This window comes from Scardinius erythrophthalmus, assembly GCF_964197995.2.
Source record: "Scardinius erythrophthalmus genome assembly, chromosome: 18".
NCBI lineage: Eukaryota > Metazoa > Chordata > Actinopteri > Cypriniformes > Leuciscidae > Scardinius > Scardinius erythrophthalmus.
The window spans coordinates 4,927,342-4,999,430 of NC_138238.1; the positions used below are offsets into that span (position 1 = coordinate 4,927,342).

General features: G+C 37.4%; 1 long non-coding RNA gene across 1 annotated transcript; it reads right to left on the minus strand.

Annotated features, from left to right (window-relative positions):
* Positions 1-11,879: 11,879 nt before the first annotated feature.
* LOC308706977 lies at positions 11,880-44,840 on the minus strand. The gene is made up of 4 exons (XR_014032117.1): positions 44,765-44,840; positions 28,603-28,732; positions 15,969-16,005; positions 11,880-13,228 (listed from the first exon to the last, which is right to left on the minus strand). It is a non-coding gene; the product is annotated as an uncharacterized lncRNA (long non-coding RNA).
* Positions 44,841-72,089: the final 27,249 nt, after the last annotated feature.

A 72,089-nucleotide genomic window follows, 5' to 3' on the forward strand; every position in this document is an offset into this window, starting at 1 on the left:
CACCAGAAAAGAAGAAAAACAAACGGAAAACGATGCTGTACCTTTTCACTTTTCTAACTCGTTAAGTACCTCACACCAACTTGGTCCCATAGTGACATTTTTGACCACAAACGAAATTGCTGATCGTGTGGATTCTTAGTGAAATGACTGGAATTAACCAGTGAACATTCACAGAACAACAGATCATTTTACTGCACCTTAACTCTGTTTCGGGTCGAAGCCTCTACTTCTACTTCCTCTATCTTGTTTCATGAGAATACTCAACAACCATTTATGAACACTGTTTATTCAAGTCACACATTTAAGCTTTTCAAAAGCCATAGTGTACATTACAGTCTCCAGTCTAACGGCATCCCAGACTTAAACATTTTATGATTCAAAATAGCTGAATAACTAACCATCTGAGATTTCGGTATAGAGATAAAGGTTACAGCACAATGAGTGTATATTAGCACTGTTGTTTGTTTTTGGCATCTGATAGAGCTTTTGGACTTGGAAACAGTGATGTCAGACTAACCATCGGACTGAAACACAAATGTTTTAAAGTTAAGTATGATGGACATTTTTAATTAGTTCAAATGTAATTTTATTTACATTGATTTATTTCATGGAACATTATGTGTTTCCATGCATTTTGTTGAGATGTCTTTTCTTGTTTATCTATTGTATATACATGGTTGATTATTCATGTTGCTTATGTATTATACTATTTTTTTGTGTGTTCATTGATATTAATCTGTAGTTAGCTTTTTTCCCCATGTGCATGGAAGTGTATGTATAAAAATGAATATCAAATATGTAATAAACAATTCTTATTTTGTATTTGGTTCAATTTGTTTATTATAATAGAAGTCAAAGGTAACCATAGTAACAACATGAAATTAAATATTAAAAAAAAAAATGAAATTTGGTTCCTGGAGGCACCCAAAGTGGTTCCACACAGTGCCTAATATAAGAGTTCCTCAGGAAACCTGTGTGGTTCCTCAGAGAACCGGCCCTTTTTAAAGGGTGCCTAGAGGATCTACAGACGGTTCCGCCGGTGTGGCAAAGTGAAGAACCCCAAAAGGTTCCTCCAGGCACCTTTTATTTTTACAGTGTACTGTGTTAGTTTGAATCTTTTACCTTTCCTCTTTAAATGCTAATCTTTCACCCTGAATCTGTGCCTAATCTTTTACATCTAATTTACTATGATACAGTTGATAAAATACTATGTTTCCATCCAAAGCTTGTACACAATTAGTGTAGACAGAGAAAATAAATCAATATTCCCAATCCAACTGTAAAAAACAATTAAGGAAAGCAGCCTGGCTGAGAAAATAGCAGTGAATATTAGTTATTAACCACTTCACAATTCACCACGGAGAGCCGTACCCAGAATGCACTCTGCTCAAGTGCATGACTGCAGCTAATACCAGACGCATGACAGAGGTGACAGATGCCAATAACAGTGTTCGGAAACATGTGTGTGTAATTGAGAGATTTAATGAAAAACAAAGCAAAATGAGTCTCGGGCAACCTGAACATGGAAAACGAGCGAGTTGGGTGAGGTCATACGGATATGGCTCAAACGAAATGCTGCCATGTACAAGGTCATGGTTATTCTCTTGCATTTCCTCAGGATAAAAATTCTCGCCCTCTATTGTTTTACTAGATTCTTTTTGCATTTCTATTTCAGCCGTTCACTCATCGGCATGCGGGGAGATGAATTACGTTGGTATTATGTTCCAAACAGAACAATGCGTGACCCTTTTGTTTTCAACAAGTTCAGTGTTAACATAATACAGTGTTTTATAGGCCAGAGGAGAACCCTGGAATAAAAATAATTGAACACTTCCTCGCTTTAAGCAAATTTGGACCTGAAATAACATGATAGTAAAGTTTCAAATTAAATGCATGAGAAAACTTGAGCCACCCCTAAATCTGCCATTGGAAAATAGCAATATTTCCTCTTTCTAATTAATTAGAGATGATCACTAGAATGTATTAATTATTTCATTTTACTTTCTCTTTTTTTATCACAACAATGAGATCATGTTCTCACTCACTTCCTCTATAAGCCTTGTAAGACTATAACTCAATACTTTAAACTTTTAAATAAACATGTCTGCAATGTCCTGACAGAAAGAAGATACGTTCCTTAAGCACTTTTCTGTTGGATATATCTCTTTTCGCTCTGTACACTGTAACCAATGAGATTAACTATTGACGCAGGAAGCTAATAAACTTTCATCCTCTCATATCATAAAATCGTGTCTTCAGTGTCTGCTTGCGAATGGTGACGGGCGCACAAAGAAGAGCAAAGTGAGTCTATTAATAGGAAAATACCCTCATTGAAGGTTTCAGCTTATTTTAGTAGCAGGACGAAGACCCATTAACGTCTTCATGATTATTACGGTATTTATTTCAATGTTAGAGCCTTGAATTCAGTACATATTTGGTTATTACATATATTACATATTTGGTTGATTTATATCACTACAGTAAAATCTAAATGCTAAAGCTTTAAATCAAAGAAAGGGTTAAAGAAAAAGCTAGAAATATACACCTAATTTTCTTTATTCATATATTTTTTTGGCTTGTACCCTATTTATGTTTTCTTGGCTCATCTAAACAATTCATAATTCGCAGCACGTCTAAATTCACGTTTTATGAAGTGACTGAGTTGACTGTACCTGTAAGTGAGATTTATCGAGACCCTCGGCTTCTGTGGAATAACCGCTGTCTGGGATCTCCTCACCAGCCCTGCAAACACTCTCAATGTTGGTATTACTTTAATGCCAGAACTCAAACTTTTATTGGCCAAAAAACTGCATTACTGGATGCCCACACTGCATGACACACACCACAGGTTTTGCTCCGCGACTATATGAATATTTCAGCGTGTCAGTTAACCAACGGATCATTTGGCTTTCCAGAGAAAGTAAACAGACATAACATCGTACACAAACATGGTTTTACAGGCACTGAAATGCAGACGCAGCCCATGGAAATACACACCATTGACACCATCATCAGGCCATGATGTCAATAAAAACTCCTTCATATAAACATTACTTTTGGACTGTGAGAGAAAGACGGACAAGGGAATATTTAGTAATATGTTTGGATCTGGTGACACTCTGAAGTAAAACATGTATATGTAAGACAAATATCTTAAATATTTCCAGTCCTGTACGGTTTTAAGTGTGCTTTTTCACAAAACATATCAGACTGTTTATGTCTCGCCGCTCGGCTAAGTGATCGGTCCAGTTGTGTTCCAGTGAGTTTTTGAGGGCTAAACTTTAGCAAAATAAATGGCTTGGCATGAAGACTATGATGGAAATGGTGCATGCTGTAAATCAATATTCCTCTTAATACTAATATGCAATTTTAGCCTGTGTGCTAACTTCTGCCAGACTTCCAGCCACACAGCTTCTCTCCCAAACCCCGCCCTCAAAAGACTCGTCACCCAATAAAAACAAGCAAAAATGGCTGACAGGTGCCTCAAAGCTTTCTGATTGGCTATGTATTTCTGTATTTTGACTCAATCTGTCATTTTTACACAAAATGGAAAAAAATAAATAAAATAAAATAAATAAAGATAGATAGATAGGTTCTCATCTTTCTATTCACGTCCTGACTTTTCCACACTTTAAACTATCCTTCCATCTCCACCTGATGCTTTTACCCCATCTCTCTCTCTCTCTCTCTCTCTCTCTCTCTCTCTCTCTCAGCTGTATAAGAGCGAGGTGACGATCAGACTCCGCTGGGTGCTTCGTTAGTTAAAGGAATCCAGCAAATGGATTTCCATAATTCAGCAGAATCATGAAAAATTCAAAAAGTAAAGTTTGTTCAAAAGAGCTAAAATCTTCTCATGGGTGCGTTTCCTTATTTATTTGGCATTTCCACATACATCACTCATTTTTTACTTGCATTTTTGACAAGCTAAACAGACAAATAAGATCTAAATGTTTTACAGTACAATGCATCTGTTGCATAATTCCAATAAGGATAATTTTTGATGGAAAATATGCTTAATTGTTATGGAAATAGTTTCACAATGCAAAATAATATTAATAAAAAATGGTCCAAAAAGAGGTTTCATTTTCGGAAAAAAATTTGTTTTCTTATTTTTCCAATTCCAATAACACTATTAAATGAAAAGTTTGAGTTTTCTGTGGAACAGATGGGCAATTATAGCTATTTAACAAATAAAATAAAAGGTCCTTAGAAATGATGCAATTGTTCAGAGACACATGACCACATTGACATTGTAACTCCAAGCCTCTTCTAAGTCATTATGTGTTGATACATCTAAACTTCTCCCACCTCTCTCCACTCAGAACTGCCCCAGGCTCAGAGAGGTGAGGGCAACTTCATGTTCCCTGTGGCATGGAACACAATTGTGTGTCTCTGTGTGTAAGATAATATTTAAATCAGTTGCATGCCTCCAGCCACTACAGTTCCTCACAGTCTTTTGATACCAGTTTTCACCAATACACCAATGCATTCTGTATTTTTTCTAAAAATAACTGTCAAAAGCTGTCACTGGGGTGGTAACCTTTCAAAAAGGAGTGCATATTAGTACCTCAAAGATACATATTGGTACAAAAAGTGTACATATTAGTGCCTAAATGGTACATATTAGAACCGTTTTAAAGGGTATCATCCTAGTGACAGCTTTTGTACCAGTTTTCTAAGCGTAATATAACATTGAGCACCATTTCAGCGGGGAAAGGGATATGAGAAACCGAGAAAGGCCAATTTCACACATTATTATTTAAAGCAGCTATTATGTGGTCACACACCCTGTATGTCCTGTCACTGTGTCTCATGCAGCTAAACCAACTGTCATCATTTATAACAGGATTTACAGCAGTTAGGCCGCAAAACATGTGCTCTAACCCAATCCAGACCTGCAAACGATGACCAGGATCTCAAATCCCAAAACAAACGCTTTTATTAATGTCATCCACCGCTGTGCTGGAGTTTTCGTGCCCTAGGAGAACATAAGTCTGATTTTGTGAAGCGTACTTGATTCCTTCCAAGTGGCAGACACATGGGCTGCTTAAATGTTTTACCATTCACTTTCACATAGAAAATGACCTTTCAGAGTAAATCAGTCAAACATCGGCCGTTTACAGGCCTATAAAGAATATCAAATTTATTGGCAAATTATGAAACACATATTTTATTGAAACTTGGGGGCAAGTTTCGGGGAGGCGCCAGAACATTTTTCCAGTGACAACGCTCTATGTTGAGTTTTAGTGCATTTTAAAGGAGCTTAACGATGACGTAAAATATTTTTTTTTCTCCGTCCCCTCTCTCTCAATTGTGTTCCATTGCCGAAAGCGTCTAATGAATCAAGTGACTTAACCGGGCCACAGTGTTCATGGCGTTTACAGTTCTACGTGTGACTGGTCAGAGTCACTGCAGTTTAATACACAGAACATATTCATACAACCTTGTCGGGTAACCCCATTAGAGTTTGAAACAATTTATTGGTACTGAACTATTTTCTCTTGAATGTTATGCAAGCAATAAAAAATAATCTCAACCAATGGCATGAGTTTAGGGCAGGACTATCTGTTTGACTGACCAATGGAGACAGGAAACACTCGGAGAAGAGAGTAAGGAATGGGATCAGGAAAGGACCACGAGCCAGGACTCGAACTCGGGTCACCCAGATCGCTTTGTGTCAGAGCAATGTCCACAAGACTATGGCTACAAAAAATTATAAATATAAAAAAAAAATAAAAAAATAATAATAAAAATAAATATAATAAAATAAAAAAGTTGAATAAAAAAATAACAGTAGTAAAAATAAATAAATGAATAAATAAATAAAATAAAAATCCAAGGTCTACGTATTATTAATAATAATATTAAAAAATCCAAGGTGTAAAAATAAAATAACATAAAAATTCAGGGTCTACATATTAATAAGAAAAAAATTAAGGTCTACATATCAATCAAAATAAAATAAATCCAAGTTCTACATATCAATAAAAATAAATAACATAAAAAGTCGAGATGCATATATCAAAAAAAAAAAATAAAAAAAAATATTGCAATGTCTTAATTTTATCAGTTCATGCATTCTCTGAATCACTGCTAACATCATGCTCTGCTTTTTGAGCAAAAGGAACACTTTTTCCCCCCAATTCAGATTACTGCCACAAGTGGCTAAAAAATGACACACTTCACCTTTAAATTATCAGTTGACACAATGATATAATTAGTGAAAATTGATGTTATAGTCTTCTATCTTTCACCCAGCCTGTTTACACCAGAGGTATTGTTTGCATGATACTATAGCTTTCGCTAAACCCAGCCTGAGGCTGTCATTATACATGTAAAATCATTCCTTTTGGACAAATTCACACTCATCCGTACGGCTGTAATCACATTTAAACAATTGGACATGCTGAGATTCTTCTTTCAAACAACATAAAGCTCTTGTTTGGCTTTAACAACAGTCTTATCACATGCCCTGGAAACACGATTTGACAAACAGCAGCGGCCGTGTGACCCATCTTAGAGCATTTATAGTTCTATTTGAAAACTGCTTTTTCTAATGTGCGTAATTGTAGCTTTAAATGAGGCATACTTTTTACTCTAAGACAAGGTGACAGCATTCGATGATGGCACACAATGGCAGCTAATGACTCCTTTGTTCCAGTAAATTGCGGGAATACTCATTACAGCTATTTTAAATGCGCCCAGACTTAGAGTTTAAATTGGGCAGTACTTAACCTACTTAAACATAATAAACCGTCCCAGCTGCTGTGGTCCTTGGCAAACTTGGGTAAAGATGCACAACTTTGATCTCAGAAGTCAATTAAACACTCACTAAGATTTTAAAACCAGAAGAAAGAGCAGAATCATTCTGCAGGATTCATATGCATTTGTTAAAAAAAAAATGAAAGGTGAAAAGTTTGTTTCAGCATTTTTTTTTTAATTTTTTTTTTGGTGGTAACACAAAAGTTCCTCCACTTAAAAAGTTGATTACTGAACTTTACTGAAACAACACTCTCTTTGCACAGAAAAATGTAAGTGCTTTAACAAAAATACAAGCTTTACTTTCAATAAATAATGGTGTCAGATGCCTGGAAGGGGCCTGACATGAAGCACTGTTTAACTCCACTGGAAATGTGTCAAAGCACATCACCAGAACTTCTGCTACCTACAGAAAAGTCCCACCAAAAAAGAGTGATTTAGAGAACTATACAGTTTGAATATTACTTTTTTAAGAAGTCCAAAGATTTTATGCAAATGGTTTAACAAAAATACACACTTTTAAGCGGTCAGGTCAACATGTCTCTTAGACTTATGTTGTAAATGTATTACAGTAAACATGATTTGTTTTGTTTTTACAAACTTAGGGACAAGTCAAAATGAACATTATTATTATTATAATTTTGTGTTGGTAATTGACAGCATTGTACAGAATATTTCTTTAATGTTTAATGGTAAACACAGCTTGCAAATAGTTTCTGAACAGAGCCACTGTTCATAAAATGGCTAATATTAATCAAACAACAATACTGAAGAAAAAGAACAAAGTATTTTGCTTAATTATTAATAAATAGTAATTAAAGTAACTGATTTCAATTAGAAGATAATTTTCAAAAAAGAATGACTTAAAACAGGTAGAATTGGGTACAAATTTAAATATTAAAAGGCTAAATGCCTTTATGGAAAATTGTTTTTATAGATTTTTGAATTGCTTTAAAGAGGACCTATTATGCCACTTTTTACAAGATGTCTCAGGTGTCCCCAGAATGTGTCTGTAGCCGCGTTTCCATTACCCTTCAAATTGCGCAAATTGAAATTGCGAATTGAAAATACCCCAATGGAAACACGTCAATTTTGCAAAAACTCCCATTTATCGCAAAAAGTTTTTACGCTCGCATGAGGTGGTTTTTCAGGCAATTTGAAAAAGGAATATTTCGAAAAACTGCAATAGAAACATTTTTTGCGCATTTACAGGTCACCTGACATAGATGACGCGGTGTGTTTGGACAGAATATGAGACAGAGTTCTTTATTAAATTCATAAAAGACAAAAGAATGACAGAAATACTGGATTCTAAACCTCAAAGAAATGCCACAATCAAGACCTCGAAGCAGAAATGAGTGAGAAAACCCCAGAAACACATAATATACAGCTCACAGTAAGGGTCTTTCCTTGCCATCAATGCTTGGATAACACGCCTACGTTTCCTTCCATTAATAATAATAATGTCTAGTGCGGTATGTACGTGGCTGTGATGTATACAAACCTACCAACGTCCATTGCCATGATTTTTGGAATGACTTATCGCGAGAGGAAAACTTACGTTTTAGTCGCATAACATCGGTTAATGGAAACGCCGTCATTTCGCAATAGTTTTTTAGCGATATTTAGAAAAAAAACGCAAATTTTTGCGCAAATCTGTAATGGAAACGCGCCTTGTGATGTGTCTGTGAAGTTTCAGCTCAAAATATCTCACAGATAATTTATCATACCATGTTGTAAATGCACATTTTTGTGTGGAAGGAAAACCATGCTGTTTTTGTGCATGTGTCTTTAAATGCAAATAAGTTGCGGAGCCTTTACAGCGCATGCCTCGGATACTCGGCCAAAAACTAAAACATCTGCTTTGTTTTGATTATCATCTCTATTGCGATCACACTCGCATGACATTACAATTCTTCATCATCATGAAAGTTTATTATCTGCATGCGTTTTAAAGCCATATCATTTTTCTGAGCGCACACATCCGAAGCACACGGACAAAGAGCTGATGTCAGACGGCGCGTCCCGTGAGTATTAAACTAAGTTATCTTACTGCGCTTAAACTGTCACATACACTCAAGGTTATGTCAAAAACACAAAGTTCACATAAACACAGCAAGTAAAGAAATCGCATGTGTACATTAGATATGTGTATTAAAGTGAAAGCAGCGTAATATACAGGATATATACTGCTAATATGAATCAAACAACAAAAGAAAAACATAAAATCACTCACTGCTCTTGACTGAATAACTTTAGTAGCTTTAATAAGAATACATTTATTACTTGAATGCCTTTCACATTCACTGTATAATCTAGTTTTAGGAAGCAAGACACTACAAAACAAACAGTGTGTTTGAGAAGTCTCAGCACAAACGGATGTGTAACTGTAATACGAACAGGAAGCTGACCATCAGATGAGAGGAAGTGAAGGGGAGAGGGGAGGATGACATCACCAAGCTCTCAAAACACACACACAAACACAGATGCAAATGTTGCTGTTGTTGTAAAGTGACTAAGGTGTTCATTTTCCCTTCTCCCCCTTTGAAACGTGCCAGATGCCAGGCGAAGTACCAGGATGCCACAGGCATTCACAAACACACACGCTCACGGTGAGAGTGGGTAGGTGGGTAAGGACGAGAAGCTCCCGCGGGGCAAGTCTGAGAGAGGAGGGAGGGAGACGGGGATGACAGTGGAAGAGACTGAATATGACTGTGTAATACTCGCCGTGGGCCTCAGAGGCTGAGTCCTTATAACTGCCTGTAAAAGATGCAAATTTGGTGAAATTATCAGCTGTAGGGCCGCGGGCTGTTTTCCAGCGGCCCTCTCTCGGCCCCCCGGCCCCCGCGCTGGAGGAAGTATTAGAGCGAGGAGCAGAAAGAGGCAAAGTTCAGTTAGCTTGGGGCGAGCCCCTAACCAAACTCCTCCAATCGGGGACATATGAAGACTCCTTTTACTTGAAAGACCTCTTACGGCCCTCCACCGCACAAACCAAACACAAGCAAATAGAAAACAGTGACAGAATGAGACTCGAAGAGTGGAGGAGAGAGCAAGTGCCAAGGAGAAGCAACTGGAAAGGAACCTTCAGGCAGGTTACAGGGTCTCACAAAGGAATAAAAATACAGATGTAAGGCCCGTTCACACCAAGAATGATAACTATGAAGATAACCATAACGATAACTATATTATCTATTTGCATGCTTTGCAAAAAATTATTTTTCAAAGATGTAAATAAAACAAAGGTTTACAAGAACATACTATTTCAGTCTAACCTTTCACGTTTAATTCAATGTGTTATTCTCGCAGTTTCTTGCAATTTCTGAGTGAAAATTGTTGAAATCCTAAAAGAATCCTGTAAAGTCGATGTCCCCACTACGTATAACAGAAAATCCAGCGTTTAGTTAATCCTGCTCGTTGTCACAGTTATAAACGCGACGGCTTTCTTTTTCCATAAGGGAGTTTGGGAGTCACAAAGGCTTTGTTTCCAGACGGACTGTTAAAGAATGCGACATACATGTCTCCCGGAGATCCTGGAGAATTCAACCAATCAGATGATGACGTCGAAACTCCAGAAGTGTTTCCCATTTTGTGTGCCTTATGCATCAGACGTTCAGCCAGAGGTCTGTGGGCGCGACATCTGAGGCTGAGACTATGCAGAGCGGGACACGATCAAGATGAAATTCAAGATTCAAAATTTTCAACGTTTTTAATGCATGTTCCTGGTGCAAAAAAAAGTTTTTCTTTATCAAAGTCACCTCTTAAACAATTTTTTGTTTAACCCATTGTAGTCTTGTCTTCCATTTTTTCTCACTGAATATCTTGTTTTATTTAAAACTTGAAAAGCAGGTGCTCAACCAATAGAGGAGTTCCATCTCAAAATCTCAACTCTAGAAAAAAAGTGTAACACAACTTAACTTAAAACATCTATGTCTGTATAGTGAGTGTTAGACTTTTCACAGAAAAACATGTTGAAGTCAATCAGGTTGCATGTTGACTTTAAACTCGGGCTGACATGCAGCATTGCAGCTTGCTATCCGTTCGATGTATAATATTAGTTTTATTGTTTTCAACAGAAATAACTGTATTGTCATTGAATGAAATGACTCTTTCTGTGACAAACGGTTGGTATTACCGCCCACCTCTACAGACGTACATTCACAAGAAGGGTTCAGAATGGATCATTATGTAAGCACAGGTACATGTTACAGATGTGGTCGTCACACAAAGAGCCTCTTTCTCCTGAAAGTATAGACAAGGAAATGAGAGTCCACATCAAGGGCTGTAAACATGAGCTAATCTTTTCCTAAAAGAGGGGAAAAAAGGAAGTTTGTGATTGGAGATGAACTCCATTATGTGAAGAGCTGCTCTCTGAAGGTGATTGGTTGAACTGAGGGTGGAATCGCGACATAGAAAGACGCTTGGCGTTTATTGCGGGTTGAGTCTCGGGGTCTCAGAGGGGTAACAAGCGTTGAGTGCCGGGGTGGTCTGTTTCTGTGTCGCCTCTGATGCCTGATTAAAATATTATCAACAGCAAGGGGGCGCAATCAAATGATAGGAGTGACAAATGATCTTAAAATTATGTTCTGGGAAAAAAAAGAGCAGTTTTATGGTCTGTTTGTATGCAACAATAATAGTATGTTTTCCACATACTATGTTTTCCAGCTCCACAGAACACAATTCCAATAAAGTTTAACATTTGACATGTTGCAAAGCTAACATGATAAAACAAAAATAATAAAATAGATAAAACAAAATGTATTTAAAAGTATCATTTTTGATAGCAAATGACTGCATTTTTAAAATTTATTGAAATAATTTGTTTACAATTCATGTTAAACAAAATATAAATAATTATTTTTAAACAAATAATTTATAACATATTTTTATTTATGTACAACATAACAACTGCAATATGCATAAAAATACATAGCACACACATTTTTTATTGGTTCAATACAAATAATTGAATTCAGTGCTTTATGTTAGGATCAGTATCAGGTGAAACACATGTAAACTAAATATTATATATATATATATATATATATTATATATAAATATCTCTTTTAGATTTCCAATTTACATGTATATATAAAAAAAAGTTTAAAAAGAAATGCCACCTCAAAAATATTGGTTGCTTCACAATAAGTTGAAATTTCTTAAAAAAAAAAAAAAAATAATAAAAAAAACAGTTGTTGTATAATTACCTGTATAAATTGCCTTACATCCCGAAATAAAACATCCTTACTAAATGACAAAGGTGAAGCCCTGAATGCAGAGAGATGTGATGCATGGCAAACTGTTGCATAAAGAAAGTACACAGCACCAAACACATCTAAAACACATCTAGCCGGAGGTGGATCGTGTCTGTGGCCACCCTGCATGTGCGATGGGGACATAAACGTTTCACCTTTAACTAATTGTGTTTTTTAAGCTCGGGTTCCTGTAATTCTGCAGGACGGGGTGATCCTGTGAGGAAACATATGGTGTGGGACTCCTAAAGCTCTTAGCTGAGGCCCATCACACGGAGACGTCTCCGCAAACGGCGAATGTCACGAGCAGGCGGTGCACGAGCTCTCCACTCACCCATTAAAGCGGAGGAGAGGACAAGAGGAGAGAAATATCCAAGGCTGCGCCATTTTAGCTGTAAAGAAGTTACCGGTTCAAATAATGCCAGAGTCTCTCGCTCCCCCCGGTAAGATGCGTGTGATCTGCTGGGACCGAGTGATCCGAGATTGCTTTTCCCACCAATCTCTTTCAAATGTCAGAGTTTTTTTTTACTTCTTTCTAGAGGAAGAAGGATGAGAGAAGGCATACAGCAATATACAAGAGCACGACACACAGGTGGGGAAGAAATGGCCAGGACCTGAGTGGAAGCACCCTCTGGAGACAACAAGGGACGGGCCGTAAAAATCCCAGAGTCCCACACATGCACTTGCATGCAATATAACAGTAGTCGGGACAAAAGCATCAGCGTCATATTAGCATTGTGAGGGGAAAAAAAAATCAAATGATTTGCATCAAGGAAAATCTGTAAAAAGTAAATGGAAACATGGACATGGTAATGTTTTGGGAATGCATGATTAAATTAGTCAAAATAATTGGTTAGTACTTTTTTTACATTACAATGTAACTACACCACTACATCAAGTGTAACTGAGTAATATTATATTAACTACATGCACTTACTATAGAGTTACGTTTAGGGTTAGAGTTTGTTACATGTAATTATTATTATAATTATGCATAATTTACTGTTATTACTATAGTAGGCACATGTAGTAACTTGTAACTACGTCACCTTAAACTAAAATGTTACACAATAATTAAATGCACTTAAGAAGTACGCAATTTCTGCTAAACCAGCATCACCGACAAATTGCAAAAATAATTACCATTTTCAAACAGGTTTCCAGAACATTCTTCATCAGATAATCCTGACCCGATAGCCAATGTTGTGCTGATCAAGAAGCTAAAAAACAAAACAAAAACAGAGATTTCATTTCTAGCATCAGCAAAACAGTAGTATTCAAAATTCAATTAAATATCAATTTAAAATCCAATTATAAATCAGATATTCAGTTACCGTAAATATCTGGCTTGTTTATGACTGAATGCTTTTTTTAAGCTGACTTTTTGATTCTCGTCATATCTGCAAGATGAGCACAGCTGAAAAGTGCAACAATGGGACTTTTTTTAAAACAACCCTGACTTCCCACGTTGAGGGCGTGTAAAAAGAATAATCAACGCACTTTGAGATTGATCATAATTAAGTTAATTATGAATGTTGACTGTACAAATACATTTTTATGCATTTTGTACACTGTTGAAGAAAAGCACTTATAGCTGTACGACAGTGACAAAAACAGAGCATAAAGCACATATAATCATTGATTTAACACCTTATACACATGCTTTGCTCTTCACTTTATTGCTATAGCACAAAAATATATATATATATATATATATATAAATTTGTTCAATGCATTTGCTTCATGATTATGACGTCTTGTAAGAAGGAACTTTCCAGGAGGGCTTGAAGGTAGCGATGGTTGCATTTGATGCACAATTCAACTAAATCTCTCTCAGAGAGAGAGAGAGAGAGAGGGAGGAAGAAATCATGTAACTGCGGTCGGAGTAATCCAGTGTGTATACCACAGGGAGGAGCTGTGGTTCTGCCTCCATCAAACACACTGAATCAAGTCTCTCTCTCTCTCTCTCTCTCTCTCTCTCTCTCTCTCTCTCTCTCTCTCTCTCTCTCTGTGAGCTGAATGGAGTAACTCTTGGCTCTGTGCCTCTCTATGAGAAGTCAGAGTGCTTTTGAAAGGCTTTCTGAAGACTTAAAAGCCCTACTTTTTTTTTTGTCCTTTAAAATTTGGTGCAAGGAGTAACTGACAATAAATGCACTTTATGTTTGTTTCCCATGTTCGTTTTGGTCTCTAAATCATTCAAAAATACTTTACTGCGTATAGATCACAAGATCAACAAGTCAAATATTTTTGAATGAAAGGTTAACATCCTGCTTCAATGAAACGTTTCATTCATTTCCAGTGGATTTATTTTTCTTCGCCTTAAACATGTCATCATAATAAACCCGCTCGATCCCTTCCTGTTGTTTTAACCCCTGAAAGTATGCGAGTGTGTTTTGAGATGCATAAAGCAGTCAGACGGCACGCAAAGAACTCTCCGACCACGTTTCACAATCCCGAGTCCCCCGATGAGAGAACTCGATCAGTAAGATGCCATTCCCAAAGAGTATCCGTTCTCCTCGGAGACGTGTCAAAGTCACTATTTCAAGCTCTCAACGCCTGATCCGAACCGCAAGGTGGATCCTATTTGTGCTCGTGTTCTGTTATTGTGGGGTTTCGGTGGCACATGTGGTTTAAACGAAGCCTGCTGAAATATGGCGAGGAGAAACACTCGCTGTTTTGCTGTTTATTTAGCCCAATGTGGAGCATTAAATAACTCAGGAGAAAGTTTTATTGCTCAGGAGACTTCTCAGATATCCGGTGTCTCAATTAAGTATCAACTTTGTCTCAGAAGTTTCTCCTAAAATACCTAGGGAGACATTTTGGTAACACTTTACAATAAGGTCCCATTAGTTAATGCAACATTAAGCAATACATTTGTCGCAGTTTTTCAATGTTAGTTAATAAAAATACAAATGTTAGTTCATATTAGCTGATATAATAACTGCATTTTTTAAATTCAAGATTAAAACAAATGCTTTAGAATACTTTTCTCATTGTTAGTTCATGCTAACCAATGGAACCTTATTGTAAAGTGTTTTCGACATTTTAGACAACTGTTGACATACTGTGCATTAAAATTTGCTCTTGAAAAAAAAAGTATGAGAAATGTTTGTTCTCTGCCTTTTAGGATCTGTTTTCTGATACTCTTTCTGCAGAAACAAAAACTGAGAAGCAAAAGACGCAAGGAAAAGTTTCCAATCTCTGCATTTAATTACATTGCCATCTAGGAGAAACAATTGAGATATTATACAAATCTCATTTGAGGTTTCTCTTTCCCGCGGGAACGTGCATCTAAAAGTAGAGTTGAGGGAGTTTAGGAAGGAGTGCACTAAATCTTCATCAAGCATCATATCATCTTTTTTTAATGTAAAATCTCTTTCCAAATCAATTGACCCTGTTCTTTGGGTCAGTCCCGTTATGTTGAGATGTGTTCAGGGTTGTTGCATTATTTCTCTTGATTAATAAGGGCCCTTGGATGCAGCGCTCTGACCTCACATCAGTAAATGTGCTCCGAACACAAGCTGAGATGTCTGTACATCTGTGAGCATTGTGGAGATGGCATATTTACTGCCCCTGCCAGTGGGGTCAAGCCTCGGGCCTGTTAAACGTAGTGGAGGATGTAAAAAGCAATTATTCGTCAACGTGTGACCTTTAAAGCCGCCATCGCCGGCTCCTATCTGCTCTTCATTATCATAGGTGATGATCTCCTACTTGTTCTGTGAGTTCAGCATATGCCGTACGTCCCACTCAGAGAAACGCCACATACAACAGCGAGCAGTTAATGGATAACATGGATGTATTTTCGATCATTTTCAGCGCTTGGGTTCTCAAGGACAAAGTCTAATTTTTTTTAATTGTTAATTTATGTATGCGGGGGGCCATTGGCCCTTTTTAAGATACCGTTTCAAGTAAAAAAAAAAAATATATATATATATATATATTAAGGCATGATTTACTCACCTTCATGTCATTCCAAACATGTATGACATTCTTTGTTCTGTAGAACACAAAATCAGATATTTTAAAGATATTCTGGTCATACAGTGAAAGTCAGTGGGGTACAAAATCCCACAACATACAAACAAATAGTAAGATATTTTTTCAAAACATTTTATTTTATGTTGCACAGAAAAAAAAAAAGAAAAAAAAAAACTAGAGAAAGGAGAAAGTGAAATTTCTCAAATAACATAACTAATAACATAACATAAAAAATAAAAAAAAATCATTTTCAAACAGGCTCTCTCAAACTCTCTCCCTGTCCGCCAATGCCAGACAAACAATTACAGTCCCAAATTCATGACGCTGACTGAGCTGATGTTGATGTGTTGAGATGCTCAAAATAGTTTTTATACTTTTCAGGGAAATCATCCTTTGAATGTCTTACTCGTAGATTACCATAAACGAAAACTGAAGAAGAATTTAAAACAAGACAAATCACTTTTATAAGTAGTTAAACTTTTAAAAACATCCCCTAATAACCCAAAAGCAAGCAGTACATTCAGTGTGTAAACCCTATAATCACCATTTACAGTATTTGTGTTTAACTACTGTTCAAACTCAAACAAATTATAAGCAAGGTACCACTCAAAAACGCCACCACAACCAATCACAAAATGAAAAATTTAATTCTATTGTGTTCATTTCTTAGCTACTAAAACCCATCCATTCTGTAGAGCCCCAGAAACAAAAACTACACAGGGCTCTCAAGAAATTAGAAAGGTTTTTTTGATGTGGGTCGGGGGTTTTTGAGATTAAGAGAGGATAGCTGAGGATGTCAAGTTCTCCAGTCATCCTAATAAAAACACAGCAAATAAGATGTCGTCCTGTTTGTATTCATTATCAGTTCTTACATGCACACACTCTTGCATTAAACATTAGACAGCCTCTGATGTCTGCTTAACAGTTTAATCCCCCCCTTCTCCATTCAGCCTGTCATAATAAAACCAGCCGAGCACACAAAGTCAAATATAAGCACTAAGAGGAGGGTGTGCGTTCGTTCACCGTTCGGAGAGGAAACGTGGTGATCTCCCCTCTTCACCTCGCACTCACGCAGGGCCGATCGCACCGTACGCCTCAAGTGTGACACTTCAATTCAATCTTCCCAGTGTGTCGAGGCCAGCCTATCAGCTGGCTGCAGGGCGAGTGTGGCGCGCATGCGGCGGGACGATAGCAGGCCCTTCAAAAGACCCCCTCCTCTGGAGCCCCTACAATGGAGCCCACTTCTGTCAACAAAGCACTGAACGAAGGAACCCACATATCTACTCTATGGAAAAGATTAACTGTAGTAAATCCCTTTAGCCTGCCCCCAACACCCCCTTCCTCGAAAACCCACCCCTTCTTCCTCTTCTGCTTTTTTTTTTTTTTTTTTTTACATATAAATGTAAGTCATTTACTGGATGCTGATCCGCTGCGCTGAACTGGAAGGAGAGCGTTAAAGATGAGGGGTGGGTGAAATCAAAATGAGAATCTCGTTAACATCTCAGTTGTTTCTACATGACAGTGATGAGAGCGAATATAGGCTTTTGCTTTCTCATGTAGAAAGAAGATCCATTGATCTCGCATGTGTCTCATCTGGAGTTCCAGGAAAGGTATCAACAATATCTCATAGTGCTCACACTTTTGCTAAAATCTTAGGATAAGACAGACGTCAGAGGTCTCAAGAAACACTTCTCATCATAAACTACACCTGCTGTGCTATTCACATATTTTCTATTTTTATTTGTCTTCAGGAATTTTAGTTGAAACATCTGAGACAAAGGTGAGTTTCAGAAGAGATCTCACAATGCAGGGTGCAAAGATCAACATCAAAAACTCCATAAACCAGCAAAACATAACCACATAAACACATATATTTATACTATTCACATATTCCTTTTTGATTTATCTGAAGGTACTTTGGACTCTTAAGGAGAAACTTATATTTAACATAAGATAACATACCTGAGGCCTCCATTGTGTATGAAAAAAACATTTCATTTCCTCTGTGGGACCTGTTGGAAAGAGAAATAATCTCTTTCATATCTCAGTTGTTTCTCCTTGACAGTAATGAGATTAAATGGAGAGTAAAAAGAGACTTTAAGCATCCTTTTTTTCACTAGAGAAAAAGACTCTAGTGTCTTCAACTGTGCTTTGCAAATCTACAGACTTCAATATGAACTCAACTGTTTCTCATAAGTTATGCTATCCACAAAATGTAGTTTTATGCTACTCAGATATTTTCTATTTCTCATTAATGCTATTTTTCGGATTCTGAACGTCATGAAAACAAATTTAACAAATTTGTTTGAATTGTTATTCATCATAAGGGATGATAAGAGTATCATCTAAAGCAACTGTGATTCTTCAAATAATCAAAGCTGAGACCTCATTAAGTCTCCTGAGCAGCAAAAGAGCAATTCCTCTTCCCCTGGGAAGTGAAAAGAGTTGGACAATAAGAAAGAAAGGAAAAGAAGTGTAGCGGAATGCTTGAAGAGTGAAGCATTGAAGCTCTCCGAAAACTACTTCACAATGGCAGTGATCCATTGCAAATACAGTTTAATACAGAGAGAGCACATCCAACGGCTCGCGCGCCGCGTGGGTTGAAACCACATGGCCATTTCTCCATTAATTCCGGAGAGGGAGAGGGAGAAAGAGAGAGAGAGAGCAGGGAAATACAGAGTGACTTGCACGTCACCAGTGCGAGGTGGAAAAGCTCTACAAACAGTTCAATACCGCTGCCACTGTCCAAACAGCCCGCTCCACTCATTAATTTTAAAAAGTTGTGTGAATCTGCCTTGAACAGTAAATATTTAACCAGCACTCTGCGTCGCCTGGCCCTCGTAAGCTCAACTTTAAACACACGCACACACACGCACAGAGAGCGGCTGAAAACTAATTACCAGAGGCAGAGCCACTTGTCGGCCGCCACAAGAAATAGAAGGTCAAGAGAGTCAGTTCGGCTCTGACAAACAGTCACGCTACTGAATGATACAAATTAGCCATAGGGCAACTCTCTCGCTCTGCCATTACGCGCCAGGAGAGAAGAGAACGGCGTGATCCATACATCTGCGCGTGATCGTTAAGATGTCTGAAAAGGGAATGCTATGAATACAAGAGTCTGGAATGAGGCGGACTTTCTTAGAGGGGAGTTAATGATGTGTTTCTCGAGCCCTTTAACCATATACTGTGAATATTCCAGCAGCTCCCTCAAACTTTGTTTTATTATTGACCTCTGGCCCGAGGAGGATCTGGCAAAGCAGATGCGGAGCGATGCAGTAACGCTGCATATCAAATGTTCTAGTGCAAAGTCGAGCGCCGGCTTGATGGATTTCTGAGTTCGGCTCGACGATTTAGCAGCCGTGCCTCTTGGACTTTAAGTGACGGGAAATATTTTACCTCCTCTCGTGATGGCGGCGTGAAACGTATCAATCTGACCGGACGGAGAAGGGAGGGAGGGTCATTTTGGGGAAATGAGAGCTGGTTTGCGGATGGAGCGATTGATAGTTCAGAGAGAGAAAAATGCTACTGGGAGAGGAGGGAGTCTCTGGTGATCGCCGCAGACTGATGGATGACCAATGGGGTGTGATTTGCAGGGATGACTTGATAAAGAAGATGAGTGAACATCAGTGAGAGTTTAAAAATGAGTAGTGCAAAAAAAAAAGTCTGAGGGAAAGTCACATTGTAAACTTTACTTCTTGAAGTCCTACAAAAGTGCTGTTAAAAGATGAAATGTTGAAGCTTGGAGGTCAGTGTTCGCATTTCATCAATGCCGTGCGTTTGGTTGCTCGATGAACGACGGTTGATTGTGCGTTTAATGCTTTCATTGGCGAAAATATACAAATTTTTGTATAAAATGTAACCTACTTGATTGAATTGATAAATATAATGTATATAACCTAAAGAAGAACAAGAAATACATCATGTCACACATATGTTGACTTAAAATAAATCTTTTGATAAGTATTTTTTGATAAGCACTGCGAAAAGTGCTATAATCAACACACATTTTCAAACACAAAAAAGGCACGTTTTTTTCATGACATTGTTTTTTTTTTAGAAACCCCTATCTACAATGGAAAAAAATGATATTGACTATATAGTGCCTCCTCAAAAATGCAGTGAAATGTAGGTTGCGCAGAAATGTAGCCAGTCAAGTATTTCTATGGGGCCCCTGAAGGGACATGTTCATTGGGCCCCATTTAGATATTCTGTTGACTTTAAATAACATTGCACCTACATGTTAACTAACTCTCATTATTAGTTGTATTAGTTGAGTATTAGGTTTAGTAGAATAAGTTGGCATGTAGTTGCAAAGTTACTTATAGTCAGTTGAATGTCTGTTGGGGGATCGTCAAAACAAAGTCTTAGCAGATTTTAAGAAGACAGTCTTCTAATACTCTAATGAGAGTTATGTCCTCTTATCGGCTCCATATACAGTATTTCTGCCAAAAACGCTGTAGTTACTCCACAGATAGTGTTACTTTTACTCCTTTAAACAGTGTCATTTTTTATACTAACCTGATGGCTAATATCAGGCTACCACATTTGTTGTAGTTTATTTTATATGGTATAAACTACAATGGGGATTTTCACATAGAACTACATACATTATAATATGCTAAGTAAATGTACATAACCTCAACATGTGATTGGGAGTAGTTTCTGGTGACAGCACATCTTCACAGTTTGGCTAATGTCTGACCTGGTGCTCACAGTCATGAAGTAATTGCCTGATCATATAGGCCACCTGGAGTTCATTTAAACTATAGGAACTATCCCACACACAAATCCACGCTTGAATACCAGCGCTGAGCACTCCCACAGCCAGCTGCAGACCACTATTTGATGGAGAAAGCGTGTTTCTTGTTAGTCCGGCCTCTGCGGTCGCTCGCAGGAGTGAAATCCTGAAAATCCCAAAGTCAGACCCTCACCATTAACCAAATTCAATTTGTCATTTGAGTAATCATCCTTGATGGTTAAGAGCCCTACGATCATTCCTGATAAAGGGGGAAATTAGAGGATGAAAGACAGAAAGGGAGAGAAGGAACGTGAAGAAAATAAAGGTGGAAGACATCAGAAATTGTTCCTCAGCTGGTTGCTGTGATGTGATCTGATGTGCGGGGAGGACACACACACACACACACACACACAAACGTAGTGTTTGTGCCAGTATGGACGGCTGTGTGAAGCTGTCCTGGGACTGGTGGGAGAGAGAAAGGCTCGCTAGTTCTTGGCAGAGCGGTTGAACATCTGCATTTGGGCGTCGCAAGGGGAAAACCACGTTCTTCAGAGAACCGGCCTCGCGAGCTCCGGATAGAATACATTTGGAGGTCAGCGTGTGTGGAACAGGAATTATCAAAGAGAAAAAAGTCAAATGAAAGGAAAAGAAAGTGTCCAAACATGCAGAACGGACCACGGAGTCACGACCCGAACACTTGTACGGCACAAAGCGAGAGCCGCGCATTACAAAACGCCTGTAAATGTCAGAGATGCAAACAGTGAATATTTGCACAGCTCTGAGAATTCACCATAAGTTGTTTACACACATCTTTAATCGGCTCAATATCAACATTTCAAAGAACGTTTGAACAAACGTGCATAAGTGCTGAAACGAAGACGACCCGAACCCATGTGGTTTTCTCTTGCTCGGGTTGGATGGTCAAAGGTGGACATGTGTTGTCTAAATTAGGACTAACTTTCTTAATCATCACTTTTGTCTCGCGCACAGATAATCACACGTGCCTGCTGTCTTCCAGCTTCCACTACGGCAGAAATGTTAATTACGAATGATTAAATATCTCACTCCCGCTTGGAGACGGAGGTATATCTCCGGCTCGCTGTCAATCAAACCCAATGTACGCGAACGAAAACCTCTGCACTGCATCACAGAGGAGTATATTCTCAAAAACTTTTTATGTTTCTTTCCAGAGTATAAAACCACGTTTCCAAACAGAGGAGTTATCTGAATGCATAAACTTCAGGTGTCAACAGCGGTGGGATGAGAATAAAGCGAAAATCAATCAATAAATCAATAAAAATAACTTGTCTTTCTAGGGCACATCATTTCTGGGTCTGGAGAATGAGATTATGCCCATGCCTGGTTTTGCTAATTATGTAAGGGAATACTCGGATCCTTGAGCTGTCTATCAGAGCGCTACCCCAGGTGATCCACAAATGAATGTTTATCTTGGACCTTCAAAAGGAAATGACATCACGCAAGGCGTCCAGAAAACAGGAAGGAAAGATGCTGCCGGCATTATAGTCTGTGGGAAGATGAGAGAAGAGAGTTAAGCTGCAAAAATATTAAGTTTATTATTAATAGTAATGTCTTTTTTTATTTAATTCCAATTTTTACATTTCATTTTATGATTTTTTAATCACAATAATAATTACATTTCCTTGTTAAAAAGCTACTTAAAGGGATACTCCACTTTTTTTGGAAATAGGCTCATTTTACAACTCCCCCAGAGTTAAACAGTTGAGTTTGACCGTTTTCGAATCCATTCAGCCGAACTCCGGGTCTGGCGGTACCACTTTTAGCATAACTTAGCATAGATCATTGAATCGGACAGGACCATTAGCATCTCTCTCAAATAAATGACCAAAGAGTTTCGATATTTTTCCTATTTAAAACTTGACTCTTCTGTAGTTACATCGTGTACTAAGACCGACGGAAAATGAAAAGTTGCGATTTTCTAGGCTGATATGGCTAGGAACTATACTCTCATTCCTGCGTAATAATCAAGAAACTTTACTGCCGTACCATGAGTCCAGCAGGCGTAATGATATGACGCAGCGCCTGAATATAGTCCCCAGCTCGGTAACTTCCAACGTGACCGGGACTAAGTTTGTCTAACCTATTAGACCTATTTTCAGGCGCTGCATTAAGATTAAAATCTTAAATGCTAAGATTTATATGCTCCTTCAGCTAGGAGTTAAACTTATTTGAATCAGTCCACAGCCTAACCAAATGCTCCACTCTTCTCCACAATGGTAGCAGTGTAATTTAAATGGTTCTAATAATTCCAATGTAATTGAACATTAAACACAATTGCACAATATATCAAGTCAATAATTTCAACATTTATTCTTAATTCAGCTATATGCAAAGCATGCTGGGAACAAACATGCGCCGCTCAGTTTCAGCTAATGCAACACAAATCAATCAATCAAGTACATTTTACATATATTTAAGCAGATTGAACACAATCAAATTAAGTTTGGACAATGTATAGCAATTGTGTTGCTTAAGCTCATTTTAATGAAGCAATTTGAACAAGCAGTGCAATATATATATATTTTTTTCAAGCAATTTGAACAAGCAGTGCAATATATATATATTTTTTTCAGTGCAATATATTAAAAGCATCCCAGAACAGACTTTCCAATACGATGGAAATCGTAACATTCGTTTTTTGGGTGTTTTTTTTATCGCGAAATTAAACCCTTTACATTAGTTTAACGATTGACAATTAAGTATAGTGGACAATTATACAGGTTAAGTTAATTAAACGCAATACAATAGTGTTTTGGTGTTAAAAGAAATATATGTGTGTTACTTTAACAAAACATATGTATTAATTATGAACAAAACCAATTAATAAATAAATTAATTAATAAATTAATTAATTTAAAAAAGTACTATCTCCAAGTAGGAAACCTAATATCTCCAAAACCACTACTTAAAAAAAAAAAAAAAAACACAATTAAAAAATCTATAATAATTAAACAATGCTCTGCCAAAGTGGCTTTATATGTGGTCAGACACTCGCATGTGTCATTATATTAACATTTTACCAAAATCAAGCTCAAATGGAGTTACGATTTTCGTAAAAAAAAAAATTAACCAGAGAATTACGGACGTAGGCCTACATGTTTTGTCCGTCATTAGAACTGCCACATCGGAGGCTGTAAGTGCAAGTTTTCTGACAGAAATGTTTTCTGTCATTTGGCCAAAATCCCATAAAGATGAAGTCTATTTATATTTATAATGTTTGTGTCGGTTTATTAAAACATAAAAAAAAAAAAAAATGTGTATAACCACCAATTGCAAGCATAGATTGAGAAAGAAAGAAAGAAAGAAAGAAAGAAAGAAAGAAAGAAAGAAAGAAAGAAAGAAAGAAAGAAAGAAAGAAAGAAAGAAAGAAAGAAAGAAAGAAAGAAAGAAAGAAAGAAAGACAGACAGACAGACAGACAGACAGACAGACAGACAGACAGACAGACAGCCGTGTACATGCACAAACAGCCCAGAAGGCACAGTTGTGCAGGACAGGTGATGATTTGTGCGGTTATAAGCACTAAGAGCCGCAGGACTGTAGTCTGTGGTTTACTCTTCTGTGAGATCTGCTCAGATAATACACACCTATTTCACTCCACACAATCACACGTCTGTCACTCAAAGCACTGGAAGAGACGTTTATTAGCGTCTCATATATGGCTAATTTATGATCCACTAGCAAAGACTGACATGAACTAAAAAATGAAATGATGCTTTATGATTTTGAATCAAATATCATCTTATTTTCAAAGTATCAAGGGAGAAAATATATGTGTTCACAATGAGCTTGAGGCCATCGTTTATACGCCAGGTACAAGCAGATTTGTATTTGTACAAGTACAGGACAAAATGGCTTTAGGGCTGCAGGATATTTCTGTGAAGTACATTAAAAGAAAATCACATTTCTTAAAAAGGAATATAAAACCTACTGATCATGCCTGAAAGGTTTTAACTTTAGTGTGTGTGTGTGTGTGTGTGTGTGTGTGTGTGTGGGGGGGGGGGGTCTCTAAAAATCATATTTAGCTATTTGTTATAATAGTAATAATAGCTATAATAATCTAATATAATATGCTATAACAATATATAACAATAATTTTAAATGTAAAAACTACACATTTTCACTCTTTACAGTGTATCCTAGTACTTTTCGAGATAATTATCACATAATAAACTCCAACAGAATGATATACCTGATCACCTAGTCAGGGTTAATTTTCCGATAACGACCAACTGCACGTTACACCTAACATGAGTATATTATGTATAAAACTATGGTGATACCATTATCATCATTATAGTGTCTTAAGAGTCATGGTATTACCTTGGTTTCCCATGGTATATTTTTAAGGATTATTATAAGTTATACTCTCTCTCTCTCTCTCTCTCTCTCTCTCTCTCTCTCTCTCTCTCTCTCTCTCTTCATATTTAATGCATCCCCCGTTCCTCTCTCGCCATCTGCCCTCCCCCCTCTAACATTCTGGAATTTTCATGAGACAGGACAAAAATGGGCATTTCCCTTATTACCATCTCACAGTGGAAATCAAATATGCAAGGGAAGTAGTGTATACACTAATTAGTGCGGAATTCATAATTACTGTGCTCATTGATGGAGATACATTTGAATACGTTCGGGCCCTCAGGGACCAGCGCAGGCTGTCCAGAATAGGCAGAGAGAGAGAGCAGGAAAAAAAAACTGCCCTCAGCCCCTTTTTCTTCTCGAAATTAGGGATCTATGGCATGCCGTAGTGCCGCACGACGAAAGATCCAAAGCACCCACAATTTCTTTAAATATAATTAATCAAGTGGAGCGTGTAACCTAATGAATGTATTTGATAACAGGGCCTATTCAAATATGAGCTTTATCTGGCTGGTTGGGTTTGCTAAACTCTGCGGCGGCAGGAACTGCGACGCTGAGATTCTTCCTGTTCCTGTTCCCGTCTCCTGCGTGTCACAAGTGAACATGCTTGTCAAGGAGAGGAGGGGAGACATGTGACAGCCAAGACGCTCACTTTAATTGCTGTAGATTAATAACAATTAGAGATGCTGGGTAGAGCAGAGAACTCAAGATGAGAAACATCACAGCCCTGGGACGACTCTCACACACACACACACACAGACACACACACACACACACACACACACACACACACACACACACACACACACACACACACACACACACACACACACACACACACACACACACACACACACACACACACACACACACACACACACACACACACACACACACACACACACACACACACACACACACACCTACACACACACACACACACACACACACACACACACACACAGCTTTCCAAACCTCTTATTATCTTTAAAATTTCAAAATCGCAAGATCAATCAGACACAAGAATAAGACATTAATACTGAAAAAAAGTACTGTGGTGTTACCATGGAATAGTGATGGTACTTGCTGATCATACCATGGTACAATCATTCAGAAACATATATAGATATATATATATATGATTGCAGTATGACTAAAACACATAATTCAAAGAATATTATCGTACTGGTATTTTCCATTGCATTGTATTGCCCAGTGTAAGAAAAATAAACTAATAAATTAATTAATTAATTAAAACTGAAATAAAAATGATAAAAAATATACAGACATATTTAATATATATATGTGTGTATATATACAGTATATATATATATATATGTGTGTGTGTGTGTGTGTGTGTGTGTGTGTGTGTGTGTGTATATATATATACACAGTATACTGTATTAGAATTTTTTAATTATTAAATAGTGGCATACTTATAAATAAACCAACAAACAAACAACACTTAAAAACAATTATCAAAAACAATGCTATTTTATGACGTTTTTTTTTTTTAAGTTATTATTTTAATATAATTTAAAAAGTATTAAAAGTACAAAAATGAGGTTGAAATCTATGAGCTGGTGTATAGACAGTTTGCCCCCAGTATGAAGTGCTGTACTGTGTTAAAGTCCAGTTGGGGGTAAACTGCCCTGGCAGCCGCTGCTGGTCCAGCGCCCAGAAACTGAAATGATGATGCCCATCGCCAAGCAGCGCCCAGCGGGTAACTGGAGACCTGAGCCTGGAACTCTGGACAGACTGCAGCTATTAGGACTACGCACGTTTGAGCAATAAGATATAAATGATTTTGTATGAAGTTGTCCTACGTTTTAACCTATCTTTACACCTTTTTTTTCTTTTCACTGATTGTCCAATCTTTGGAATGGATTTAAATATAGTAAAACGTGTTAAGATGAACTGAGAGTTCCTGCCAGAGCCGTGAACTGTGCTGAAATCTCCTTTATACCAGTTCTTGTTTGATACTGTTCAAACCGTCTCTCCCACCTGTCTCATGTGTGACGTGATAGTATGTGTCGCGTCTCCCTGCTGATGGTGTGAGTGGTTCCTCGTGAACCCCACCTCTGTGCTAATGACGCGGCTGGGACGTTTTCTGTAATGAGGCTCCACGCAGGAGTTCTTGCAGTTGGGATTGCACACAGAGCCATATGTGGGGCCATTGTTGCATGCATTAACATACGGCAGGTCAAGTTAACATATGCAGACTAAGAAATGACTAATGACTTATCACATGCATATTATTTTTGGACTTTCCTAAGAGTATGCAACCTTTCAGAGGAGCAAGTGGGAACGCAAGAAAAAAAAAATGAGTTTGTACCTCAACAACTGTCATTATTCCCCAGGAAGAAAGAGAGTAAGAGGTAAAAATGTGAGATGACTTGTTTAGAGAAAAGAAGAACAAGTAGAAAAGATTTGAGAATGAGTCTACATAAATTTTCAAAAACAGCTAATTCTATCTATCTATCCATCCATCCATCCATCCATCCATCCATCCATCCATCCATCCATCCATCCGCTTCAAACATTTCAACTTTAAAAAAGCAAACAATCTTGACAAACTTTTCTGTTTTTATATTATATTTTGTTTCAGTTAATTTTATAGTTTATTTCAAGTAACACTTTTTTTTTTTTTTTTTTTTAATGGTTTAAGTTTTAATTAACTATAATAACCCTGGTTAAAATACTCACTGTTTCAAACGTTTAGCCACACAACATGCATGTTGACTTGATTATAGTATTTGCTTACTAACAGTTCCCTGTAAAGTTCAATCCAATTGTACTACTTTTTTGCCATGACAACACTACACCATAAATCCTAAACCCGAAACGACTGTAAAAATGATCATTTAAACAACTTTAAAGCTCAAATATGCAGGTTTTAAATTAATGAAGTGCTATAAATGTTTTAAATCCTGCAAAAAAATTGGATTGAACTTCACTCTTATTTATTTAATCAAGAATATTCCCAAATCTCTATGCACTAAAAAGCACCCTTTAGGTGTAGATCAAGTACAAAAGTGCTCAAGGTACAAATCGCGCACGTTTCTTTCCGAGAGTGTTGAATGCGCTGGGTGTGCTGGTTGGGGTGTATGGGGTTTATTGGTTGTATTGAGTGTATTGGCGGTGAGGTGAAGCTTTCATTTGGCAGGCTGTAAAAATGCCTGTTTTTGTGTGTGTGTGTCAGGGCTTGAGTTTTTGTGATGGAGGAAGCAGGTATTAGCTCAGAGACCTCGGTGGTCCCTGCTAGCCATTAGTTTCCCCTACAGCTGCAGTAAGATCCGCACTGTGAATCTGCCACACTGCCTCATTCATCAGCCACCCCATCCGCACCAGCACACACACATTCCCATAACACACACACACATACAGCTCGCCCCTCGCTAGAACTTCAGCACATTGACTGCAAAGCATTTGAACACAGAAAGAAAAACACGGCGTGATGAAAGCCGTTGTTTATTACTTACGATCGGCACGCTTATGGTCCTTTCATGCTCTCGACTGAAGCGTCTCCGGTCGACGTGTGTGTGGAACTTCCTGCCGCCCGCCTGTCTTACAGGAAGTATTTAAATGTTGGCAGGAGAGTTGCGGAATGGCCTGTGGAAACAGAGAGGACGGGGTCAGACCCGAGAGGTCATCTGTCGAGACCCGCTGTATTAGAGCTGGACCACTGCTAAACCACTTCACTAATCTTTTTCTTTCTCACTCACTCTCTCTCTCTCTCTGACGGTACATTATTTGTTAGAGCACGTTTGCACTGCCAAACCAGTAGAGCCTGCAGCCGGTTGCTCAAAACTAAGTTAAGATCATTTGTTTAGGTATTTTTTAGATTAAGGGGTTTTGTGCTTCTTTGTCGTATTCAGTTTATGTGCTTAAACTTTAGTCGCAGTCTTCAATGCAGAACATTTTCCCCTGGTTTCACACAAGCTTAAGCCTATCCCAGACTAAAATGCATGTTTGAGCTGTTTAAACTGAAAGCAACTTGCACTGACATATCTTAAAATACATCAGTGCTATTGTTGTGTCTCAAGATTCACACCAGTTATGTTTTTAAGGCACATATAAAAGCTAAGGCCTAATCCTGGCTTAATCTAAGCCCTGTCTGTGAAACCGGCCTTTATCTTTAAAGGGGGCAAATAACACGAAAACTTTTTCCTTTTCAAGAGTTTCAAGAGTTTCAACTTAAAACAGCATTATAAAAGTCATTGTTCCAACTCTTAATTGTGATCGGCTGCAACTTTGCCTGGCAATCATAAACAGCCTACAATATTACTAAGCGGATTGCTTTTTTGGTAATAGTTCACAGTATAATGCAACTTTGCAAAGGGGTTGTTTTTGTGCAAACAGACCCTGCTTATCTGTCATTTGCAGGTCATGCTCTTTAAATTTTAGTATAGTTTAAGTACAGAACTTTTCACCAGGGTTCAAATCACATGAAAACGGTTTGTTCCTTAAAGGGGCTATATGTAAGAATGTTCATGTATTAATCAGTTTTTTAATTGCCAATGTATGAACAGCTTGTAACGAAACATAAACAATGAGACATTCCTCGACTGTGAAGGACTCTGGTCGTTTTTGCTCTCTTTCATTCTAAAAAATGCAATGAATGCTTATACAATGTTCAGGATAATGCAGAAAGAGCTATTCTGTACTGTAATGTCAATGTGTCATGAAAAGAAAATGGATTTATTCAAACTATAGTCTTACATAGCCAGATCTATATAGTATATAGTCTCCAATATACTTTATAATTAAACTATCATAACAGTGTAATTTTAATGCCTCATCTGTCGTTATGATCCAGTGAATTGCAGAGCTGGTGCAAAAAAATTCCACATCACAATGATCAGATGCTTTCTGAACTGTTGTTTTCTCACTGCTGTCATTTTTGTTGTGTTTATTTTGTTAGTGAAAGGAAAGCGCACAGCACATATTTACATATTCATCTAAATGTCGCTCTCAGCAGCATGGATGGATGCTTGTTAAGAGTATAACCCTGCAAAGGTATTTCCAACTTCTTTTTACTTCTAAGCAAAAAAACGAAAGAGAAATTTGCCATATTGGGACCTGAATCACGTTCAGTCTCTTGTTCGTTATGTGACTGATTTAGCGTCTCTATGGGGTTTGTGCACTAGTGTGAACACGAGCAATGCGTTTCTGGCTGCAGTTCACTTAACGGCCACTGGTGTCGCTAATAACAAGTGTTATTTTCTTAATGCATGTTTGAAATGATCAATTTGTCCATGCATATTATTCTAAAATAAAAATAAAATAAAAAAATACATAATATAAATAATAACACATTTAATCTTTCCTCAGCTGATGTCATCAAGAGGGGATGGCAGTGAAAATACAGTTAACAGTCCACTTTTCACAATTCAATCAATTCCAATTTGTTGAATATTCTCAATGTATATCGATGTGCATGAGAGAAAGAAATGTATGTCAATGACAGAAATATAATCTGCTGCAAATACTGTAACTTTAAAGACACAACAACACACACACACCCAAAAAAAAGCCTGGTTTAAGTTTAAGTGAAAGAGATACGATGAAAAATTGTCATTAAAAAAATGAATGACTGTTTGTTGCAAAAATATATATATATAAGTGGGCCTTTGGGGAAAATAATAAAACAGTATATATTCATGATATGACCCCTTTAATAAATTGCAGGGAGGTTACAATTACGAATAAAAATGTTTTTTTTTTTGATTTGTGCCAAAAATTCAAAGGATAATTGCAGCTCTTGCAAATAAAACACAAAGCCATGGCCCTTAATTTTGATCCTGGAATGAGCATTTCTTTGTCACACTTCACAAACAACCAGATAAATTAAATAACCATGTGCACAGTAAAAGGAAAATACGTGTAATCGAAGACAGCCTATACTGCCGGAGCAGTCTTATTTAAATTGGATGGGAAATTAGTGAAAAAGGCCTGGTCATTTTCGTGGAGAGAGCCGATCTGATGCCTGGGGTAATTATCCCGCTAAAGTGGGTAACTGACACATATGGTCACATAGGTCAGTTACTGTAAGACAGTTTTTTCGGCTCTCCCAGTGCTTACAGAGACTCATTAAGTCCTTTAGACCAAACAGAGATAAAGAGTATTGTTAACATACAAAAGCCCGGGAAACTTATGGAGTGTGGCGGAGAGAGAGAGAGAGAGAGAGAGAGAGAGAGAGAGAGAGAGAGAGAGAGAGAGAGAGAGAGAGAGAGAGAGAGAGAGAGAGAGAGATAGAGATAGAGAGAGCGAGCGCTCTATCCGCAATGATTTGCTTTGTTTTTTGTTTTGTTTTTCCAGAAAAAAAAAAAAAAAATCTTCATGAGGTGATGAAATAAATCACAGGGGCTGAAATCCAGAGGTAACATCTTTTATGGACTTCTTCATGTCATCCATCTCCGGGCCGGGAGTGAATTATCAGAGCCACAAAAAAAGATCTATGTTTTCTGAGTTCCAATAATGGCTCAGGACAGAGATATATATTTATTTCCTCATAAGCTCGACAGGGCGACGGTGAGTGATAAGTATCATTATTGTTTGGCTAGATTGTAGTTTATGTCTCATCACCCGAGATGTTGGCACGCACGTTTTCAAAGGAGGAAACAGATCAATTTCAGCCTGACGTCCAGGAACATATGCAGAATGTAATGAGGAGGAGAGAGACGATTACAGACCCCTGCATCTCACTGTAGCCTCGCATATACCTTCATAAACTCACATATGGATGCAATTTCTCTCCCCATTTCACATCTAGAAGGCGGCGGCGCAGTACATCATTGACAAAAAGTCCATTTTAAACCATAATCAGATGTTGTGTGAAGTATACACCGTGCCAAATCATATTCAATGTCATCTAAACAATCTGAAAAGTTTTATTTGTCTGATTGGCCAGTTCATGACAGGCAATATTGAAGGCCACATTGGAAAAAGACATCCAGGTTTTTCTGTTCTTATATTTCCATAACTTAGCAGGACAGTAACAAACAGATTTTGCCCATAAACACAAAATTATCTTTTTTTTTTTTTTTTTTTTTTTTTACAATTTCAAGTAAAATCTGTAAATTTAACTGAACTTTGAAATACAGAAATTAAATAAATATATAAATAAATATAACATTTGGGTCTGCTTTAAAAGCTGGACATTCATTTTTCATTTTATCTTAAAAAAATATTTCTTTTCAAATTAGACATTTGTAATGTTTATTTGATACTATTTTCAAGTTCATTATTCAGTATTCCAGTGTCACGCCTCCACATAAAAGAGAGATTTTCAACGTTAATAAACATAAAATAAGCCAAAGTTTGACTTCTTTGTGTGATCAATGCATAATAATTATCAAGTCTAACTGTTGATATGTTATATGAAATATTTATACAATAAAAAAAAAAAAAAAAACTGTCACACCGCAAGACTATTTAAATAAACTATTGACTTCAAAAGTTATATTTAAAAAGTATATAAAATATACTTGAAATATCCTAACTAATACCAATATTCTTATTGACTGCAAATGGCCTGGTGCACCATCATTATGAATTTATTCTGCTGGCATCATATCCAACATAAAAATGATTGAAAGTAAAATGAAAATAAGTACATAAAATAAATGAAAAATCCATAGCACGTGACCAACACTCACCTCTCCAATAACTAGATCCCAATCCCATCCAAATCATAGACGAAATGACAGACGTTCTACAGTATGTTAATAATTTTAAATCAAACATCATTTACAACACTAATCCCATCGGAATAGAGCTTTTGAATAGATGAAAAACAAGAAATCTCCCAAATCAAGGATTCAGACTCCGCCAACAACTGAAAATCCCGACTGCATGAGCTTCCTCTAATTTAATTTCCTCCTACCTACTCGTCTCGAACACACTCACTTTCAAATTGAAAAGGTGAAGTGTGTTTTATTTCACGCCGACCTTGTCTGGATTAATACTGAGTATTCATGAATATAAACAGCGTCGCATTAGCGTGCATTAATGGCAATAATAAATGCATAACCTGCTGGTTTGTGGCCTTGACCGGTATGAGGAGCGCCTCTGAAGAGCATCGTTCACCTCACCGCTATCGTCTTTGCTCAAGGGGGCCTGCATGGGCCAGGATTCCATTACCACAACTGACCCCTTTCTCTCCAAAATGCCCCCTTCCCTCTTACCCGGCTCTGTTCCCCCCCTGAAGAGCATCTTGGCGGTCTCTGTCGCGCTTTGCTCCTCTTCACCTCAGTGCTCCTGTAACTCTGAGCTCATTAACCGCGTGGTTCCGAACGGCTGCTGGCATACATTGCCGCCTTTATCTCCGGCAGCCCCTTCGGACGCAGGCATTGTCTCTTATTTTTAATTAGATTGGTTCATCAGCAAGCTGACGGGGATGTTTATGCACTGGGCTCTGATACAACATCGAATCACACTTATTTCTGTCTGCACAGTTGTTGTTTAAAACATTCATTAGCCTACTATTTTATTTCTTAGAAGTGATTTGACTGCTCAATTTGGCTCAAATGATGAAAAATGTCAAAAGAATAGCCAGTGTTGAAATTAAAATTAATAAATAGTGCCTCAGTTCATAAAAGTAAAAACTAAACAACAAAAAAATGACAGAAATGCACTTACAATGGAAGCGTATGGGAAAACCACGTACCATCGACTTGTAGAATTGATTTTACAAACTAGTGTACAAATTATTTTACAATAATATCAATTTTTGGCATATATTGAGTGCAGTCACTTTAAAAAAACTGTTTACTTGCACATTCATGGTCTTAAACTAATAAAGAACATGTTGGCATACAGTATGTAATCATGTGGTGAAACAGCCTAGACAGTGTTATTATTATTGCCGTTTCAATCACAATATGTGTACCATGAGCTATGCAAAAGTGTATCAAGATAAGCAACCAAACATGAAAGGTCTTTTATTATAAGATCCTATCATGTCACTTGTTTAACACTTGACCTGCTGACTTTCACATGCATAAATCATGAATGAATAAACATGAGGATTCATAATACGGTTGGCATGTGTGTTTATCCTTTGCCAAGTCAAGGTATTAATAAAATTAACTGAATTTAATTAAATATCACAGTATGTAAATTAGATATTTCAGACATGTGCAAATAAGGGCAGCCCAGGTTTGTTTTGTACAAACTGCAAGGCCAAATTATGTGCAATATCTTTTTTAATATTGTTTATTATTTTGCATTACATACTAATACATTTAATTTAAAATGAATACTTCACAGAACATGGTATAAAGGGTTTTAGACGAGTTACGATATTTTGCCACCTCTGAACAAACTCTTTTTTTTTTTTTTACCTGGATTCTCTGAAAGCTATAAAATATTAATCATCCCAAAGATGGCTCTTAAATTAGGGTAAATTCCTGAGAGAATGGGATCAGTCATTAAAACAACATCATTAGGATGTCAGCCGAGCCCCAAGGAGAGACCGGGCCCGACTGTTGATCATTTCTGCTATATTTAATGAACAGTCAACGATACATAACTTCAATATTGGCAAAACATAATAATGAGGCAATTTCACGGAAAATATGTGCAACCCCCCTGTTTTGTCACACTTTTATAATACACTTGATTGCTTAATCAGGCAACTTTGTGTAAACAAACAGGCTTGGGATTTCGAGGTTGTCACTTTTTTTTTCCAGTGACTTCTTAAAAGGTACTTTATTAAACAATTAAACACATTTACAAAAAAAATAAAATAAATTCACGGTTGATCGACACTGATTTTGCGCTTTTGATTGAGCTCAGGTTTAGTGACAGGAGCCACAGAGAGAGGGAGAAATATGCATATAATACTCAAATTTACTCAAACATTACAAATGAAATCAAAATCATCAACGCACCACTGACGAAACATAAACCGATGAAAATGGAGTCTCATCAACAACTGCATGAAAGTGTCGTTTGTCCACGCTACAATGGGCCACACAGGAAACACATTAATTTCTCATTCAATCTCTTGAAGCAAATTATAATTTGGCTGCAAGAATTGAACTTCCTCTTTAATATTGTTTTTTTATGATGAGGTATGCCTTTGCAGTTATGATGTAAGACTATAGCTCTACATAGCATTAAATAGTCTTTAATGTGCCGTGGCCAACTCCAGCGGTGTAAATTTCTCATAAAGTGACACTTTTACACCTTATTTAAGGAGGAGTAACCTGTCTTGTGCAATCCTTTCCAAAACAAGGTCCAAAAACAACATCAGCGGGCCCATATTTCAGTCCAGCAGCTCAGAAAAAAAAAAAAAAAAAATCTCACAGATATTTTCTGAATTACAAAGATGGATTAGGGCCACATGAGAGGAATTTGGTGTGTGTCCACTGACTAATATATTTCAGAAGTTCAGCTGTATCTAAAACATATTTCATGACAAGTGCTGAGAACTCCGGCAGCCCTCTGAGACCAACGTTAATTTGAGTGAAATTGATGAGAAATTAATTTAAGATGTTCATTTAACCTCAAAGGTGAAGTGTTTACTTTTTTCGACAATAAAGTGCCCCTATTATGCTTTTTTGAATATTACTTTTCATGCAGTGTGTAATATGTCTGTTCTAAAGATCAAAGTGCACGATAAATAAAGTTATTGTCTCCTAAAAGAAAGAATCAATGCTGAACTGCTAAAACAAGTTGTCAGCAATTCCAGTCTCACTTCCTGTTACAAACCTATGTAACAATGTAACAAATTTGCATAATGCCAGCCAGTGGTTTTCATTGGCTGCTCGCACAGAGCGTCTACTTTGCCCCACCCTCAAACACTGTTGTAGCTTAAAGTCTGGTTGAGTTTGGTTCGTGTTGTTCATGTTGAGAAGATGCTGTTTTCAGCTTTGCAAATCCACTTTGCATGCACTTCAAAAGAACGAGGACGGAATCGCTCTGGAATTGATACGGAAAAACCAACACCATCGTTCCTGTTCATATAACTGTGTACAACAAGCGCTGAGGTAGACCAGTCACAATAGACTGGGCCGTCTGAACAATCAGAGCTGAGTAGACTCTAAAGGAGGGGTTTAGAGAGACTGAGGTGATGTGCAATGTATATAATGAGAAAATTAAAGTGCATTTTGACCTCAGGTGCATGTAATTCTATTGTAGGAGAAAAATTAGGAACCTTTGAAATAGCATAATAGGGGCACTTTAAAACAGTTTATTGTATCTGAGTGTAATGTGCAGAGACTATAACACAATAAGAAAGCTATTTGCAAGTTATTTTCCTGAAAAGTCTGTTGTCAGCATCCAACCCTATTTTACTTCTGTTATATGCTATATTTTGGAATGAAACAGAATATATGTAATGGTAAAATATGTAAATTAAAACCGGCCGGTGGTTGAAAGTGTTGAAAAATAAGAGTGATTGGTGATGTTAGCTGATGGGCCAAAAAGAAAAACGATTATTCATTATGAAAATAAAACTTTGTTTTTCTTTGGAATTACATGCACGGGTAAATCGTTAAAATGGTCCATTTTGATTTCATTTTGACTTAAAGAAAAAGGCCTGGCTTTAGTTTCCTCCACAATGAATCAAAATACAAGCGTCAAGCTCCGTCATGCTGAAACGAAGCCATGAAATATGTGCAGTTATTTACTGTGTTGGACAAATTCAGCCATGCCAGGCCAACAATAAACATGTCTACATTGTGTCAGTCCTGCGGAGTGATAAACGGAATTAAGCCATAACACTCCTGGTAACGTAACCCCTTTACTTCTTGTAAATCCAGTCAAGTGTGAAAAATAATAAGTGACCAGAGGATGACCCACACCTCAGTCTCACGGTGGAGAAAACCTCCGCTGCTGGGTAATAAAATCGCACACAGATCAAATGCAATCGACTGGCATGACATATGAATCTCTGTTTGTGGCCCTATTACCTGCGATTGAGCATTTGTCTTTGTGTAACCGGCTTCATAATAATCTAATATTCTAATAATCAAATGAGATCCCGGATAAATAAAATCATAATTTTAGTATGATATTATAGAATTATTATTAACTAGTAGATAGATAGATAGATAGATAGATAGATAGATAGATAGATAGATAGATAGATAGATAGATAGATAGATAGATAGATAGATAGATAGATAGATAGATAGATAGATAGATAGATAGATAGATAGATAGATAGATAGATAGATAGATAGATAGATAGATAGATAGATAGACTTGGAACAACATAAGGCAATAAAATAAATAATACAATAAATAAAAATAATAATCAATAATTCAAAGATTCCTTTCACTCTGCACTTTAAATTCTGCTTAAATTAGCCTGTAGAAAAATATCTCATGTGACCTTTTTGAAGCTTAAATGTAGCAGATATGAGAATTAAAGTCAGAAATAGCAGGGAAATTATTCATCTTTACCCTTATTGACTATGAGTAATGTCATATATGCTGAGTTTAACCATTCATATTATGGAACACGGGTGATACATGGAACGCAAAGGCCACAAGATGTTTGTCTGACACCGAAAGAAAGTCTCATCAAGCCTCCTCTACCTCCATTACAGATTATCATAAATGTTTCACATTCACCTTTACCGTGGTGGAGATATTAAATCAAAGCAGACTTTCCCTGTTCCTCTCAAGTCAGCATTGATTAAAGATCTCCTGATAAAGGGTAGGCAAATGTCAGCTTAGTTGTAATTGAAAGAAAGTCTGAAGTTCTGATGTGCTGACCTAGGAATACAAAAGCAGAAAGCTTTTCCTCAGGATGAGTGGATGAAGATACTCAACAAGTGTAAATGAAGAGTTCAGATGCAAAAGCCTCTAAGTACCATCTGAAATTTTGTATAGAATGATCATTTTTATCAAGCTTGTATATTTAAATTCAGTAATTTCACTTAAATGGCAATGTAAATTACCTATTAATTGTCATTTAAGTGAAATTACTGAACTTAAATAAACGAGCTTGATAAAAATGATCATTCTAGAAGAACATTTCAGATGGCACTTAGAGGCTTTTGCATCTGAACTCTTCAAATGTCGACAAGTGAGGGAAAGCTCATTGAGAACAACTAACTGCTATTACACATATTAACATATAACACATATAGATAAAACTAATTATCAGCTCATGCAATATTAGTTTTTCACAGAACGTCACCTGTTGTGGATGGTGGTTGGGTGTTAGCATTTGTGTTCTCTACCTCGACATGGCTCAAAATGATAATATTAAAGAAATGGTTCTTAAGCATCAAATCATCATATTAGAATGATTTCTGAAGGATCATGTGACACTGATGCTGAAAATTCAACTTCGCAACATAGGAATGAATTGCATTTTAAAATATGTTCAAATAGAAAACAGTTCTTTTAAATTGTAATAATATTCACAATATCAGTCTTTTTACTGATCAAATAAATGCAGTCTTGGTGAGTTATTTAAAAAAAATACAAATAAAAAACCTTACAGACACCAAACTTTTGAATAGTAGTATATAGCAGCCTATATATGTATATAAACATAATGGATACAAGTGTCTAAGGTAACAAAAAGGAACTGCAATAAATGACTGTACAAATTCCTTAATAAAGATTACAAGAGTTTTTTTTTTGTTTTTTTTTTTTTTACAAAATTGTAGTAAGTTACGTCAGGTCAGAGGTCACTCTTCCGCCCGGATCTCAACTTGCGTACGGCCGATACCAGAAGTCAGTGATTATATTTTATAAAGTTATAAATATGGATATTTTTTCTTACAAAAACGCATCGCTTCATAAGGCCTTTAATAACCCCCCCCCCCCCCCCCGCAGCCGTACTGATTACTTTTATGATGGATGGATGCACTTTTTTCTGGGCTTCAAAATTGAAGTTACTACTACTTATAAAGCTAACTAGTATTTTGTTTTTGGCTGAAATTGTGTTTGGCTGAAAGAAGAAACTTATATACACCTATGATAGTTTGAGGGTGAGTAAATTGTGGGATAATTATTGGGTGAACCAACCCGTTAGCAGTCATCACTGTTTTATATATAAAGAAAAAGAGTTCTAAAAATGACCCTAAAAATGACCAAGACCATGATTAACCTCCGCCATTGAACTACAATGATGTATGTGCACTGCATGGTGGGAAATCCAGACATCAGTGATGCAGATTATCCTGAACCGTCTCACACAAGCACACACCGGTTTATACCCCAGGTGGTTGGGTGAGCAGCCCTGATCAATAGTCTTTTCCATATTTTTCGAAAGTAAAAAAAGGCGCTTGACTCAAGGTAACAGTCATGCGACTGAGCTCTTCCATTGAAGTTCCATCTGCTTGCCTGACACACAGATTTGTTTGAATTCTCACAATTATGAGTGGCCTGTGAAGTTAGCAGCGTCCGTTTGTAGTGCCGTCTTTGAGAGGCAAACCTGCTGTATTAAGGACACTATGAAGGTGGGGTAGAGTAATGTCTTCTCTCCAGAGGAGGTCTTCGTTTTCAAAATCATCTCTTTCTTTCCACTACCTTGACACATAACAAAGTCTGCTTCCCACCAACCTCTCCAAAAAAAAAAAAAGGTAGAGAGGCAAAGGGTAAACTCGGTAAAGTTTTTTTCTCAAAGTCATTTAGGTGTCACTTCTACAACATCAGTTTCATGCATATTTCATCATGTTCCTCACCAGCTCTGCAGAGTTAAACTACCGGGCTGAAGTCTTACAGCGTTACGGCGAACACGGCGAGGACCGTCGGTGTATATATTGGATTTTGTGACTTGCTCGTTTCCTCACGAGAGAAATAACATAGCCACAAACGCGTCTCTGTGCCTAGCTGCACTTGTGCTTGTCAGGAACTCCATCAAGTTCATTGGTGTTATAGATTCACGGGCGAATCAATACGTCTTTGCACAACAGAGAGTGAGAGAGTACTAGCAGGAACAATTGAGACTAAATAAACATTTATGTTTGAAATTGTGCACATGCATGCAAGATTTTTATTCAATTGGGTTGTCAACAGCACTTACACCAATGCAAAGTGATGCCCTCTCAAGAACCAGACGTAATATGGAGCAACTCAACACTGGAGTTTTTTAACATGTTTGTTTAGCACTATACAGACTTATAACAGTTTTATCTTGAACAGCTAAAGAACCTATTCAATATGAATGAATCAGTTCTATGTGCATTGAATCACAAGGATTGATTCGATGCAAGGAAGGAAGGAAGCATTTTTTGACAATATTTTGTGCTTTTAAAAAAAAAACAAAGATAAAAAGTACCAGTTATTACAGCAAAACTCCATCCTGATTGTGAATCTTTAACAAAGTCAGCATAAACACCAAGTCAAACTGATTAAACTGATTTATGTCTCTCAAATGTCAAGTATGCATTACAGTTCACTGCTATTTTTGTGTCTGACATGATAAAAGTATTAACTTGGAATCAGTGAGTAAGAAAAAGAATCTGATTCACTGAGCCACTCAGTGGATGACTCAGTAGAATGATTCAAATCGACTCATAAAAAGAACTTGCTAATTAGATGTATGTGATCACGAGTTAAACTACACTAGGCACGATGTGTTTGTTCTTACATGCAAACCTGTGAAAAATGCATAATTGAAAGCTCTGTCTATTTATTTATGTCTTTGAATTATTTTTAAGCAGTGTTTTGTCCTGGAAGTCAGCCAATCAGATTAGAGTTTAACAGATCGAAATTTGCTTCCAGCTTTTTTTCAGACGGTCATCTGTGACGTCTGAGGTGGAAACACTATCATTGCATTTTAGTACAAGCTAGTGCAGGAAGAATGTTCAAGAACCTTTATCAGCACCAGTAATGACAAAAATATTGCTTAAATTGTTGTTGTTTCTTAACAAAAAAGGGATCAGTTCTCTAGTGTGCACACATAAGTATCTCAAACAGATAAGAGAAGACCTATCATATTGAAAAAAAACATAAGGGTTTTTGTTTTCCTTCCCTGCATCTTTCTGACATCACCTGTCACCATGCACAGATTCTGTTTGTTTAGTTGCTTTCTTCACAACTCCAGGAGGATTTTTTTTTTCTTCTTAACACGTAAAATGCGCCTATAGTTGCTCTGTTTTCATTTTTTTTTTTTTTACTTTTCACTTCCCAGAATCCTCTTGTGTCTCTTCTTGCATCCAACTCAATCAATACCTCACACTATGCCTGGGGCGCCATTCTGCAAAATACTACATCCAATTTACACACAGAAATAAGCAACTTTTCAGCGGGTAGTACATAATCACACAAAACAAAAACAGCCAAGACACAGCGGCCGCGGATTCTAAAGATGCCGCTGACCTCCATTTACATGGGAAAATCACACCTCAGCCTCTGTGAGGCTGGTGCCGGAGCGGCCCGCTCTCGTTTGGATAAAAGAGGCTGTTTTGGGTGTTGAGTCACACCTCGAAATCTTGCTCGGATGTGTTTGTGTCACGGTGGCAGAGCCGGCTCGCTAGCGTGAACGTCGTCTTTATCCGCCGTGTTCTCTGAGGACCGTACCTGAGCCCCTCGCTGAGAGGAGAGCGCACTCGCTTTATCATCCAGTACACACGCATGCACACACACACACACACACACACATATAGATGCACGTGCTTGTGTTATGAGCTTGTTGAAAGTAGGTAAACAGAAAAGGAAGGTGGTTTGAGCAGTTCCCGTTATAAAAACAAGATAATGTTAAAGTCATCATGAAATCAAAATGAACAGTTCTTGTTTTTTATGGAATATTGCGGTATTTATTATAAATGATTTATCCATGCACATCATTTTTATTATTAGTTTTTACTGAGGTCGGGAAAACCTGTCACTCACATGAGATCCACCAATAGCAAACCACAACCATCCAAACATCCAATCAATTCCCGATGGACAAAATCAAGTCACGCCCTACATTTTGTCTTGTTCCTGAAGCCGTTTGACTCGGATATACGTCACAATAGGGAAGAAAAGACTATCACAACCTCCATTTCATGCCGACTTTAAATGCTATAGGATGCAAAATGAAGCCAAATTAAGTCAAATTAATGAGTCACTCTTTTTGGAAACCAACATTATTTCATTTGAAAGACTATAACTGTTATAAGCTTTGTGAAGAAAGTTTTATGAATCAAACCTGCAATGCAAATGATCGTAATTTAAAAAAAGCTACAGTAAAACCTAATGTAAGGTAACTATATGGGTTAAGTTAAGGTTTAGGGGTAGGTTCAGGGTTGGTACCGTATCACCCAGTTAGTGCCATTACTACAATAAGTACATATTACTTATTGTATGTTCATGAGAAACAGGACTGTAAAATAAAGTGCTACCAAACTTTTTACAGTGCGTGTAATTCAACAATAAAATACTGATAAATGCACAGTTTTTGGAAGTGAAAAAGTTCACATTTGCTCACATTTGATGGTTTTTCATTGAAATCACTGTTTCTTCTTAGTTGTTGCTTATAAGTTATGTAGATTAGGGTTTTATGTTACATCTTATGTTGTGAAATTACATTATTTTAGTGCCATATGTGTTATGGCGTTTAGTATTTGTGTCTATGACACTGTTTGCACCTTCTTACCTCAGCTTATGGAAAAACTATTGTGATGAGCTTAAATTAGTCATATTTCTGTGTTTTTAAGGTGGTTGTCAGTATATTATAAAGTTAAAATGGACTGTAGTCATTTTGTATATTAACATTATTTCAGATAATATTTTTTTTCTTACTGTAAAATTAATTTTACTTTGTAAAACGTAATATTTTGCAACAACAGTTGCTCTTTGTACTGCAGATTTCACACTATATATATCTATATATATATCTATATATATATATATATATATATATATATATATATATATATATATATATATATATAATATTTCTTTTTACTGTGTGTTTATTCAAACCCACACTGTTGTTTCAAACTGCCCCCAATGCACCGATTGGGCGGACTGTGTGCGACTGTCAAATTGTGAATAACAATAATTTATTTCTGTGCGAATGTGACATAAAGAAGAATGAATGGTCACCCCAAAATGCATTATTTATGGACCCCGAGTGTCAGACCAGACTGGTGAACTTGAACCGCCCCGTTTCTTCCCCTTAAATTGGTGAGATTTCATTTAGGACACTGAAAATGTGGTGCGTTTCCCCGCCAAACATTCACAAAGGCATGCATTACGCATTTGATTTACATTACAACCACTTTTTGCCCTCTTACTGCAACAGAATAAGCCATCAAATGCAATGTAAACCAATAAAACAGAACGGCAGCCGAATAAAATGTATAAAAGTCCACCTCGGAACCCTGTAAAATAAAGTTAGCATGGGCTTGACAACACAATGGCTCTCTCCTTGTGTGTACACATGTACCTCCTCTTGTCTCACCTCATGTCTGTGTCTAAATTTTCTTTGCATTGTGTTTACTGTATATGCCAATAGTGTAATATTAAACAAAACCAGTGTGTCCGGTGTCAGAATGATAGATTACGGCAGCCAGGCAAGGTCACCCCAGAGGGCCAAGGAGCCCTGTCTCACTCTTGCAGTTAACACTATATCCGTATTGTATGAGTGTCACGAGCAATCCAATGATTTATTGCTTGGAAGGGTCTGCTCAATTTTTTTCCCCCTCTCTCTCTCTCTGCCTCTCTTTTTCGTGCCTGACCAAATTGCACATTTTCTGGAGAAGGAGGCAAAAATATCCCAGCACATAGATTAGCCTGATCTTCTGCTTTGTTTGGATGGATCCGCCGTGTTGGGAGGAAAATTTAGGCGTGCTGAAGTGTCTGGCCCGTTGTTAACAGTTTTTCATAGCTTATGTTTGCCAATGAGGAATGATTTGTATGGCAAAGAGGACGGCCGCGTTATTGAAAGTATTTTATGAAACTTGTCAACAGCATGCCTGAGTAGTCTTTCACCCCACAATCAAACAATATATATATATATATATATATATATATATATATATATATATATATATATATATATATATATATATATATATATATATATATATATATAATTTATTTTTTATATTTGATTGATTATATATATATATATATATATATATACAGTATATAGTGTGAAATTTGCAGTAAAGAGCAACTGTTGTTGCAAATATTGTTATACAGAGTAAAATTAATTTTACAGTAAGAAAAAAATGATTATCTGAAATAATGTTATTATACAAGATAACTACAATCCGTTTTAACTTTATAATATACTGACAACCACCTTAAAAACACAGATAGAAATAAATATGACTAATCAAAGCTCATCACAACAGCTTTTCATAAGATGAGGTAAGCACTAGAAGGTGCAAACAGTGTCATAGATATATTATTTAAACTGTGAAGTATTTATATATGATGGTAAAAAGAAGTGGCATTAATTAGGCCTATATGAGAATTTAATGAGAAAAAAAATACATTATATAAATATAAAAAACAAATAACAGTAATGAGAAAATTAAAGGGTAAATGTCATGAAAATGCATAAAACATATTGGTCCCGAAACAAGCGAAATATAATTTATTTTCTTTCTTTTTTTCAAGGTGAAATGTCAAATTCCATTACAAACTAAACAAATTAATGAATAAACACACATAATTACATAACCATCATACTGCAAATGATCATCAAATGAAGAAAACATTAGCACTGACCTCAGAATGAGCGTCGTGTCACATTTCGGCGGCCCTGCACCAGGCCCGTGATAAGATGGAGCATCGTTGCCTCGGAGGGGTTTCAGGCGGCCTGGAAAATAATGGTTTGCCACTTATCAAGCTGTAGTCACTCCTCACTTGCAAGCCATTTTCCTACAATCAATAAAAACATGAGGCTCTGATGCAATTAAATTGATTGCATTTCTTTCTTCTCGTTTTTATTCTTCATCTTCTCTAGGACAGCAAACAAACGCACTGCCAAACTGAATACATTCAGAAGTGCTTACAATGAGATGCCCATTGGTATAATTAACACAGTCAGGCATGCATGGACACGTTTAACGTTTAATGTGCAATTGCAGTTTAACCAGATCATGGACTAAAACTGTACGTCTGTGACTTACAATACATCTGTTCTCTGATAGTGCATCAGCCTTCTATTCGATATGCACTTTTTACAGCATTTGCTTGAATCACACACGTCTCTTAAAGTGTAACTTTGCTGATTTTTAACCCGCTTTGTATTGTTACAATGTTGGAAGTAGGCTAAATGTAAATGAGCAATGTTTACTCGTCCCCTGTGTTACCTGGGCAGAGAAATCCACGTTTATTTGTCAGCAAAACACTTCATCCAGCGGACTTTTGATAGCTCCAAGGCTTTCGTAAAATCTATAGATTATACTTCCATATTTTTGCATCCCCACCCACGGACAGTCGGATCAATTGTAAGGGTATATGTTTATCCCTGAAAATTCATACTATGAATTTATCACATACTATCATACTATCAATCATACTATCATACTACTGTATGTCTACTCTTTAAAGCTACACTGTGTAGGATTTTCTCCCATCTAGCGGTGAAATTGTTTATGACTACCAACTGTATATTACTTTCTAGCCCCTCCCATTCCGAGGGCGTTTTAACTTCTACGGTGGCCGTATTATTTCAAATCTGCTGGCAGTCGCGAGTAATCTCCCCCTCGCATTCGTCACGGTGCCACTGAGTGTAAAAACGCGAACGGCGAAGCTTGAATTTCCAGGTATGTCCCTCTTTGACTAATGTATTTTCAAGATGGAGGCGCAACATGGCTGCCGCCATTCGAGAGACTCGCTCGTATGTATTCTAAATGGCAGATTCTACGCTTACGAGAATACTTGATTAGTTGGTAGAAGTAATTACACATTAATGAGCACATATAATTTTGAAAGAACAAAGTGTTTTTTGCTAAGAATCAACTTTAAAAATTACACAGTGTAGCTTTAAAAAGCATTATGGTGAAGATGGAACACTGTGGTAGCAGCTTTCTAAACTGTATGAGACGCCAGTTTTCTTCGGGGGAGTTGGGCGGAACTGACAGAACCGAAAGGAACTCACTCACACTAAATGTTTACTCTTGGGAGACCACCTGGGAGACCACCACTGAGACTAAAAGTTTACTAAGAAGTATTTCCTACTAAAGCAAGGCGTTTGACTCTGGTAAATGCATCCATAGCAGACTGCCCTGCTGAAAAACAAGAAATTAAAATCAGCCTAAGCTGTTTGGCTGGTTTTAGAGAGGTTTTGGCCACTTTTAAGCTTTTTTTTTAAGCTTAAACCAGCTACTTACAGCATAAACCAGTTAAGACCTGCCAACCAGCCTAGCCTGGATTAGCCTAGCCTTTTAGCTGTTTATATTTGTTTGTTTGTTTGTTTCAGCAGGATGGTGGGAGTGGCTTTGGACAGGAACATGCTCAGTGCATTATGGGTGTTGAAGTTTTCCTATGTATTTGGCAAAAGAGAAGACAACAGCCTTTTTTTTCTCTGTTTTCTCTACTCATGTAGCACATATTTCAATTTTTCTGCCTTTACTGTATAGGCAGCCAGGTATTATTAAAAGCCCATTTTGCCAGGGGTGAAGTACCAGAGTTGCACTGAAAGTACCAGTTACAACTGCAATTTTTCAGTGTGAATTCGCCCCTTTTTTAGATGTTTATTGGATGTTTTGTAAAGAATTATGAAGCCTAAAAGAGAACATGACACTCTTTCTGTAGGTGTCCTTACTGAGTTCTTGCTTTGGTCGTGACTAACAAACTGCAAATCAAGTTCCAGGCCCACAGTGGCCATTTTACAAGCTTTTCCTCTTATCACTACTGTATATCACAAACTGGCACACACTTGGTCCAGTTGGTATGTTCCAGGTTAAGAGGTGAAACCTTGCAATCTAAAAGCTCTCAAAAACTCTCATAACAACAATCAACAAATAAATTGATCAATAATTACATTTCCTCCAGAAGTCTGAACATAAGGGTACAATAAGTTGTGTCAGCTCAGCTCAGCTATAGCAAGACCAACATTTTCATAGGGTTTGTGAGTTTAAACCACCTCTCTTTTTTAATAAATCCCCCCAATGTGAAGTCAAGATTCATGCTCTCTTATTTAATTTCCAGCCATCTGCTCTGTTTAGATACTTGCAGTATTTGGCCTTAATGAGTCCAGTAGAGAGAGAACCTGTTGAATTATTAATCAAGATGAGCGAGATATTAAAACAGCCTTCTTAACCACTCATCTTCAGATTAGTTACTGTAAAAACAGCAACTGTATGATGGTAATATAGGTGGTGCAGATCAGTTCAAAAACCCATTTTACATTTGAAAGAAAAACATGAAATAGATTATCATTTACTAACCCTCATCCAAACGCAGGTTGGACGTTAGTAGCATCGAATGTTATTGGCTCTGTAGTTTCTCGTAACCCCATGATTTCTTATCTAAATGAAAGAGGCGAAGATTATCAGCGAAAATTACTTAAATTTTAGTCTGTTCCTCACACAAATATATGTGACCCTGGACCACAAAACCAGTCACAAGTCGCAGGGCCGTTTGGAGGAATTTGGGGGCCCCAAGCAAAATAAATTTTTTTATTGGGCCCCCCCAATAAAAAACATATTATAATATGTAACCATATTCCGTCCGTTCGAAAAAAAAGTTGCACTAACTGTTTGTTACAAGCAGCATTTGCCGTCAGGCAGGTAGCTAACATAAACATATTTTTTCTAGCCTACCTGCTGCAAAATTACACCATTTGTACAAGACAAGTGGAGCTATTTTATCCTGTGTAATTTATCACTTACCACTAGGGGTGTAACAAAATTCACGGTTCGGTTCAATACGATACACTTGTGTTACGGTTTGGTACGTTTTCGATACAGCAAAAAGAAAGAAATGCCAGAGAAATTTCCTAGATTTATTTATTTTTCTTCTTTTTTTAATTAAAACTAACATCATAAAATATGATTTTCTTTTTACTTTGAGCAATTCTGGAGCTATAATTGATTCTTCTTAGGAGCATATAAAACAAAACAGCTCCTTGGAAAAAATGAAATATAATATTGTAGTAGTTATAAACAAATGTTTATTTTAGTTCAGATTAACATTTGAGGGCATTGTATTCATAATGTCAAAATAAAACCGACGTAATGTTACTTGAAGGCATCATAGCCTACTATTCCTGCCAAACTATGTGAATGTTTCTCACTAGATCTCGCAGCGATGTTATTACTTCTGTGGCGAATTCAAATGCTTTCTTTACTGGATCTCTTATTAGCGCTGTGTAACAGTGTCGCTTGATCAAGATCATAGACTGTAAAAAATATGGACAAAGCGTCTGTGACGTCACCCATAGACTTTCTGAAGAACGGTTTTGAGGCCGTTTATGGGGGGTATGGGCGGCGCCATCTTGGAAAACCTTATAGCAGAGCAACCCATTTTATGTACGATATTTCAATACAAATTTTCAGAAAGGATACAGAGGTGGTATGATGTGTTGTGTCAGATCAAGGCCGAGACGTCAAATTTCAGGAATTCCACTCGGCGCAGCCTATGCTCGTTATCAGCTGTCAATCAAGCTCATACATTTTATATCTAAATACGATCTAAACTAACGAGTTAGAGAAAAATTCACCCCCCTCACAGTTGTCAGGCACTCAGAACCTATCGAAAAATACAATAAAAGTCCATGGGACCAACCTGTAAAAACATGAATTTATGCTGTGAAAACGGACATTTTAACATGGGGGTCTATGGACATTTGCTCCCTTTTGGGACCTGCCCCTAGCGGATTTTCGATGTATTGCAGTTTTTCGCACTTCCGGGTAGGCTTCATTTTTCAGATTAGAACGTTGCCGCTTGATCAAGATCGGCTCGCGCTGCTTTGGTCCAAACTGATAAACGGTCCGTCAACCACACAATAACGAGCAGTTTCGTTCCGCTTGCATTACGCTTGCCATTTGATGTTGGGCAATGTTGTGGTCGCGCCGGCGTCTCTACATTATGACCGCGCTTGCCACGCGCAACGCGCCTAACGTTACATTTGAAAAATACGAAATTTTGGTCGGCAGGAAAAATGGTCCAACGAACCGTTCGGTTTGAAAATGCGTACCGAAAACCGAACCGAAAGCCTCGTACCGAACGGTTCAATACGAATACGTGTATCGTTACACCCCTACTTACCACTATCTTGTTTTTTCTTATCCTCCTCTTCCTTTCTCTTCATTCTTTTCTGGCTTCCTGAAGCATAATTCCGCTTCATGATGACTGCCGAGGAGTTTTTGTATATTGCCGGCAGCAGAGATCGCGTGGTTGGCTGGCTGCTGTCAGCGACTACTGAGAGGGGCCCCCTTGAGGGGGATCCCGATAACAGTGTCATTGCACTTAACTGCATTGACTATCAAAGGGGCGCTCACACAGTTTGTCATTGCATTTTATTCTTAACCAGACGTTGTCTTGGGGCCCCAGGCCAGCTCGGGGCCCCAAGCAATTGCTTGGTTTGCTTGCCTTGTCGCGACGGGCCTGACAAGTCGCACGGGTATATTTGTGGCAATAGCCAACAATACATTGAATGGGTCAAAATTATTGATTTTTCTTTTATGCCAAAAAATATTAGGATATTAAGTAAATATCATGTTCCATGAAGATATTTTGTAAATTTCCAACCGTAAATATATAAAACAATCATTTCTGTGAGTGAATGCAGCACAATCGTGAACATAAATGGACAACTTTAAAGGCGATTTTCTCAATGTTTCGATTTTTTTTCAATAGTTGTATCTCGGCCAAATATTGTCCTATCCTACCAAACCATACACCAATGGAAAGCTTATTTATTCAGCTTTCATATGATGTATAAATCTCAATGTCAGAAAATTGACCAATGTGACTGGTTTTGTGGTCCAGGGTCACATTTAGCTTGACTTTCTGTAGAAGAAATATAACACACAAGTCATATACTGCTATTGCATGGAAAAAGTGAAGATTGTGTTTCTTTTAAAAACTAACCACATACAGGTTTTAAACAACATGCGGATGATGACAAATTTCTCATTTATTTGTGAACCTTTCCTTCAAGTTTTAAAAAAACAACAACATGAGACTTTATGCAATGTATCAGTTCAAATAAGCACTTTTTTTTCTTGTGCATTGCCACCATTTAATTAACTGCTAATGCACTTCCTGTATTGCACATGTTGGCGTCAGACAGGGTTTGACGCAAACATAAAGTGGAAACAGTAGTTTTGGGCTAAAGGGCAGATTTGTGTTGCCCTGATTTTCTAATTGAGATGAAATTATTCATTGAACGTTTGAAAATTACACCGCCCACTGTTCCCGCACAAACGCCTGAACTACCTAGGGCTTACAGAATTTAACATGTAAATTGCAGAAGAACATAGAAATCTCGCTCCAAGTCCCAGAAGATCGAGATTAAAATCGAACACACGGCAGCGGTTTCCTTTCCTCTCTGACATTGTTGTGTTGAAAAACTCTTCTGAAATGAGATGTAGGCAAGGTGAAGATGAGCCCTATAATGAGATTTTGAGAGGGAGAAAAAGCCGTCTGTCTTTATCTGTTTAAACAGATTAACTAAGGATATTTGCACACTTCAAATGTCTTTCTCCTGAAAGTCCGTGAAAATTAGTCAGTGTTTCACGCGATTAAACACTTCATGAGAAAATACCTGTCAAAAGAATGACACCAAACTTAAACATATACTGTATATATACTGCATATATATATATTGATTAATAATGAAATGTGTATATAGTTTATTTTGCCTCACTATAGTCATGATTGTGATCCATCTTATACAGTGGACCATTAAAAGTTATCATTCAGTAATGTTTAAGAATACAGAAAAGTATATTAGCAGACAAATGATCTCAAAGGTTCACACTTTTGACGAATACACTTCAATACGGTAATTTATTATTAATGTATTAGTTGTACATCTGTAAATGTAAATATCAGTGTTTACGGATACATTTTTTTAAGATCATAAGTTGTATCTGTTAATATTAGTTAATGTGAACTAACATGAACGTGAACTGTTTTACTGACTAACATTAACAAAGTTTAATACATGCTGTAAAAAATAGTTTGTTCAATGTTGGTTAATGTTAGGTATTGCATTAACTCATGTTAATTAATGAGACCTTACTGTAAAGTGGTACCAAAATATTTTTCTAAAAAAATATATATTTCAATTCTTACAATCATACAAAAATACCTACTTATTAAAATTATTTAAATGCAAGTAAAATATTAAAATACTTACAATTATACTAAAGCACTTTGGTAACTCTTTATTTTACAGAGTCCATATGTTACATGTCGTTACTGTAGTAATAACTATAAATTATGCATAATTACATACTAACCCTAAACCAATTCCTAATCCTAATCCTGCAGTAAGTACATTTAGTTACTTAATATTACTCATAAATGTATAATTACACTGTAACACAGACACCTTTGAATAAAGTGTAACCAGAACCTTTTATAATACAAACATGTTTAGGTCACGTTTTACAACAAAATCAAAAGAAGAATAAAGCTATATTTAATAACGTGAATTCTAATTTAGTTTTCTTGCATGTTTATTTTTAGCATAACTTTGCACATTATTTTATTGTAATGCTATAAACATATCTATTATACATCTCCAATGATACTTTAGGATGTTATATAATAATATACTGTGAGGTTTCATGAGGTTTAAACTTTAATTCTGTCCTTTTTTGAAGGGGTCAGAGCAGATGAAGACATCTCACAAAGATAAGACCTTCGGTGCAAATACCTTAACGCCACGCACTGCGAGTTCTTTTTGAGCAAATCGCATGCAGCGATATGCATTTTTCATGGTCACAAGGATGTCATACGTACTACTGTACGCTTTGTGCTCAAAGCCTGAAACATGATGTTATCGTACGCTCACAGGAAGGCCAGCGCAAGCAGACAGAAAAAGACCAGACCAATCCAAAGTCTCGGCTCAATGCCACCACAGGCGGGACGTCCCCCGGGAGAGAGATGGAGAGGAGCATTAAACCTTATCAAGTTTCCTCATGTAAATATTTTAGAGGCTTTGCCTTTTATTCCACTCGGATGCTCGCACCAGTCTAAAAGTGAAATGCTAAATTTTAATATTGATCAATTTTTAATGGTTGATAAATTATAGGCTGCTAGAGTGGCAGAGTAAAGTAATTGTTAATAGATCAGGGGTATTTGCAGCAGAGGATGAGGATAAAGCATCTGACTGCTGTAAAGATGACACGCTTAAATAATGCAGGGGAGTCTGAGCCGTCAAATAATTGACCTAAAATATGTCGCCGGGCGGAATCTGCTGAAGCGTGAGAGTGGATCTCTTCACGTTAGCAGTGCTTGCTCACTGTCCTATTAACTTTAATGCTCTTTTTCTGATGTTTAAGATGTCTCAAACATGGGCTAAAGCTCACTTAATACATTCTCAAATTGACTCAATCTGTGTATTATCAAATAATTCTGTCTGCGTTCAACTTCCATTAAAGCTCGACACAGTTGCGCTGAATTTTGAATGAACGCTGTAGCAGATCCAGACGTGTGACACTCGAGGCATCCCTGAGGTTTTGATCGTATCTATCGCTGGAAAATTGATTTTGGAGACTTTTCATGTTCACCCAGCAATAATAATAAATCATTTGTTAGGTTGATCATAATGCTAAAATAGAAATTAATATAAAGGCAAAGTTGGTGAAAACTTCCACAGTTATCTTGGGATCAGAATATCTTAAAGATGTAACGGTGGACTTGAATCAGTAAGCAACTACCCAGAACACCCTGGCAACCGCATTGCAACAAACAAAACACATTTAGAACAACCCTAGTAACCACAGTAGGCAAGCTTTGCACAACTCAAGGGGTCGGTAAGATTTTTAAAAATGTTTTTATTTGATCAAAAATACATTAAAACTGTAATATTGTGAAATAAAATTTTCATTTTAATAGGCCTATCCAATAATTACTCCAGTCTTCAGTGTCACATGATCCTTCAGAAATCCTTCTAATATGCTGATTTGATGATCAAGAAGCATTTATCATCAATATTGAAAACAGGTGTGTTTCTACATTTTTTAGACATTTGTTTTTCTTCCAGGGTTTTTTGATGAATAGAAAAGAACATCATTTATTTGAAATAGAAATCTTTTGTAAAATCTTAAATGTCTTTACTGTCACTTTTAATCAATTTAATGCATCCTTGCTAAATAAAAGTGTTACTTTCAAAAATAAATAAATCTTACTGACCCTAAACTTTGTGTTCATATTTATATATATATATATGTATCAGAGTGTAATTTAATACATTGACACAGTTTTATTGATACATAGTATATTGTTGTTCACTGCATCAAAATCACTTATGTTTTTGATTATTTTAGACAGATATGTATCAGGCAAGTAATGACGTCAACATACTGAATTGTGATGATCTATCTTTTCATTCTTGCATAGCCATTTTAACACTTCTTCTAAGTCAGTTTTAGGTTATGTGTTGTTGAATCTAGTGCACAGCCAACAGAACACAACACGCACGCCGAATTTCATGCTACTCAAATTGCAGAAAACCAAAGCTTTCCTAAAACTTAAACTATTCTTTAGCTACCTAGCACACATTTCCTTTAGAAAATGTGAATTCAAGTCGGTTAGAATTAGTGTTGGCAAATAAAACGCACGGTATCTCAACACTATGTGGAGCGCTAGAGTAGAATAAGAATGAAACGCCGGGGTTAGGCGGCGGTGAAGATAAGTTCAGCTGCTAGCAGGAGGCTGTGTAAAGGGGGCGCTGGGCTGGTTTAATGGTAGCTGTGTCCCCATGACCTCTGTGTCCACATTCATAAATTTTTCAGTGCATGAAATAGTCAGGCCACCCTGCTTAATGATGTCTGTTTTAGTGAGCACGGCAAGTCTCTCTCTTTCTCTCTCCCTTCTTCCACATTGTGCAGTTGTCTTCTGTGTAGAGGGATGAAGCCAGTGCAATTTGTTCTTTTAAAAAAGTAAAATAAAATGAGACATTAAAGTATATCTAATCAACTGTGATCTATTGTATATAGAGGAGAACAGGGCTATAGTTATCGACGCTATTTCCTACTAAACATAAATACTAAAACAGATTGTTCTTTAAAATCACTGCAGAATATGCACAAAACCCTGCAGATTCCATCTGGACCTGCTCATTAGTGACAGAAATGGATGTAAATAGAGAAAGAGAGAGAATGATGAATAATCGGAGTCAGTCATATCTGTGCGTAATGAATTACAGAGCTCACACCCTAACCTGCCTAACATTTTACAGAGGTTGCGCTTCTCTCCACAGCAACCAATTATATCATCATCCTGGCATTTACCTGGACGTGATGATTCACGGCCTCGTCCCTTCTCTGGCATAATTCACCAGCAGCCAACGGAAGGCCTAAAATAAAATATTCATTATTGGCTAACTTCTGTCCAGTAATTAAGACTTCTCTCGCTGTTGTCCTTTAAATTCTGAGCAGCTGTCTCTATTAAGCACAGGGGAGTATGGGATAGCTGATTATTCTGCCATCACCAATGCCTGGCCTGGATTCATTTGGACCCGAGCTCTATTTTAAGACCCCCTGTTTGTCACTACAAATGCCATGTTATTTGTAACATAAAAAAAAAAAAAAAAAAAAAAAAAAAGATGAATTTGGTTTTGCATGTTAAAATTGTGTTATTGTACTTTAATATGACAGAAAAAAAAGTGATGAAAAAAAAAAGGTTACTTAGGGGACACTTTTTTTCAGTTTATTCAGAGAATATGAGATGCCTTAATTTAAAATTCAGGGGCACTTTGAATCCGACTCGGGTCATTTACCAATCCCAACATCATCCCTCTATACTACTATACTATACTATACTATACTATACTATACTATACTATACTATACTATACTATACTATACTATACTATACTATACTATACTATACTACACTATACTATACTGTTCAGTGCTATACTGTACTGCACTATAATGCACTGTAATATACTATATGATTATGTGCTATACTATACTGTACTACATTATACTGTTCTGTGCTATACTATACTGTACTATAATGTACTGTACTTTGATTTACTGTACTATATTATATTGTTCAGGGCTATATTATACTGTACTATACAATACTGCATTATAATGCACTATATTATGTACTATACTATTCTATAATTTTCAGACACAGCAACGAAACCACACCCAGATAGTTTTGCAGACATTGTGCCAGTGTATCATTCTACAATTCTACAATTGCATATTTAATATTAAATTGTATGAATTATAAAAAATTCTCGAAACTAAAAAAAAAAAGTTTGGGGTTGGTAAGATTTTTTTCATGTCTATAAAATAAGTCATTTATGCTTACCAAGGCTAATATTGTGAAATATTATTACAATTTAAAAAACTGTTTTGTTTTTGAATATATTTTAAAATGTAATTTATTCCTGTGATGCAAAGTTGAATTTGTTGCTGCTCAAGCTGTACACATTGTGTGTGTGTGTGGAAAAGTTCAAAAACAATGTTTATTTGAAAAAAGAAATATTTTGAAACAATAAATGCCATTTCGTTTGATTTGATCAATTTAATGCATCATGGCTGAGTAAAAGTATGAATTTCTTACTTTTTTTTTTTTTATCTTAGGCTACTGACCCCCAAACTTTTGAACTGTTGTGTACAAATACAGTGCAAATGCATATACGTTTGACAATATTTGAAAACTCTCTCAGTATAGGATGGCTGAAATGGCACCCATCAAGAAATATGTATTATGAAAATTAAGGGCTCAAACACATTCTGATAACTATTTTTATATTAAAAAGCATGCCAGAAGAGTTTTAATTAGGCGGCTATGTCATACAGAAGCACAAACATGAACATACAACGTCTCAAGAATTCACACCAGTCACACTCAGTCTTATTCAATCCACTAAAGCATCTGGGACTAGCATAACTGGAGAAGAAAATCATCTCGTGAGCAGAAAAAAGCAGACAGGGGAAAGTTGGAGAGCAGAGAGGCGTGCACTGCACAGATCCTGCAGGTCTTGAGATGTAACAAAGAGGTTTGCGAGTTCCTGTGAAGGAAATAATGGGTCTAGCTGGAGACAGCAGCGCGGCAGTAACGACTTCACACTCCAGTCTGTTCAAGAAGAGAATGACAAATAACTCTCTAATAAATGCTGACCCACATAACATCATTTGGTGACAGGACTGGCTGCTTTCTGCCGGCACGGCCGACACCTCGTCTTCTTTCTGGGTCACGCGGTCCACACATGCATGTGCAAACACACATACACACTCGTGCACATATACGCAAACTAAGGTGAGCTCTTGGGCATCAATAACGCATGTAATTTCTACCATGATGGGATAAAACATTTTTTTTTTTACCATCAGCAACAAAACAGTCATGATTAAGAAGTGCTTTTTGCTGTAGCAAATACCCTGTGTATAGTGCAGTTCTCACATAATATTTGTTTACTAGAGGGTGCAGGACACTAGTTTGTTTATGTAAGTGAGGATAGCAAAATAAAGTAAAGTATGACATATTATACCCAAAAATTCTTCATATAGTGGACTACCAATAAAATGTAAAAAAAAAAAAAAAAAAAAAAATTGGGACCAAAAATTATTCAGACACTTTGACCTGATCATGTTTTGCTTAAGGGTTTTTTCTTTAATTGCTAATGTGAGCTATTTACCCCACATACTTAACAAAATTAAGCATTACTTGGTAATTGGTTGACCTAAATTGGTATTATCTAATTGTGTAGTTAAATTTAACAGCTGACAGATATTCAACATAATTCATTTGTGAAGGATGGCCAAAAACCAGTGAAATATCAAATTATTTCATAACTCTTGTCATATTTTATTACCATTTTCTAAACTATAGCGAATAAACTGTGATAATGTGAGAAATGTTGAAGGTGTCTGAATAAATTTTGCTTTGACTGTATGTAGTTATAGCTTAATTCAGTGTTAAATAATCCAAAAAGCAACTATAAAAAGACTACAGGGAAGCTTAAGAACCGTTTTAAATGTCCTGACAAAACGTCCAAAAGCTCCTATTTGATTTCAAAGATGTGATGTATGAACAACTCAAAATGACAGCCAATATAAATGACAACACACACACTCCTGGCACTGACATCACATCAGAGCAGTTGTGCATAATGACTGTAGGCTACAGTGCGCAGATGTATCCGTGGCGACCCGGGGTGCGACTGTACTGGCAGCTGCCTGGCAACCGCCGGGGCCCCCACATGAGGGAGAGGGGCCGAGCTCATTATGAAGGATGGCTCCTGTGCGCACAGGCCGGGGGGAGGCACTTTAAAACATATACCATATGCAGTCAGGATAGAACTCATTTATCAGGGTGGAAATACTATTTTTTGCACCTCAGGTCCCTCCTCTCCACTCGCTCACCCCCTCCTCTACCTCTCCCCTTCTCACCGGGAGATTTGACAGGTTTCAAGAGGCAAAAATTTCATCTCAAGTGCCGAGCGGCCCCTTCGAGTGCTCCATCTCTCTTGCTTTCCGCGGTAGTGGGCGACTCCTCGACGGGAAAATCGTAAAGCGCCTCCATGTAAATGAAGGTTCACCTGAAGAACGGAAAAGTGAACAGAGAGAGCGTACCTGCGCTAATGAGGTCTCGCAACCAGGGATCAGGCCTCCGTTCAAAACAGAAGGAGGGAAAAACACTCAGAAAATCGGATCATTTGCAAGCGAAATGCTTCCGACAGTAAAACCAGGCGACTATTTGTTTCGGCCCGTCAGAAATAATGTGCTTCGAAAATCGGCAACAGGCGCGTGAACTCGGTTGGGTCATCTGTTATTCCTAATGGTTTAATTGTTCTGCTGGCAGACATAAAAAATTAGAGCCACTTTATGTCATTTACCAAAATTCCTAATTAATTCAAAAGTATTTCACAGAGGCGAGGCGGTAGAGGAGCGAGCGCTCGGCAGGGAAAGATGGCGTCTGAAAAATGTCCTGCTCCCCTCGTGCTCCATTTGTCTGGAGCGCAGGGTGACGGTGGCTTTATCCTAAGCAGCGGGAGCTTTAATCAGGGTAAGTGGCAGGCAGTGTTTCTCCGCAGGATGAAGGCCTCTAATATATCACGCCACTCTGCCCGGTGGTAACAGCATCATACCGACACAAACACGCACCGATTGGGCCGAGGGACAACGGCCAGTTGGGATCAAACCAAACTGATTCCTGCCTCTCATTGCATATAGTTGACTGATCCAGCTGTAAAATGATAAACCTTAACAATGACTCCAATGTATTACTCCAAAAGTGTAATGTAATGTCATCTAATGCAATGACATTCAGACATTCTTAAGTGTCCCAGTATAGTGTAGAAGGTTATTTTTCAATTGTCGAGTCTCCCAGAACTCCTCCAAAATTTAACTGAACCACTTTGCCAAGAATTTGAGTACTAATTTATTTCTGAAAGTGCCTCTTTTAAAAGCAAGTAATGGTTACATTTTTCTCTGTCCTTCCTGTAGCGCCTCAAGGCAGTTCCTCTCTCCGTCTGCCTTGATTCTCTCATCCAACGACCTCAACCTCAGCACCTCCGTTACGTAACAGTCTCGGCGTAAGAAAGAGGCAGGACCGTAGACAAACTCCTTTTTGAAACACGCTCCCCACCTTGGCCTTGTTCGCTTTTTCTCTGTTTACAGTTTCCCAAATATACGGGGAGGTGGGAAATAGACCGTCCGACCGTGCGGCAACAATGCGGCGATGTTAAAGGCCACTCTCCTGGAAACACACCTCCATCCCGGATTCAAAAAATGTATTTAATGCAATTAATAATTGAAGACGTGAGAGCACATGCTTGTCAAGATGATAGATGCATGCTCCGCCAACAATGCAGGGCTCTGCGGGAGCTACAGGACTCGGCGCTCTGACCTTGAGTGGCGGCGTACAGGAGCCAGGCCTTCTCTCTGCTTGTGTGCGGGCCCCTCATCAGTAACTGCCCTTATCCCAATTAGAGAACTGTAAAAACATTCAAATTAATGCAGCCTTAACTCCAGGAGCAGGCCCCACTCACTTAATTAGGGAATAATTATTCACATTTTGATTTCTAGGGGAGTGATCACACAGAAATTATTTCAGGCGCAGTAACAATGGAAAACTCCACTCCAAAAAAACCCCATTAGCATAAGGAAGTGATTAACACTTAATTACAGTCGAAGCAGCATCACTATTAATGTTTGATAGCTCCTGCCAATCATGATAGGACACTGGACTACGGACTATTGCTAAGAAGCTGAGGAAGAAATCTCCATTTGACTTTAAATATGGACGCCACTCGGCCAGGCCGGCACTTTGAAAGAGTGTTTCTTTTTCTTTTCTTTTCTCAATGCAGTCATATAATATATAATCTAACTCTACACAGAAAAGGCTTACTAGTGATTCCATCACACAGTCTCATGTTAACACGTTTAAGTCATAGGGTTATACTTTATGAACAGTGCATCCTGGCCTCATGCACTTCCATTGTGAACACCATTTCTGAGAGATGAGAAATTATTTCAAACAGTCATTATGCCACAAATACTGTCAATAGAGCTTCACTTACATGCCATTTAACCCAGAATGTTCCTTTAACGTTGTACCCTAAGCACATGTGTTTTCATTCATGCCTTCTTTAACCTCTCACCTCAACAGTTTCTACTGTACAGGCCATTTAAAGGACAATTTAGTGAGAGGGCCATATCCTCTGTATTTGAAGGGGCTCTGAAGGAAATGACCCCTACGGAGCCGTGTACACATGCACGCTCACATGTGCTCGGTTATCTCCCCAGCAGCTGGGGTTTGAACTTCTGACCCCTACACTTTCAGGGTCAACAAATTAGCGCTCTGGTGCATTGACCCTCTGGAACGCAAGCACTTTTCTTCTGCTGCTCCAATGTTGATACAAGCATAGAGCTTTAATAAGGCGATGTCATCCAGCTGGAGAGGAACGTGTCATTTTATCGGAGGTGAGCTAATGCAGAAACAATATTGACATTTTACGGCAAATCAAAATAACCGCGGCTCACAGAACAGTCAGAATGCATGGGAAAGAGGTACAGTACGTCCTCCCAAACCACCTATGGCATTCTCAGAGACATTCCTGCCTGCAAGGTAATCGAGAGCCGCTGAGAGACACAGGGACATGCTTTGGTTTGCATCCAGTGAAAATTTAAATCCACATCAGAGATTTTGGGGCTCGCTGTCTGATGGAATAACACTTTACCATTGCACTTATTCCTCTGGTCCTCTGCTGAGCTCTGGCCGGATATAAGAGCTTGTCTGCGCATAAAAAGCATTTTCAGAAAGGTTATAGGAGCATTCAGCCTTTCTGTCAATTTGTTCTTAAACTCAAAAAACAAATGTGTGTAGGTTTTACTTAACTATTTTTCATTAAAAAATTGCTAGAAAAATTCACGGTAACACTTTAGATTAGAGTCAAATTCTCACTATTAACTAACTATTTACTACAACTTTTACCTCAATAAACTCCTAATTACTGCTTATTAGTAGTTAGTAAGGTAGTTGTCAAGTTTAGGTTTAGTGTAGGATTAAGTTATATAGAATATGCAGAACAAGGCATTAATATGTGCTTTGTGAGTACTAATAAACAGCCAAAATCCAAGTAATATAGTAAGTCACCATCCACTTTCACTGTATGACAAAGCTTTTAAGACCCACATTTGTGTTTTAAAAAAGAAAAAAAAAAATGTTTTGATTCATTTTAATTTGATTCATTTAAAAAAAAAAACGTTAAGTCAAGTTAAAAATGGTTTAAAAATGCATTCACACATACTTCCATTAACAGTGACAGTGACGGGAAGTCCATTTTCATTTGTGACTGTGTGACGTGGGAGTGTCCAACAACAATGTTGAGACAAGGTTAACTTTATGCAAATGAGCAGTGGAAGCAACCAATGTACTAATAACATCCAGTGTGTGAATGTGTGAACGCTCCATTATTCAGAATGAACCATTCCTTGCCTAATCGTGTGAAAAACACAAAGCACGGAAAGCCTCGTTTCTGAACAGTGGAAAATGAAAAGCCCATCCATGTCAATTAGGAAGACATTTATAATTAATAACTGTAGAATTGGTCCATTCACAGACATAATGGTGAATATGGCAGAACGAGTTATTTGATTATTCTGTGACATTTTTATTTCATATTATTATTTATTTATTTTTACTACTAAGACAGAAACGGCATTAACCGTATTACAGTAATTCACTCTGTATTCTGAGAGGATTTTTTCATGAATCCTTCTAAAAGAGCTTATTAGAAAATGATTAAATGTATATCCATGCTTGCCGTAGAGTTCATTCCAGAGAAATGTGCCACTTTGTCAAAAAATTACAATCAGGGCCATGAATATGGCATATCAAGGCAGATAAATTGCCTCACGCTTCCCTCTAATAAGGGAACAGGACTGTGCGAAATGTAAAAATCAATTAATGCACTTGGTCTGGCTATAAATTAGAGGAGCACTATTGTCAGATGTCTTTATCATAGAAACCACAGGGGGCGAAAAGTGGTCTTTAAATTAATCCTGTAGTTCTGTCACCTTTTGCATCAGGCTTCAGACGGAGTCCACAGAGGCCAGAGTCACGGCTATTTTCATCGTCTTAAGCTCACCTAGTTAAACGACCGAAGCACGTTTGCCATAATAAAAGACGTGTGGACTTTATTTTACGAATGGGGCACTGCCTGGTCCACTTGTTCTGTTATGTAAATCAAAATAAATCATCCCGTCTCTGAGGTGTTCGACTAATTAATCCTACGAGGCCTCGATGTTGCAGATTTTCATTATTCTGGAGTACAGAGGTGGGGCTGCAGGTAATAATGCCTTTCACTGTGGTATGGATAGTTCCTTCCTTTCCTTCGAAAGCGCTAACATATTGTCTGCAAAAACTCAACTGAAACCATCCAAACGATTAAGTCTTAGCCATCTATGAAATAATCACTACTAGATCATAAAGTCTGTAAACATTACAAATAATATCGCTTGGTTTTTGGGCTAATGGACTTATGGAGACCGGGAAATCATGCCAACCGCTCAAGCATAAGGCCGAATCCCAAAAGCCAACATTATAGACCTCTGTTGTGCTCCTGTTTCATGTTAGTGAGCCTAAAGGTGCTTGTTTCTGGTGGAGAATGCGGGCAATAAAAGGAGGAGAATTTATTACAGTTCATCAAAGGTGCTTTTTGCTGTCTAATGTGGACTCATTCGGGAGGAAAAAATCTCACAGCAGGAGAGCAGGTCATGTGACCAGCCTCTCAACACCCAATATGTTTCTTGTTACAGTTTTTCTCAGTCGCTTTGGTGCATTTCTCATAACACTATTTACATTTGCACAACAGTTAATGCAGTTCTCAAAACAATTAGTACAAACTGCAAAACCTAGTTGATGACCTGCAAAAGCGTGTCACTTGCTCAAAATGGATAGCCCATTCCTCAAAAGCAAGTATTCATGTCAATAAAAGTGTCAGTGTCAACAAAATAAAAAGTCCTGACACCATTGTTTATGAACAAGATAGTCAAATGGCTTAGTCATGTTTTCATTACGACAGTTTACTCTGTAAATGTTTTCCAATGCAAAAAAGTCAGATCTTGGTGACACTACCTGAAAATGCTCAATACAGCACTAAATACTATTTGCACAGCCATTTGAAAAATACAGTAAAGTTACACATTACTGTATTTATGAGGTAACTGAGTACAAGACACTGAATATATGTATGTTTCACATTTTTACTGCATATGCTCTTTGCAATTCTAATTTGTTCACAGCATTGTGCAAAAGAAAAAAATACACCCTTATTTACAACAAACATAAACTCCCTTTGGGTAGAGCTGTGCACAACTGTACACAATATTGCAGTAGGCCAATATACTGTATTGGAACTGAACATACAACATACATAGGACTGTAATCATTCATGCACATCCAGACGTTCCTCTCTGTCTGGTCACATAATTTAATCTACATCACAGCGAATATCATCTCTTGCTCAATTGCAAATTGTTCAATTTAGGAGACTTTTGCAGGATTTTTTTTTTTTTTAAATGACAGATTTTGACAACTAGTTCAACATTTTTGTATGTAATGACTCAAGCAATGAAATGAAGACTATTAGTTTTATATGGAATGACTATTCAGCATTCACAAGTATAGTTAATTTTGACTGACATGACATAAGCAAATGATAATGTTATAAAACAGCAGAGAGTTGTATGAAAGCAATTGATGCATGTCCAAAAGCATTTGCAATTTGTTGGGAGGAATGAGAAACTGCTACTATGATGTGCACAAATGACTAAATGTTGTGGAGGTTGAACTAACTGTTGTGCAAATGTAAATAGTGATGTGAGAAATGCACCAAAGCGACTGAGAAAAACTGTAAAAGCTACTTAAGGCATTTGTTCTTCATGTTATAAATATTGTAAAAACAATATATATAGATAGATAGATAGATAGATAGATAGATAGATAGATAGATAGATAGATAGATAGATAGATAGATAGATAGATAGATAGATAGATAGATAGATAGATAGATAGATAGATAGATAGATAGATAGATAGATAGATAGATAGATAGATAGATAGATAGATAGATAGATAGATATAAAAAGTTTTTAAAAAATATATATATTTACGTTGTCTTTATCCGTGCTGAACAAAATTATTAATTTATTTTTTTTTCTTCTTTTTTTTTATCTTACCCCAAACTTTTGAATGACTTGGTGTATAACTGTTTCCACAAAAATATCAATTCCACATTGATAATAATAAGAAATGTTTCTTGAGCAGCAAATCAAGTAATGATGCTGACAATTCAGCTTTGATCACAGGAATTCATTATACATTTAAAATATATTAAAATAGAAAACAGTTATTTTAAATTGCACTATTTCACAATATTACTGTTTTTACAACATATTTGATGAAATACATGCAGTCTTGGTGAAAAAACAATACTTTTCTCAAAAATATTAAACATCTTAATTAATCTAAACCCTTAACCCATAAATGGACATAAAACATAGTTTATATGAACTGTTGAATTAAAAGTATTAGATTATATAGATTCCACTTAAAAATAGCACAACCTTGTAAGAATTGGTTGCCTGGGATAATATTAATTTACAGATTAGTGGTCATTATACAAAAGTATTTAGAAAAACAAAATTGATCAATGAGATTTCGATTTTCCAGACAACCGTATAATAAAAACTTATTAGAAACTGAAAATTTAACAGCATGATAAGACAAATAAGTTACTGTATATCTGGCATCTAAAGTATAAGGCATCTAAAACTAAAACATTTGCTAATTATTTTATCATTATTATGCATGAAGCATTTATATATATATATATATAAAAAAAAAAAAAAACTTGAAATGCTGACCAGTTACGGCTAAGCACACTTTCCCTTTCACTGTTATAACAATTTCTAATTTCCAATTATTTATTCCTAAAACGTGCTAAAACAAACTTCAAATGCAATTATTTAATTACCAGAATCATTAAAGTATAATAAAATAAAATAAAAACATGTTATTAAGTCTTTAAACTTGCCATGGTATCCAGCTATAATTCCCCAGATACTTGCTTCATTTTGCATCACACTGTTTTTGCTTTTATGTTCCCATTCCTGAAGTCAAAGTATCATTGCATCAAAAAAAAAAAAGAAAAAAAAAAGAAAAGGCATGGATGAAAAAAGTACAGAAATAAATATTAAACAGATAAATGCCTAAAGCACGCTGATTTAAACATGCGAGCATGTTAAAACTATGACTGAGAAATGGCACACGGTGCTCGTGTGTGTGAGTGTGTTTGATTTACACAGGAGAAACCTTCAGAGTGTCACATTCTCACCACACGTTTAGCCACTTCCTGCCCCGTCCTCCTCCTAAGCGCGAAGTCTTGCGAAGACGCACAGACAGAGAGAGTGAGAGTAGGAATGAAAAAAAGAATCTGCATAAGTGAGATGGTGAGCGACAGAAAGGGTCAGCCTCCGTCTGCTTAATGACAGAACCCCTCACACGCTCCGGATTGTTTAAATACGACTCGCCAGTTTCAACAAACATCATATCTCTCACTTTCACCCTTCATACCCAGCAGCCAGCGAGCTGACACATAATTACACACTTGCTGATAGTAGAGCCGTGCCGATAATTAAAACTGCCACTGGAGGATTACTACCGCTAGTCTACAGCTGCGATGCTGTCAAGAGGTGGAACTCGCAGTCGTTTCTGATGCTATTTCAGCATCGTTTTAACGTTATATTAGCCCTCGCGTCGTATGTCGCCGTCTGGCCGGCGCAGGCGGTAATGGAAAGGTCTCGGCCGAGAGTTTGCGGTGTCTCGCGCAAATGAGGAAAATCTATTAACAATTCTGCAAGTGACACGCAAACAGCTTCACCGAAGGGGTTGCACAACACCGTAGTGGCCGTCTGTCCGCCGATCAATCCCGAGCTATTACCTCGGCACTCACAGATCTGATTTGGCAGGGTGTCGCTTTCTGAAAGGCGATTTTAGCACCATTAGAGCCGGGGCCACACACGTCTAACTGGAACAAAAGGGACGAACGGGGTGCATATGCACACACCTTTTAAATACCGGCTACCACCTGCATCAGCGCCATCTGCTCCATGTCAGAGAGGGCCTGATAATAATGTGATACATAAATATATTGCAGGTGAAATTCATATCAGGCGTGTGAAGCGGGCCCTCGCTCTGTCTCGTACCTGTAAACACAAAGCAAATACACAAGACAAATGTGCCCGTGATGCATGAGGCTGCACTATATTGTGACGTTGTTAGGTAAGACAGAGTGGATTCACAATATAGCAAGACCTTGTGTGTCTTACTTCTTTTAAAAAAATTAGACAAATCCCTTTTTTAGATATTAGATTATGTTAAATAAACTAGAATATAGCATAAAACTAATATAGCATGAAAATAAAAGATTTAAACGCATAAAATGTCTGTATCTCACACTTAAAATTGGGATCTGAGGTCTTGACCTTTTAATTTTCACAATGTTTACATGTATTGCATCATTACGTTCATTCACCAAAGCTCATTCAATAACCATTCATTATTGTTACCTAACCTTAAATTATTGTAAAAATACTAATTATATATATATATATATATATATATATATATATATATATATATATATATATATATATATATATATATATATATATATATATACTGTATGTATATATATATATAGGCCAGCTAAAGAGTAAAGAGCTGTTCAGGTCAACCACACTCCGCTGGCCTCTAAAGGCATGCTAGAGGCTGCGCCTCCCATGCTCGAAACACCGGTTCGAATCCCTCTCGGATGGGTGCGAGTAGGACCAGAGGGGTTACAATGGTACCATGACCTGGATTGGAGTGAGGCTTAGGGGGGTGAGTGTAATAGAGGCCAACTAGTAAAGAGTTGTTCAGGTAAACCTCACTCTCCTGACCTCGAAAGGCATGCTAGAGGCTGCGGTCTTCGGCGTCCTTGTTAGCGAGCCAGCCTCCCATGCTGGAAACATCGGTTCGAATCCCGCTCAGAGCGGTTTGAGTGGAACTGGAGCGGTAACGTTAGTGTCGTGACCTGAGTGGGAGTGAGATTTAGGGGGGTGAGTGTAATGTGCCAACCTCCCATGCTGGAAACATCGGTTCGATTCCTGCTCGCAGTGGTGCAAGTGGAACTGGAGGGATTACACATGATAATCAATAATTATACCAACCGAACCAATATTTGATTTCATGATAGCACCTAACAAGTGGCACCTACAGTATTTATTTATGTACTTTTGTTTAAAGAATGTAGACCCTTGTATTCAGACATGCTCCAATAGAGTAAACAATTGCACACCTCACAGTTTCCACAAAAATATTGAGAAGCATAACTGTTTTCAACATTGGTAACAATCAGAAATGTTTCTTGAGCAGAAAATCAGCATATTAGAATGGTTTCTGAAGGATCATGAGACACTGAAGACTGGAGAAATGATGCTAAAAAAATAGCTTTGCCATCACAGGAATAAATTACATTTTAAAAGATATCCAAATAGATAGTTATTTCACAATAGTGATATTTTTTACTGTAGTCTTGATCAAATTAATGCAAACTATTGAATGGTAGTGTACATATATACACAAATGTTTTGGCCTATACTGTGGTGGTCAAGCACTTCTTTTCATCGACCATTTGTTATATACTGTAAAAAACAACAACTTTTTATTTTCTGCCCCTACTTTGAGCCAGATATATTCTTTGACGTGATCTTCGGTATTTAACAGCTGTGGTGTGGTGCACAGGTGTTCCACATCATACATTTACTATATCAAGTATTCAGCACAGCTAGAATGCAGAATTGACCAAACACCATCATCAAGGAACTATCAGTTCTATAACTTAGGATATCATTTTTAAATCGTCACACACTATGTGTCCCTGGCATTTTCCAAGAAACACATTGATGCATTTTTCTTCTTTTTCCCACCCTCACTCCCTCTGACTGCATCCAATATTGGAAAAGAGAGAAAGAAAGATCTCTTCAGTCTTGTAACAGAATGGAACAAGCAGCCAACTGTGTGAGTGTAATATCTTGTTTTTTCCAAGTCTTTGTTCTGATTTCATAATTGCCTCCCGCAGTAAGGGCCTCCCCAGGGATCGGCTGATCGATAAAACGACAACCAAAAAAGTATTACAGAAAGTACCTTCATGTTTTATCAAAATCCTCACTCCAACATAATGGGAAAAAATTGACTGCGAACACAAATAGCCACCCGGAAAGGTACGTATTAAAAATTCTGACTCAGGTGCGTGTCGTCCCGGTTTCGGCAGTCTCAAGCCGTCAAGAAACAATTAAATGCAAATCAGTTATTGAGGGGATATAAAGGGGATTCGCCGCACGGGGTTTATTTTATCTGCGGTACGACATGAGAACCAAACAGAAGAGAACACAGGCGGATCGGGAACGGGACGGGGTGCCGTTTTAACACGCTACTGATCTTGCCGTGTTTACGCCCGGTGGGTGAAGGCGGGAAGAAGGCCGTGGTGCAAAGGGTGGGGATTCGGTCGGTGAACATCTGAAGAGCCATCGCTACAGAGAAACAGCCACCAAACCTGACTCCACGCTCTATGTTTTCTCTTTTATCTCCCTATGAAAATCCATCCCGCTGTGAAAACAAATCATTCTTGCCGCCTTTCTCTTTTTACCTCATTCCCATTGGTGAACGCTACTGAACATCGCTAATCAGCTCCGGATATGCACATGATAACGGGCCGCCACTGACCTGGACCTAAAAGAGCGAATTTCTCATTCACGGTCCAGTCCACCGTATCATGAGGCAGACTGAGATGGTAATGCATACCCTTCAATTTATATTCATCCATGCCAACAACACTTGCCACAAGACAACTCAATTCTGCCCTTGTAATTCCAGTTATTACTTCGGCTTCCCTCTTCAGTTGAGGGCAATTTACTCACAAAAAAATAAAAAGACAAATCAGGATGGAATATGTAAAAGGTTATTCTATGTAAGAAGGCGGCATGCTAAAAGACTGGAAGGAACAGAACGGTGTTTAATTCATGTCATGTCTTGCAGGTAAGTGTCACTTACACACAAATAACATGGGCTGTGACACCACAGAGCTTCATATTGAAGTATTCCCAGAGGAAACCATCCATCTAATGACTCTTTAATATCCCTGAATGAGCTGTAGGCTACAGAGAGGAGACTCGCACACTGCCAAGATAAGGGCCCTCGTAGACGATTTTTTTTTACTGTGCTTTATTTTGAAGGGAGGATAGGTAATCTGTCATTTTAAACATCGTAAAAAAAATCTTCTTCAAAAACATTTTGTCACAGCATTTGAATTTATGACTGATTGGTTGACAAATGTTCAGAGTTGTTTGTTTGCACAAAAGTATTACCGTTACAGTTGCATATCACTTTGCAACACATTCTTACAAAATTGCTATAAAAGAGAGTCGTAAAAAGGTTAAAGAAAAAGTAAATAATTTCAACTACAGATTTGAAGTGATACTTCACATAACATTAAATGTGGTCATCATTTACTCACATTCTTGTGGTCCTACATGGGTTTGATTTGTTTTTTAGAGAATGTTTAGTCACTTTGCAACATTGAATGAGACAGAGGCTGCATCTGAAATCATATACTTCTCTACCATATAGTAGGCGAAAAACAGTATGTGACAAAAGAAGTATGGCCGAATTCACTGTATAAAAGAGTAGGCAAAAAGTACCCGGATGACCTACTACATCCGGCAAGATTCTGAAGCATATGATGGACACTTTACTATCCCATGAGGCCATGGGAAAGGATTTGTGAATGGCAGTGAAGCAACGTAACTAACATGTGACCTACCAGCGTCAATGGCAAAAACACACATTCATACTATAATAGAACATACTTTTTTAGTGGTCCTGAAGTAATTACTTATTCAAAATAAGTATCTACTTAAGAGAGTATGCAATTTCAGATGCAGCCAACAGTTTAAAAAAGCCTCTCCAAGGTTCTATTCTTCTGCGATCCAGAATGGCAGCACAGCTGAAAGGTTTGTTTGAGCTGCGCCCTCTACTGTACAGGAGTGAATTTACATTTTCATCAGCCTGGGGCTTATCCATTTCACTTTTGTTGTGAAATGGCCTTTATATTTGCCAAAAATATAGCTTTTTTTGTTATTAAAACAAACGAGCAAGCTGAATGTAACGCAAAAGTAATGTAACACATTAATGTCCATCAAAAGTGTAACGATGATTTACTTTGTAGAGAGTAACGGATATTGTAATGCAGCACTTCTAAAAGTAACTTTTAAGTAACTGAACATTGATACTTATCTAAAGAATGCCATATTGACTCCTTTTTTTGTGGTACATTTTTTTTTTTTTTGTCACTGTGGAGCTTCTCAGCCTTCCCAGTGACTATTATTATATTAAAAACAGAAGGTGGAATATTGGTCAAAAATTCATACAGGTCAGGGTGAGTAAATAATGACAACATTTGTGCATCTACTATGGCCATAATCATCACAAACCCCGTGCAATGTTCATTGAGTGATGCCTGGTTCACACCCGTGATGGCCTTCACAAACACACAAATGCTTATCACACCACTGCGCCCAATCCCAGCATGCCCTCTGTCTCTCGGCCCGGAGTCAGGTGTCCAAACCGGCGACACGTCCTGGCCACGGCATCGCCGAGGCCAGGGTAACGTTGAGAAATGATGATAAAGTAAACAGCGTGGCTGCTAAACGTGTCTTGGCTCGGGCTGCCGTCCTCATTAGAGCGGTTCAGCGAGGACCCGGCATGCACCCGCCGAGGCCCCGCAGGCTTTTCACTCCCGGGTTAGCGCCTCATTTCCCGCTGACGGCTCTTTAGGGCGGGAGCTGATGGCTCCTGGAGGTGTGCGGAGTGGACAGGTGTCCACCGCAGAGAGCGTTTCGCTGCAGCTGGTACCATCTGGCACGGGTTCATGCCATTCAACGAGCTGGCACCGTACCCCTCTGTCCCACCGTCCACGGAGAAGGCATGTCAAGGGCAGGCACGGTACAAGCTTACTCACAGGGCAGTGCGGACCCCCCTCGGGAGGGCCTACAGCCTGGGGTAGAGGCTAATTTAGCTTCCACACCCACAAACCACACCACCTCCACAGGACTGGCAACAATGAGGCCCGACGGTGCCAATGTGGGCCGAGCCGCTCATTGTGTGTGCGTATGTGTCTGATTTGTATTTGAAAAGAAAGAGAGCAAACCATGGTACCTATTCATTAAGAGCTGGGCGGCATCTCTCATGTTCCTATGAAAGCAAAACAAATACAAAAGTGTTTAATTACCTTTACTCTGGACTACATGTTAAACTCATGCATCTCCCTCTGCTGCTGTCCTTTTTTTTTGTTTATATGCTGGATTTACATCCATTTCTCTGACTGACTATGGTAACATGCATAGATTTTCATCTATATTAATCAAATTCAATCTGATCATACAGTTTGAATGTAGTCTCAGATGAACAAGGTAGAATGGTGGTCGGTCACTCTATCCACATTTTTTTAAGTTAGGTTAAGCAAAAGAGTGTTTGGGGGGGTTATATATGCAAATACAATTTCTGTGCATGCTAAGAGTGGCATTTAGTGTCAATATAAGATCTAAATGCCTCAATTTCCTTCTTGACAACTCGTTCACATGTACACAGTGGAAAATGAAATAAAAATTAAACTACCATTCATAAGGGTCCTAAAGATGTTTTACATTTTTTTTAAGTATCTTATGCTCACCAAAGCTGTTCAAAAATACAGTAAAATATATATATATTATGAGATATTTTTTCAATAAAATAGCTGTTTACAATTTGAATATATTTTCAGCATCATTACTCCAGTTTTCAGTGTCACATGATCCTTCAGAAATCATTCTAATATGCTGATTCTAATAATATGCAACAAACAGTTGTGCTGCTTAATAGTTTTATTACTATTCTAAAAATACATAAATAAATAAATAAATAAATGTTAAAAAATGATAAGTATATCTGTCACTTTTGATTTAATGCTTCCTTGCTGAATAAAAGCAACGTTCATCATTTACGTGCCCAAGTCATTCTGTAGAACACAAAAAAAATATATATATTGTTAATCACAAAAATAATATATTACTCTGTTCATGGAAAACTCCAATAACTAAGGGGGTTAAGCTTAGTGAAGGGTCATATCATAATTTAAGATCTACAGTCTACTACCAGTTTCAATTGGATAGAAATTTCGCTCAAGCTCACTCTTATCAGAATGAGGTGTTTACATGAAGGCTTTTCATTATGATTGATCAGTCACATTATTAACAAATTATTAGGTTGCATGCAGAGTAAATGTAGCTATTACGTTCAAAACACCGAGAACACAAAT